Source organism: Nicotiana tabacum, chromosome 3, assembly GCF_000715075.1.
Source record: "Nicotiana tabacum cultivar K326 chromosome 3, ASM71507v2, whole genome shotgun sequence".
Taxonomy (NCBI): domain Eukaryota; kingdom Viridiplantae; phylum Streptophyta; class Magnoliopsida; order Solanales; family Solanaceae; genus Nicotiana; species Nicotiana tabacum.
Window position 1 is genome coordinate 92,755,499 of NC_134082.1, and position 72,089 is coordinate 92,827,587.

At 39.4% G+C, this 72,089-nt stretch overlaps 1 pseudogene; it reads right to left on the bottom strand.

Annotated features, from left to right (window-relative positions):
- Positions 1 to 17,342: 17,342 nt before the first annotated feature.
- On the bottom strand, positions 17,343 to 46,518 carry LOC107777551 (carbonic anhydrase, chloroplastic-like; annotated as a pseudogene).
- Positions 46,519 to 72,089: the final 25,571 nt, after the last annotated feature.

The window sequence follows — 72,089 nt, forward strand, 5'->3', positions numbered from 1 at the left end:
CCAACAATGACACAAGGGTGAGGGAAACCTAGGGGTGATTTGGTGTTAATTTAGAACAAATCTGGGTAAGTTCTTGTTTGGTTCGAACCTTCAAAAGAAGATTCGAAGAGTTCTGAGGGGATTCGAACCTAACAAACAATAGATCCATACCTAGGGTGGTTAGGGGAAGTTATGGTGTCGATTTGGGGCTGTTTGGTTTAGATCTGAGTTTGGCTCGAATCTTCAAATGAAGATTCGAGAACCTTCAGGAATATTCGAGCCAAGAGGCTAACATATTAGGATAGAGGGTGTTCAGGGGGTTCTGGGGTGTTAAGGTGGTGACCGGCGGCGTTGATGCCGCCGGGTTTCAGGCAGTGGGGAATAAGGGCGGCTAGGGTTAGGGGATTGGTTTGGGAAGACGATGAACAGGAGAGGAGGGGGGTGTTTAGTTAGGGGGCCGGGGTAGGGGTTTGGCCTTATATAGGGACGGGGTGGGTTGATTCTGACCGTTAGATCTAGCAGAATGAAAGGCCAGGATTTATTCACTTAACCAAACGATGTCGTTTGGCTTAAGTTTGGGGGGACGGGTTAAACCGGGTATTGGATCGGGTAAGGATTATGGGTTAGGGTGATGAGATCTCATCCGTTGGTTGGATTTGATCCAACGGTCCATGATAAACTACGACCAAACGCTGTCGTTTTGACTCTTTTGGACTGGACCGGACCTGGGCTGTTTGGATTGGGCTGTGGGGGGGGGGGGGGGTAACTTGATTTGGGCCTGGATTTTAATCCAGGTCCGAGTTTCCTTTTACAACTTATATATATTTTCTAATTTTATTTTTAATTATAAAAAATCCTAATAAAAATTATAAAACAATTTTTAACCTTACACAAAATATTAATTACTTTATAACAATTATTTAACACATAGACCAAACATTAATCACACAGTGAAATATTAAAACTAGAACAGACACATATTTTTGTGATTTTATTTTTTGAATAAATTATTAAATGCATAATTAAATCCTAGATATGCATGCAACATATATTTTTATTTTTATTTTCATTTTGTTATGACAAAGTAAACATTTACGGATATAAGACAAATATTTAACAAACACCATGCAAATTCAAAAATTGCACAGTAAAAGAAATTTATTTTATTTTTGATTTATTTTGGAATAGTTTTCGTAAGGCAAAAATCACGTGCTCACAAAAGCTACCCAAGACTGGTGTCACAATTCCATAGACTGTTTAGGAATACTACAAATAAAAGTCTGAAAGATTTATTACAACATTGTCTGTGAAATATGTAAAAGAAACAGACTAAAAGGATAGGAGAAGACGCCTGCAGGACTACCTCGGAATCTCCGACTGGACTGAAGGCAGCCACCCAAAGCTACGGTATGTATGCTACTGCTCCGGGATCTGCACACAGTGCAAAGTGTAGTATCATCACAACCGACCCTATGTGTTGGTAAGTACCTAGCCTAACCTCGGCGAAGTAGTGACGAGGCTAGGACCAGACTACCAAATAAACTTATGCAGTTAAATCATATACAACCAAAAATAGAAGCAGGAACGTACAGTTAAGGATGCGAGGGGGGAAACATTCTGCGGGGAAACATCAATTTAGAAATCAAACAAGTGCACGACATCACCCTTCGTCCTTTTACTCTCGTCCTCACCATAAGAATCAATATAAAAAGCACGATATCACCCTTCGTGCTTTTACTCTCATCCTCACCATAAAGTCAATATAATCGACACAGAATTGTACATCGTGCGACACGATATCACCCTTCGTGCTTTACAATCTTCCTCACAAAATCATACACGGCATCACCCTTCGTGCTTTAACACTCTTCCTCACCCAAAAAACAAGCACAAACAATTAAGGGAAGGAAATAAGTAAAATTACAATAAAATCCTGACAATGGAACAATAATTCAACAACCAAATCCCGGCAAGGGAACAATATCAAAGACATAAACATCCCGGCAAGGGAGACAATATAAAAATCCTCTTCTCTTTTTTACATTTACTTCACAACTTGAGCGAATACTCGATAAGGTCCAATTGCCAATTTTACTTCCATAATTCGTTTTACAACTTGAGCCAACACTCCTCAATATTCAATTACCAACACTACTTCCACAAGCTTTGCTCAACATAGAAATCATCACTAAAGGCATGAACAATACAAACGAAGTCATAATAATCATAATATAAAACTCACGGGCATGCTTGACACCAACGTATAGATACTCGTCACCATGCCTATATGTCGAACTCAACAAATAACACATAGCAAAGAGGACATAACTCCTAATCCCTCAAGCTAAGGTTGGACCAAACACTTACCTCGATGCCACGAACACAATTCAAGTCTCAACTATCGCTTTACCTCTCGATTCCAACACTAATTCGCTCGCATCTAGCCACAAGTTACTTAACTATATTAATAAATGCTAAATGAATCAATTCCAATGCATGAAAATAGGTTTTCTAAAGTTTTTCTTAAAAAGTCAAAAATTGCCCCGGATCCACATGGTCAAAACGTGAGGTTCGAACCAAAACCCGATTGCCCATTCCCCTACGAACCCAAATATATAATTTGTTTTGAAATTGGACCTCAAATCGAGGTCCAAATCCCCAAAAATTAACAAACCTAGGTTCTACCCAAAACACCCAATTTCCCCCATAAAAACCTTTGATTTTGAGTTGTAATCATGAGAAAAGATGTTAAAAATTGATGAAACCAAGTTAGAAATGACTTACAATTGATTTGTAAGAGTACTTATCTTTGAAAAATCGCCCAAGAGTGTTTTGGTTTTGATAGGGTTTTAAAAATGAATAATTTTCGGCTAAGTTATGAATTTGCTGGTCGCAAATGTCGCAATTGCGACCAGGGTTCGCAATTGCGAACCTCGCATTTGCGACAAAAGTATACATTTGTGAACTCGCAATTGCGATGAGGGAGTCGCATTTGCGACAAAAGGAATTGCTGAGCCACTTCGCATTTGCGAAGGAAGGATTGCATTTGCGATCAGCCCTGCCCAGACCTTCTCTTGCATTTGCGATGGGTTGGTCGCATTTGCGAGCTCGCATTTTCTAGCCATGCTTTGCAAATGCGTAGCCTGCAACATCCTAAGTTAAATTCCACCCCGTGGCCTATCCAAAACTGACCCGAGCCCTCGGGGCTCCAAACCAAACATGCATATCAACCTAAAAACATCATACGTACGTGTTCGTGCAAACAAATCATGAAAATAACATGTAAAACGATGGATTAAACCTCAAACCTTATCATTTTTATCAAGAACACCTAAAGTTCATAACTCTTCAACTGGAAGTCCAAAGCACGTCAAATAGACTTCATTTTTCACCAAATTTCACAGTTATCCTTTAAATACTATAAAACGTTGTACGGGGCTCCAGAACTAAAATACGGGTCCGATACCAATGGTTTCAATCATTAATTCTTTTCTTTATTTCATAGATAATTCAGTAAAATAATTTCTTTCAAAAATTGATTTCTAAGGCTTGGGACCTCGTAATTCATTTCCTGGCATACGCCCAAGTCCCATATTTTACTATAGACTTCCCGGGATCGCCGAAACATGGATCCGGGTCCGTTTGCTCAAAATGTTGACCAAAGTCAACAATAATCAAATTTTTAACTCTAGAAATTTCTATTTCTTATATTTTCACATAAAGGGCTTTCCAGATATAGGTCCAGACAATGCACGCAAATCGAGGTGAGGCAAAAGGAAGTTTTAAGGCCTCAGAACATAGGATTTGTTTCTAAAACGAGTGATGACCTGAAAGGTCATCACATCCTCCACCTCTAAAACAACTGTTCATCGTCGAACAGACATAAGAAGGTTGTACCTGAGTTAAGTAAAAGATGGGGATAACGGCTCCGCATATCGAACTTGGACTTCCAGGTCGATGCCTCTGCAGGCTGACCTCTCCACTGAATACGAACAGAAGGAAAACTCCTCGATTTCAACTGACGAACCTGCTAGTCTAGAATAACTACCAGCACCTCCTAATAGGTCAAGCCCTTGTCCAACTAGACAATGCTAAAATCCAACATGTGGAATGGATCATCGTGATACTTCCAAAGCATGGACACATAAAACATTGGATGCACGACTGATAAGCTCGACGGCAATGCAAGTCTATAAGCCACCTCTCCCACTCGATCAAGAATTTCAAACGGGCCAATGAACCTAGGGCTAAGCTTGCCCTTCTTCCTAAATTTTATCACGCCCTTCATAGGCGACACTCGAAGCAATACCCGTTCACCGACCATGAAAGCCAAATCACGAACCTTACGATCGACATAACTCTTTTGCCTGGACTGAGCTGTACGAAGCCTATCCTGAATAATCCTGACCTTATCCAAGGCATCCTGCACTATATCTATACCCAACAACCAAGCCTCTCCCGGCTCGAACTATCCAACTAGCGATCGACACCGCCTACCATATAAAGCCTAATAAGGAGCCATATGAATACTCGACTAGTAGTTTTTGTTGTAGGCAAACTCTTCTAGAGGCAAAAACTGATCCCACGAGCCTCCAAAGTCAATGACAAAAGCTCAGAGCATATCCTCCAAAATCTGAATAGTCCGCTCAGACTACCCGTCTGTCTGAGGATGAAACACTATGCTCAACTCAACCCGTGTGCCCAACTCTCGCTGATTTGCTCTCTAGAAATGTGAGGTAAATTGCATACCTCAGTCCGAAAGGATAGACACAGGAAAACTATGAAGACAAACAATCTCCCGGATATAGATCTCAGTTAACCTCTCGGAAAAATAGGAGACTGCCATAGGAATGAAATGTGCTGACTTGGTCAGCCTATTAACAATAACCCACACTACATCGAACTTCTTTTGAGCCCATGAGAGTCCAATAACGAAGTCCATAGTGATACGCTCCCACTTCCACTCAGGTATCTCAATCTTCTGGAACAAACCACCAGGTCTCTAATGCTTGTACTTAACCTGCTGACAATTCAAACACCGAGCCACATATGCAACAATGTCCTTCTTCATTCTCCTCCACCAATAATGCTATCGCAAATCATGATACATCTTAGAGGTGCCCGGATGAATACAGTACCGGGAACTATGGGCCTCCTCTAAAATCAACTCCCGGATCCCATACACAATAGGCACACAAACTCGACCCTGTAGCCTTAAAACTCCATCATCTCCTAATATAACCTGCTTGGCACCTCTATGTTGCACCGTGTCTCTAAGGACACACAAATGGGGATCATCATACTGCCGATCTCGGATACGCTCCAATAATGAAGAACGAGTGACTGTGCTAGCTAATACACGGTCGGGCTCAGAAACATCCAACCTCACAAACTGGTTGGCCAAAGCCTGAACATCCAAAGCAAACGGTCTCTCACCTACCGGAATATAAACAAGACTGCCCATGCTGGCTGACTTCCTACTCAAAGCATCGACTACCACATTGGCCTTTCCCAGATGATAAATGATGGTGATATCATTGTCTTTCAACAATTCATACTACCTTGTCTGCCTCAAATTTAGCTCCTTTTGCTTGAACAAATACTGCAGGCTCTTATGATCTGTGAATACCTCACATGACACGCTGTATAGATAATGCCTCCAAATCTTCAACGCGTGGACAATGGTTGCTAACTCCAAATCATGAACAAGATAGTTATTCTCATAAATCTTCAACTGCCGTGAATCATAGGCAATGACCTTTCCATTCTGCATCAACACCGCACCAAGTCCAATACGAGATGCATCACAATAAACTGTATAAGTCCCTGAACCTGTGGGCAAAACCAACACCAGTGCCATAGTCAAAGTTGTCTTGAGCTTCTGAAAGCTTGCCTCACACTCGTCCGACCACCTGAACTGGGCACCCTTCTAGGTCAACCTGATCATCGGGGCTGCAATAGATAAAAACCCCTCCACAAAGCGACGATAATAGCTTGCCAAGCCCAATATACTCCGGATATCTGTAGCTAATGCTGGTCTAGGCCAGTTCTTGACTACCTCTATTTTCTTCAGATCTACCTAAATACCCTCTACTGATACAACATGACCCAAGAATGCAACTGAACTCAACCAGAACTCACACTTCGAAAACTTAGCATACAACTAACTATCTCTCAAAGTCTAGAGGACCACTCACAGATGTTGCTCATGCTCCTCCGGCTACAGGAATAGATCAAAATATCCTCAATGAAGACTATCATGAACCAATCCAAGTAAGGCTTAAACACTCGGTTCATCAAATCCATGAAAGCTGCTGGGGCATTTGTCAACCCAAATGACATAACCAAGAACTCATAATGCCCGTACCGAGTGCAAAAAGCTATCTTAGGGACATCAGATGCCCTAATCCTCAACTGATGGTAGCCAGATCTCAAGTCAATCTTCGAAAATCCCTTGGCACCCTGAAGCTGATCAAACAAATCATCAATCCTCGGCAATGGATACTTATTGTTGATTGTAACCTTGTTTAATTACCAGTAATCAATACACATTCTTATTGATCCGTCCTTCTTCTTAACAAACAACACCGGCGCACCCCAAGGTGAAACACTAGGTCTAATGAATCCCTCAGGAAACTCACGAATAGCAGGCACAGAATCAATAGAAGGAACCTTGACATAAGAATCACGAACATATGCCAAATAAGCCAAACACCTGTTCTCGACCATACGTCGTGCCTTCATTATGCGATAACACTACGGGTAGAATGACTAGGAGTTCCTCTCCACTCTAAACGAGGTACACTAGACAAGGTTAAAGTCACAGTCTTGGCATGACAGTCCAAGATAGAGTGGTAAGGTGATAACTAGTCCATCCCCAATATGAAATCGAAATCAACCATGCCCAGAAGTAACAAATCTACACGAGTCTCAAGACCCACAATCACAACTATACATGAACGATGGACATGATCTAGCATAATAGAATCACCCACCGGTATAGACACATATACAGGAGCACTCAAAGAATCACTAGGCATGACCAGATACAGTTCAAAATAAGATGAAACATAGGAGTATGTAGACCTTGGATCAAATAGAATTGAAGCATCTCTACTACAAACCAGAACAGTACATGTGATAACTGCATCAGAAGCCTCATCCTCAGGCCTGGCTGGAAGGGCATAACATCGTGGCTGGGCCCCCACCACCCTAGACTACATCTCACGGATGGCCTACTACTGGCTGGCCTCCACCTCTAGCGGCCTGACCTCCACCTCTAATACCTCTATATCCACCTCTAGCACCTCTACCTTCACCTCTAGCTGGCTGAGCGGGCTATGGAACACTCGGTGTCTGAATCATGACACGAGAACCCTGATGCTGAGAGCTGCTCGATGCTTGAGGGCAAAATCTAGCTATGTGACCCATATCACCACAAGTATAACAAGCCCTCGGCTGCTGAACCTGCTGACCCTGATGACCTAAATGACCATCCCGAAAACTCTGGAACGGCGGTGCACTAATAGGAGCTTGTTGTGCACTGCAGGACTGCTATCAGAATACTGCATATGAGAAACATGGTAACTTGAAGCGCTATGAGAAACCTAAAGTGCTGATTGAAAAGTCGTAGGAGGATGGCCTCTAACACACTAATCCCTACCTCCAGACGAGGTACCACTGAATCTGCCTGAACGACGAGGCCTCTTGTTAGATCCCTGACCACTTCCCTGTGATAGAACCATCTCAACTATCCTAGCCACATTGGCCGCCTCCTGAAAAGAAATCTCACTCCCCTTCTCCTTGGCCATCTGAAGTCGAATAGGCTGGATTAGTCCCTCAATTAACCTCCTCACCCTCTCTCTCTCGGTGGGAAATATGATAAGAGCATGACGGGCCAAGTTGATTAATCTGGACTTATACTGAGTAACAAACATAGAACCCTGTAGGAGACGCTCAAACTTCCTCCGATAGATCTCTTTCTGAGTGATAGGGAGAATCTTCTCAAGAAATAGCTGAGTAAACTACTTCCAAGTCAAAGACGGTGATCCAGCTGGTCTAGCCAAACAATAATCTCTCCACCAAGTCTTGGCGTATCCAGACAAGCAAAAAGTAGCAAAGTCGACCCCAGTGGTCTCCATTATCCCCATGTTCCTAAGAACCTCATTACAGCTGTCTAAATAATCCTTGGGATTCTTAGAAGATGCACCGCTGAAAGTAGTAGTGAAGAGCATGGTGAACCTATCCAATCTCCATAAGGCATCGACAGACATAGTTGCTCCATCATCGGTCTGAGCTACAACACCCGGCTGAACAACTCCAACTGGTTGAGCTGCTGGAGTCTGAAACTAGGGAGCCATCTGCTTCGGAGTGCGAGTAGCAGGAGTCTGGGCTCCTCCTTTAACTTGAGAGATGGTTGGTGCTATAGAAAGCAAACCTGCCCGGGCGACACTCTCTATAAGTCCCATTAGGCAGACCAAAGCATCCTGGAGTACTAGGGTAGCAATGAACCCCTCTAGGACCTAAGTTGGGCCCACCGGAACTGCTTGGGTCGGAACCTCATCATCAAACTCAACCTGATGCTCCGCCGCTAGTGCTTCTTCTCTGGGCTGAGCTTTGCCCCTACCTCGGCCCCTAGTATGGCCTCATCCTCGCCCTTTACCCCTCGTCAGACTGATCTTGTCTGTGAATTGTGAGACCTATGTAACCTAGAGCTCTGATACCAACTTGTCACGACCCGGATTTTCCACCCTCGGGAGTCATGATGACACCTACTAGTGAAAGCTAGGCAAGCCAACCATTTCAATTATTTACCTTTTTTCCATTTTAGTCCTTTTACAATTAATAACCAACAATTGATAAACAACGCAAATCTAATAAGCGGAAGACTGAAATGTAATAATTTAAGAAAGATGCCAATACCAATCCATACAAAAACTACCCAAGACTGGTGTCATAATTCCACATACTGTCTAAGAATACTACAAATAAAATTCTGAAAGATTTATTACAACACTATCTCTGAAATATGTAAAAGAAATAGACTAAAAGGATGGGAGAAGACGCCAAGGCCTGCGGACGCCTACAGGACTAACTTGGAATCTCCGACTAGATTGAAGGCAGCCACCCAAAGCTATGGTTCGTATGTTGCTGCTCCTGGATCTGCACAGAGTGTAGAGTGTAGTATCAGCACAACTGACCCCATGTGCTGGTAAGTGCCTAGCCTAACCTCGGTGAAGTAGTGACGAGGCTAGGACCAGACTACCAAATAAACCTGTGCAGTTAAATCATATGCAGTGAAAAATAGAAGCAGGAATGTCAGTTAAGGATGGGAGGGGGAAACATGCTACAGGGAAACATCAATTAAGAATATAAAGACATCAAGTAAATACGAGGAACACCATATCTCAATTATCAACAAGAAAAAAAAATCAAACAAGTGCACGGTATCACCCTTCGTGTTTTACTCTCGTCCTCACCATAAGAATCAAACTGCACGGCATTACCCTTCGTGCTTTTACTCTCATCTTCACCATAAAGACAATATAATCTGCACGGAATTGTACACCGTGAAGCACATCATCATTCTTCGTGCTTTACACTCTTGCTCACAAAATTATACATGGCATCACCCTTCGTGCTTTAACACTCTCTCACCAAAACAATGCACGACATCACCCTTCATGCTTTAACACTCTTCCTCACCCAAACAACAAGCACAAACAATAAGGGCAAGGAAATAAGTAAAATTACAATAAAATCCCGGTAAGGGAACAATAGTTCAACAACCAAATCCTAGCAAGGGAACAATATCAAAGACATAAGCATTCCGGCAAGGAAGGAAACATAATAATCCTCTTCTCTTTTTCACATTTACTTCACAACTTGAGCCAATGCTCGATAAGGTTAATTTGCCAATTTTACTTCCACAATTCGTTTTACAACTTGAGCCAACGCTCCTCAATATTCAATTACCAACACTATTTCCACAAGCTTTTCTCAACAATATAAATCATCACTAAAGGCATGAACAATAAAAACGAAGTCATAATAATCATAATATAACACTCACGGGCATGCTTGACACCAACATATAGATACTCGTCACCATGCCTATACGTCGTACTCAACAAATAACATATAGCAAATAGGACACAACTCCTAATCCCTCAAGCTAAGGTTAGACCAAACACTTACTTCGATGCCACGAACACAATTGAAGTCTCAACTATCGCTTTACCTCTTAATTCCACCCCCAATTCGCTCGTATCTAGCCACAAGTTACTTAACTATATCAATAAATGCTAAATGAATCAATTCTAATGCATGAAAATAGGTTTTCTAAAGTTTTTCCCAAAAAGTCAAAAATTGCCCCCAGGCCCACATGGTCAAAACCTGAGGTTCGAACCAAAACCCGATTACCCATTCCCCCACGAACCCAAAGATATAATTTTTTTTAAATCGGACCTCAAATCGAGGTCTAAATCCCCAAATTTGAAAAACCTAGGTTCTACCCAAAATACCCAATTTCCCCCATGAAAACCTTTAATTTTGAGTTGAAATCATGGAAAAAGATGTTAAAGATTGATGAAACCAAGTTATAAATGACTTACAATCGATTTGGAAGAGTACTTGTCTTTGAAAAATCGCCCAAGAGTGTTTTGGTTTTGAAAGGGTTTGAAAAATGAAAGCTTTTCGGCTAAGTTATGAATTTGCAGATCGCAGATGTCACATTTGCGACCAGGGTTCGCAATTGCGAACCCTTTAGAAGTCTGCTATTCCCGCATTTGCAATAAAGGTTCCCATTTGCGAACTCGCAATTGCGATGAGGGAGTCACATTTGCGATAAAGGGAATTACTGGACCACTTCGCATTTGCGAAGGAAGGATCACATTTGGGATGAGCCCTGCCCAGGCCTTCTCTCGCTTTTGTGATGGGTTGGTCGCATTGGGGAAGCCTGCAGGCCTGCAACATACCAGTTAAAAATCTGCAATATCCTAAGTTAAATTCCACCTCGTGGCCTATCCAAGACTCATCCGAGCCCTCGGGACTCCAAACCAAACATGCACACCAACCTAAAAACATCATACGGACTTGCTCGTCCAATCAAATCATGAAAATAACATGTAAAACTATGAATTAAACCTCAAAACTCATCATTTTTATCAAGAACACTTAAAGTTCATAACTCTTCAACCGGAAGTCCAAATCACGTCAAATAGACTCCATTTTCACCAAATTCATAGTTATCCTTTAAATACTATAACAAGTTTGTACCAGGACCTGGAACCAAAATACGGGCCCGATACCAATGGTTTCAATCATTAATTCTTTTCCTTATTTCATAGATTATTCAGCAAAACAATTTCTTTCAAAAATTGATTTCTAAGGCTTGGGACATCAAAATTAATTTCCGGACATATGACCAAGTTCCATATTTTACATCGGACCTACTCGGATCGTCGGAATACGGATCCGGGTCCGTTTGCCCAAAATGTTTACCAAAGTCAACCATAATCAAATTTTTAACTCTAGAAATTTCTATTTCTCATATTTTCACATAAAAGACATTCCGGATATAGGTCCGGACCATGCACACAAATTTAGGTGAGGTAAAAAGGAGATTTTAAGGCCTCGGAACACAGGATTTGCGTGATGACCTTTTGGGTCATCACAGCCTGCAACAAGAAAGAAATGAAAGTGAATACCATGTTTGTTTTCCTTTTTCTTGTTGTAAATTAAATTTTGGTTTCTTTACATTCCTCTTTGGTATTTTGTTGTTATCCGATACTCCCAGTAGCATGCCTTCCCCTTCCCATCTTTAACTGTAAATATATGCTTTTATTTTTTGTTGTATATGATTTAACTGCACAAATTTCTTTGGTAGTCTAGTCCTAGCCTCATCACTACTTCGCCGAGGTTAGGCTAGGCACTTACCAGCACATGGCGTCGATTGTGCTGATACTACACTTTGCACTGTGTGCAGATCCCAGTACTAGAGCATACAGATCTTAGCTTTGGGTTGTTGGCTTCAGTCCATTCGGAGATCCGAGGTAGTCCTGCAGGCGTCCGCAGGCCCTGGTATCTCCTTCCATCCTTTCATCCTGTTTTATTTATGTATTTCTGAGACATCATTGTATCTATTTTTCAGACCCTTATTTGTAGTATTCCTAGACCGTCTGTGAAATTGTGACACCAGTTCTAGGTATTCTATGTTTAAGGAATTGTATTGGTAATATTTAAATAGTTATATTTATTCTTCCGCTTATTAAATTCTGCTATTTATATAGGGTTGGTTAATAATTTTTAAAGGATTAAAATGGGAAAAGGTAAACAATTCAAATGGTTGGCTTGCCTAGCTTTCACTAGTAGGCACCATCACGACTCCCGAGGATGCAAAATCCGGGTTGTGACACTAAGATTGCATTGTCTGCTTGATGTGTGTGCACTGCTAAAGAAAATTATTGTTACACTTATGATGAATTTTCATTACAATGGCTACTATTTATGTAAAGAACTATAATTACATGATGTTTATTCACTAGATACTACGAATAAGCAAAAATAAAAATCAAACTACTCAATCATCTTTAACCACAGATCCATCACCAAGTAAGTGGTCTATTTTCCCATCAGAGTGCTCAAAGAAGTGTCACGACCCCAAACACCCCAGTCGTGATGGCGCTTATCGCAGTACTAGGCCAGCTGAAACAACAAGAACAATATAAAGGTCTTTTGTAAATTCATTATTCTAATCAGATATAATCTCAAATCTTTCATTTTAATCTATGTCAAATATGTGAAAAAAGGCAAATACGTAAGTACATCAACCCAGCCCGATCCTGGTGTCAGTAGTCATGAGCCACTAAATATAACTCAACACTGTCTGCTTAATACAAGATAAGTCTGAAATATAAAATACTATGGATAGGAAGGAAAAAGGCAGGGCTGCGAATGTCGTGCAACTACCTTTCAATCTTCGGATAGTACTCTGAAGGCAATGAATAGCTCTCACTCAGAGGCTCTGGCACCTAGATTTGCACAAAAGGTGCAGGGAGTAACGTGAGTACGCCAACTCAGTAAGTAACCAAAGTAGATAAAGGCTGAGTGCAGTGACGAGCATTTAAAATCGTATACATACTTTATCAAAAATTTCAACAGAAATATCAAAGTCAAAATCTGTAGTGTAGTAACCAAATGTCTGGTAAAAATTCCAGTTTCAATGAAAATCCTTTAAAGCATTTGTTCAACATTTTTCAATAGATGCTCAGTTTAGAAGAAAAGTGAACACAGAAATCTCATAAACAAGCCCCTCGAGCAAAGTATCACTCATAATTATAGCCCCTCGGGAAAGCCTCTCAATCACTCATGACTCAGCTTTCGTCAATCAGTACTCACACTCAACTCTCCCGCTCAATAGATATCTCATAATTATAATTGTTGTGGCGTACAACCCGATCTGTAACTATATATAGTCGACTAGCTCACTGGGGGTGAACAGACTCTGGAGGGGCTCTTACAACCCAAGCATTATAGCACTGTGGCGCGTAGCCCGATCCAACATATCGATGCGACGTGCAGCCCGATCCATATATATAAATATCGCTACGGCGTGCAGCCCGTTCTATAAATATATATAATCCTTGCCATCAGGTCCTCAACCTCTCTCCCAGTCATTGACCTCACAACCACTCGGGAATTTCAGTAAAAATAAGGGAACACAACCCAAACAGTTTTCATATATTTGAAAGTAGAGTAATGAAATTGAATCAAACAATAAACAGGTAAAAATCATGACTGAAGATATGCTTTCAAATCAAGACAGTTTGAGGAAAGTAGTAAAATACCCCTAAGGTTCCAAACAATTCGGCACAAGGCCCCAAACATGGCATTCAACCTAAGTTAATAGATTTATTTCTAAAACACATGGATATCATATAAAGTTTATCAAAACATGCAACTCTGCAATCACCACGAGACGGACCAAGTCACAATCCCTACGGGTGCATGCCCACATGCCCGTCACCTAGCATGTGTGTCACCTTACTTATCAAAACATTACAAAATTCTGGGGTTTCATACCCTCAGGTCTAGATTTACGATTGTTACTTACCTCAAATCGGACGAAAATCTACTTTGCGATGCTCTTGCCTCTCGACTAGGCCTCAAATCGTCTTGATCTATCTAAAATTAGAATCATAACATCAATACAAGCCAAAGTTACAAAGCCCACGCAAATATTATCACACTAAACTCAAGATCTCGGAATTGGTCAAACCAGACCCCCGGGCCCAGGTCTCGGATTCCGATAAAAATCACAACACTAGAATCCTTATCCTCTCACGAGTTTATATATAACACAAACATTAAAATCAGACCTTAAATGGCCCTTCAAATCCCCAATTTAACTCTAGAATTTCAAGCCATAATTTCCTAAATTTTCACACTTAGTCTCTTAAATTTCCATGTCTAATCAACTGAAATTCACCATATATACAAGTATTAAGTTCAGAAATCTTACCTCAAGAAGAATCCCCTGGATTTCCTTTTCAAACCCCTCCAAAAGCTCTAATACCGTCTCAAAAATGGTGGAAATGGACAAAAATTCGCGAAGGAATGCTTATATAGTTTCTGCCCAGGCATTTCCGCACCTGCGACCCCAAACTCGCACCTGCGCGACCGCACCTACTGTCCAACAGGTCGCACCTGCAGAAATCACTTATCCGCCCAAAGCCGCTTCTACAGTTCCTGCCCTTCTCAACCTTGGATGCATCTGCGGCCCTTTATTCACTTCTGAGGGCCCGCACCTGCGGTCCCCAATCCGCAAGTGCGGTTATGACAGGAACAACAACTGAAGCTGCTCAATCTCAATTCTAATCTTTCCGACAACCTTCCGAAATCATCCCGAGGCCCCCGGGACATGAAAAAAAATACGAACAAGTCACATATCATCAATCAAACTTGGAATACTCAAAACAACATCGAAACACCAAATCACCCTCGGATTCATGCCTAAGGAGTTCCAAACTTTCGAATTTTGCAATCGATCCAAACACCTATCAAACCTCATCCGAATGACTTGAAATTTTGCACACACGTCACAAACGACACAACAGACCTACTCAAATTTTCAAAATTCCATTCAGACCCTGATATCAAGATTTTCACCGCCGACCAGAAAATGGCAAATTCCAATTTCGCCAATTCAAGCCTAAACCTACCACGGACCTCCAAATTACATTCAAAACATGCTCTTAAGTCCCAAATCGCCTAACGAAGCTATCTGAGCCATAAAAACTAAATTCCAAGATCATTTACTCACAAGTCAACTTCAGATTGACTTTTCCAACTAAAGCTTCCAAATAACAGACTAAGTGTCTCATTTCACTCCAAGACCACCCCGAACATAGAATGCAACACAAAAATATGAAAATAGTTGAACAACATATAAGGAAGTAGAAATGGGGAGAATGGGACTGTGACTCATGAAACGACCGGCCGGGTCGTTACAAGAATTCTGCCACATCAAGGTGGGCGATGTCAAATTCATTTTCATAGACAAGATTAGCTTCAGGGCCTTTATTCTTTAGAGATGCTTCATAAAGCTCAAACAAATTTCTTGGTGCATGACAAATATTTTTCCAATACCCTTTTCCACCGCAACGATAATATTAAGTTTCTAAACCATTAGTCTATGGCTTCTCATCTTTCCCTTTCCACTTTTGGTGGTTATTTTTCTTTGGGGGTGATTAACGCCAGGAAAATTTCTTCCTCGTCTACGGCCATGTCCACGACCATAACCACGACCACAAATAGGGCTACGACCTTTTCCACGCTTAGCATAATGAGATTACACCTCATCCACTTCAGGCAATAGTGTAGACCAAGTGGGTTGATTTTCACGATTTTTCATAAGCAAGTAGTTATTTTGTTCAGCCACAAGGAGAAGAGAAATCAACTCAGAGTACTTCTTGAAATCTTGCTCTCTGTACTGCTGTTGCAGGGCCATATTGGAGGCATGAAACGTTGTAAATATTTTTTCAAGCATATCATAGTCAGTGATAGTATCTCCACCGAGTTTCAATTTAGAAGCAATTTTGAACATCGTAGAATTATATTCTGAAACAGACTTAAAGTCTTGGAGCCTCAGATGAGCCCAATCATATCATGCTTGTGGAAGAGTGACCAACTTTAAGTTATCATATCTTTCCTTTAAGTCATTTCACAAATAAGTGGATCTTTGACTGTGAGATATTCTATTTTCAACCCTTCATCAAGGTGATGGCTCAAGAAAATCAAGGTCTTAGCATAGACCTGGGTGGATGCTTTATTTTTGTCTTTAATGGTGTCTCCAAGACCCATTGCATCTAAATGTATTTCAGCATCCAACACCCATGTCATATAGTTCATGCTTGAAATTTCAAGGGCAACAAACTTTCTTTTCATAATATCGGTCATAATTAAAAGAGAAGAAAAGTTTTACCTTAGTCTTGTCAAAGAGCTTCTTGAGACGGTAGAGACTCGTGCTGATAACGTGAAATAAAACAATAAAGAAGAATATTGCCAAGAAAGAGAGAAAGAATTCTTATTGTTTTGAGATGAATTACAATGGAATAGAGCCCTCTATTTATAGGAAGAGGGTGACTCAACCACCAAGTAATAAACCCTTAGATCTCTCTAAAATATAGATATTTACCATAAATAAATTTTTATTTATAACAACAGTCACATTTTGAATAGTTGAGGATTAATTTTTGGCCATTTTCCCTTCTATTAAACTACACAAATAACGTAAAAATTAATTTACATGATTAGTGTATATTAAAATATTTTGTCAATAAAAGCATGTTTATGATTTGTGAGCCTTTCGTTGCTTGGTGAGTACAAGAAAATTGCGAGCAAGTGCACAGATAGCCCTTCTCAGGGATGTTATTTAGAGATAACTTATACTTATTTTGTCCTGAAGTTTTAAACTAAAAATTTTAACTTCAGAATAATTTAGAATATTTTTGTCCTGAATATTTGAACTGAAAAACTAAAATCCAGGACACATTGACTAATTTTTAAATACAGTCCTGTAAAGTGGCTACCTGGTGTCATTTCTACGAAAATTGCCATATCCCAAGACAAAACAGAAATTATTGTGACCGCACTTTCTGAACTAGTAGAGCAAAGTTATCATCATACATTATTTTTCTCTGCAGAGCAGAGTTATTATCACAAACAAAAATCACAACTATTCTCTTTAACCATAAGATGGGAGAATCCTTGTCCACCCTCTCTTTTTATTTATTCAGAAATTCAAACTACCACTCATAGCTGACGAATAGAACAGGAGAAAAGCAAGAACAAAAGGTATCTTCTCCCGCCCGAATATGGTTTATTGAGTTCATATATAACAAGGATCAGAAAGACAGAAGTTGAGTCCCCAGAGCTCAAATCTTCCTTTCATGAGATCATAGTAACCTCCCTTCAATGCCAAAGTCTTATTCACCAAAGCATCGCTCACAAATGGGTACATAAGCAAATTGGCTAGTGATACATTCACAGCTTCCTACGTTTATCCATTCTCATTATTATTTATAAACTATTAGTTGATATTTATAAACAAAAGTAAAAAAGATAATTAGTGTGAGAACACTATTTTACATTCTCACAGTATTTGACTTGCTCTTCAAAAGTTTTATCCCCATATTCAACTAGCACTTTTGCTTTGGCAGGCAATCCAGTTTTCACCCAATCCTCTATAAAGTCACTGCATCATCACATATAAACATATCTTCAAATTAGTAATATAACACAATTAATTAGTAAGTTAAACATTTTTTTCTTATTCATTATACTGTTAATATGTATAACTTAAATGGTTTACTTAACAATACATACATTGATTTAGAACTATCTTCTGGGAATTCCATGAGAGCCTTAATATCTCCACATGCACTATGGCCAATGACTAAAATGTTTTCTACCTTAAGATGGACAATTGCGTATTCGATTACAGCTCCTACTCCCGAGTATTTAGTCTGTTGCAATCCAAATCCAACTGTCACACCTCCTTTTTTTAAACATTTAGAGTCGCCACTTGGGAGATTTATGGTGTCCCAAGTCACCGGTTTTAAATCCCGAATCGAGGAAAAGATTAACTCTGTATTACAGTCCGCGAACCAGAAATCCGAGTAAGGAATTCTGTTATCCTGGGAGAAGGTGTTAGGCATTCCCGAGTTACGTGGTTCTAGCACGATCGCTCAACCGTTATTTTGAGCTCAATTATTTGATTTTAAAAACATTTTTAGACCTAGGTTCATTTTAGCTTTCAAACTGCTTTTACTTAATTTTTAAAGAAGATTAAACGTCGTTTAAAATACGTCTTTGGATCGCGCCACATGAAATGCACCCGCAATCCTAAATATATTTTATTCAACATTTAAGATTTGATTTGGGTCACATGAAATGCACACCCGAGTTTAGGAAGGTAATATTATTGAAATAACGCGCTTAAAGTAACTACACATTTCAACTTTGCGAGGGCCATGGAAATTCAACTAAATGGCACGCCTCGATTTCTAACGACTAAATTTAATTAAATGAGGGCCATGCATTTTGAAATTTTATTTGGCATGGCATGCCCCAAATTATTCTATTAAAGGTATTTCTAAACTTAGTTTTGAGGGCCATAACTATTGGCATCATTTAATATGACACACCTCAACTAATTAACGCGATCTAATTAATTAAAACATTAAAGGAACTTGAATCCTACTTTTAATACTAATGCTCAAACGAATTAGAAGGAAATCTGTCCGGAAGAGAACATGGTCGAATATTCGAAAGAAAATGGCTTGGGCCATCAATAGCACTGAGATGGGAAAGTAAAAGGCAGGCCCAAACAACAACGGGCCCAATATCACAAATAAAACAGAGGTCATGAACGCAATTGGTAGTGCATCCAAAGACACTGGACCAACGCTAAAGGCCCAGCTGCAGATTTCAATGCCAAATCAGGCATAAAAACTCAGAATTGTACACATTTTATTGAATGCCAATCATAAAACTATGTTAAGAACATGACCAAACTAACATCTTTGCTTCTTTGATTATTTAAACATAAAGCAACTAAAATTATAATTCTGATCTTGTCTGCACCTCGGACCCACGCTTGCCTTGGACTCACAAGACCACATCACAAGGTAAATGAACTTTGGGCCCAAACGAGCCCAAGCCAGATTTCAAGGCCCACTGCTGGAGGCTTTAAGACTCGATATCGAGTCTCCTCAGAAGCAGAAAACATATGTATAACCTTCCTTCCTAACAATAAACAGTCCTCAACCTGCAAGGCTTGAAATGTATAACTAAACTAGGGAAACTGAGCAGCATGCTCTCCATTCAACAACACTGGCCTCAACAGGCCAAAACAGACCTGACGCATACTTGACATTACTAAAATTTTTTTGCAGTAGTTCTCTACACACTCATACATAGGATCAGGGACCTTCAAACATTTAAGCTAAGCAAGTGAAAGGGAAACACTTATACAACACCATAAAAGAATCTACAAAGATAATGACAAGAAACTAAATAGCTTATGTGAGCCTATGAGGACCTTGAAGACAAAATATAATAGATTTCGAAGCTGGTAATGTAACAGAGAAGGGCAGCAATCAGTTACTTCGACTCGAATTACATGATTCCAACACAAATAGCCATAACAAGCTTCATTTCCATTCAAGGTTTGAAAGAAATACCTAGAAATAAGATAGAAACCACAAGAGTGAAGAATCAGTATCTAGCAGCGAGCAGCACATCACAGATTTGAGTAACAATCAGTAAAAACCCAGGGTTAACACAGGTTGACACACATCAAACCCCAAAACCTAAATCAATTCACACTTAACCTCAGATGAACCAAAATGCTGCAAAACATTGAAAACTTTGCAGAAATCCAAACAAAAGACCAATGGAACAGTGAAAACTTCAAACAAAACTAAAACCCAAAGCTTTTCCAGCACAAGATCAAGCCATTTACACTTAAAGGTTTCAGAAATTGTTTTGTAATCTAGGAACAACTTAAGATTTTGGGCAGAATTCCAATGGAATAGTGTTTTTTTTTTCAAAATTTCAATCGTCCGGTGTATTTCTGATTTTTTAGCTCTCCAAAATCTGACTTGAGCTCTAAGTAACAATGCATTTATAGGCAAGCTAATAGGGCAGCCTCAAAGAGTTCAAAATTGCACTTAAAACCTTCTGAAATTTTCATTTTAGCTTAGAAATCCCTAGTGTAAACCTCAGAATTTCAGAATAGCCCCCACCCCAGCTTCTAGGAAGCTTCCTAGTTCAGTTATATACGATTCCCAAGCCTAGACTACCCAAATTACCCCTTAATGACCCTGTTATTACCCGAAGGAACCGGACAGAGCTTGGGTCGATTCGACCCAATTGAATTTATTCAGATCCGGCCCAAACTAGTAAATCAAAGATCAGAGGCATAAACCCAAACCCAACCCAAGTCGATTTGATTGAAACAAAATGTTCATAATAGAGAAGAGTCTGAACAACAGAAATCAAGTACTGGACTAAGATTAAAGAGATTACCAGATAAAACTAACCTAACTAATCAAGCTAAGTGACCTAACATTTTTTAAAATAACATGCATAATAGACACTCATAAACGAACACAAAAGACCTAACGGGACAACAAATAATAGAAGAAACGAAGAAGTAGAGGAGGAAAAGAACTGAATAGAAGAAAAGACACATACCCAAGAGGACCCAGACAAAAGGGCCTAAGTGACAGCCTTCAACTCATCGATTCCTGCCCTATATGAAGTTAATCCTATGTTCTTAATATCAAGAACACACGAGTAACATCGATTTAGGCCTAAATCTTCTAAACCTCGCTGATTCTGACCTTTGGACTTTTAGGGTTGTTCATTCAAATCTGGATTCGAGGAGCTTCACCAATATTCGTGGAAAATCGAACCGGGATTTGGGAAGAGGGGGTCAGGGTGGTTCTGTGGTGTAATTTTGGGGTCGATTGGACAAGTTAGGGTTTTGGTCATCCTCTTCGATTCAAGATTCGAAGAGTTATGATAAGATTCGAAGAAGGGGTTTTGGAGATTTGGGAAGAGGAGAAGGAGGGGAGTTTATGGCGTTAATTTGGGGTCGATTGGAGTACCATCGCCGGCGGAGATGATTTTCGGCAGGCGGTTCCGGCGGAGGTGATGAGGTTTTGGTGAAGGAGATGAGAGGGGGTAGGGGGACTGTTTGGACAATTATATATCAAGATGAGGTTAGTTCTGGACCGTCAGATCAACTAACCTCGACGGTCGAAATTAAAGGATATCAAAACGACGTCGTTTCGGATGAAGGGGTGACCGGACCGGGTTGAGACGCGGGTTTGGGCAGAGTTTCGGTGCATAACAACTGGGCCTGCATTTGGATTTTAGCCCAACAGATTTTTAAGAGCAAATTCCTTTTCTCTTTTTCTTTTTCTATTATTCCTCTTTTTCTTTTTTTTTCTATAATTAATTGAAATCCCAAATTAACCCCTAAATTGATCTAATCTTTAAAATTAGGCTAATTATCTACTATGATATTTACAGAAATTAATTACTCCTAAATTAAAAGAGGAAATTACTAATTTAAAACTAAAAGGCTAAAAATGCAAAAGTACGCCAATTTTTGTAATTTTTCCATTTTTATAAAACAACTAATTTGCTAATTAATCCTAGAATATAGAGTTAAATCCTACATGCAAATGCCACGTATTTTTGTGTTTTCCATTAGTTAAAATAAAATAAACATACACAGTCGAATGCAAACAATTAACAGAAAATGTCACAAAAATCCACAAAATTGCCAACACTGAAGAAATTATTTTGTTTTGAATTTATGGGAGTAATTCATATAGGGCAAAAATCACGTGCTCACAGCTTCCCCTCTTTGTACGGAAACACGAAGAGTTTTCGTGCAAAGATAAGTGAGCGGATACGAGCGATTTTTGCCCGTTTGAATACTCCGTATGAAGAATTTTTGAAAGATTTGACCGCACCCTGCTTCTGAGGTTGCCTACATATCCTTGGATAAAAAGGAATCAGGTTAGTGTAGTTCGGGAAGTTTTGGTAGCTGGGACTACCATGAAGCTGTGATTTCACTGTTGATGTTGCTGCTGCTGCTACTGCTTACTGCATCCCCTTATTACACCATGATAAAATGAAAAGGAGCTAGACTATACTATGGTATATGGATTATAAAATCCTATTTATAACTTCAGCCTTGCTCTAGTGGTTCTTGTTGCCTTGTTGACTTGTATTCTCCCGATGGAATCCCCTTGTTGCCGCTTTGAATTGTATTCTGAGATGTTTTCCGTTTCTCCAGATGGATGCCTGACTGCCAACTACACTTTGATGATGTTTTTCCTTTCTCCGATTGGATGCTTGATTACTGAACTCGAATGTATTCCTTGCTCTCCAAGCGGGCTCCTGACTTCAAACTTGAAATGTATTCCCTGCTTTCCAGGCGGGCTCCTGACTTCTAACTTGAAGTGCATTCCCTACTCTCTAGGTGGGCTCCTGACTTCAAAAATAGACAAAGCAAAGAATTTGAAAGCTAAAACTTGAATTGTACTCCCTTGTTCTCCAGGAGGGCTCCTGACTTCAACTTGAAATGTATCCCTCGCTTTCCAAGCGGGCTCCTGACTTCAATTTGAAATGTATTCTCTTCTCTCCAGGCGGGCTCCAGACTTCAACTTGAAACGTATTCCCTGCTCTCCAGGCGGGCTCATGACTTCAACTTGAAACGTATTCCCTGCTCTCCAAGCGGGCTCCTGATTGCTAAACTTGAATGTATTCCCTGCTCTCCAGGCGGGCTCCTGACTTCTCACTTGAAGTGCATTCCCTGCTCTCCAGGCGGGCTCATGACTTCAAAAATAGACCAAGCAAAGAATTTGAAAGTTAAAACTTGAATTATACTCCCTTGTTATCCAGGCGGGCTTCTGACTTCAACTTGAAAGTATTCTCTGCTCTCCAGGCGGACTCCTAATTTCAAAATAGACAAAACAAATAAAACAAAGAAAATTTTCTGCCCCAGTTTGGTAGCTGGGCACATGGGTGAGTATTAAACTGAATCATTTTACCAATTATTACTAAGAATTTGAAAGTTAAGTCCTATTATCCAAGGAGGTCCTGCCAACTGACAATTATAGATCTAAGCTATATCTTCTAAAGGCATTGCTTCCGCTAAGTCCTGTTATCTAAGAGGGTTTTAAACTACATCCTATTATCCAGGAAGGCCCTAAAAATCAAAATCAAGTCTTGTCCTAAAATGACACTTTTATGACTGAATTATACTACCTTATGACAGGATTTTATGCTACATCTTGTGATCCAATGGAAATCATTAAAACTAAGTCCCACTATTCAGGAGGGTCCTGAAAACTCCTAATTGAATCCTATTTTAAACATGCAGACCAACTTATATTCCTCTGGGGATACATTTGTGCTAAATTATGTGGCTCATGATTGTTTTGAACTTTAAACTAGGTCCCATTATTCAGGAGGGTCCTGAAGCTTACTGTCAAACCTGTTTGATGCTTGCCTTTCCTTACGGAGAGTTCCTCTGAACCAAACGAACTTTTCTGCCCCTGTTTCAATCAAAGAACATTTTGTCAGTTTAAAATGGTGGTTACTTTCTTGCATTCGTGTTGAAGATCCTTCCACTGCATTGTTTTGTTTTGACTGTCTTCCCCGCATTGGCCCTGAACCGCCTGACTTTCTGACTGACTTTCAAACCCCTGACCTTTGATGGCCCAAGTGTTATATACTCATGCTGTTATTTTACACCTCTGACCCCTTTATCTGAACCTTTGCATTTCCATGACAATACCAAATCATTCCACCAATGAAAGTTCTAGTGATTCCTTGTACCCCTCTTTACATCATGTTATCCTTAGTATGCTTTGACCACGCTCTGCTTTGCAATTTTGGAAGTTGGTAGTGAACTTTGAAATTACTTCTTATTTGCTTAAATATAACTGACATTGAGGAACGTCTTAAAGAAATAAACCCAAGAGAAATGAAATGCAATGACTTTCAGAGTTAAAGATAAAGAAATCCAAAAGTGGAAGACTATGAAGAGAAAGAAAAGAGACTTATCTGAGTGGAACAGCTGGTACCAATGATCTTGACATGCATTTTGTATTAATCAGCCTAATCTGTCCAAACAATCAACATCGATTTGCCACACTTTTGTTGACCCGGAATTGCCGTAACTTGATTTCTTCACCCAAATCCCGACTTTGTTCATCCTGCGGTGCCTTGAAAGGTTTTTACCAGCAGACCTCTCTCATTCATTCATCTATCAACTCACTTTTACCTTAAGATGCCCGTGAGGGTTTTCACCAATAAGACTCTCTCATTTTCATTTTTCTCTTCTCCCGTCGTCTTACGGTGCCTGCGAGGGTTTTCACCAATAAGACTCTCTTATTTTTTATTTCTTTTCCCTGTTTAGACCAGAGTGTTGCCCCTGACATGAATCACCTCTACCTGCTTGGCTTGGCATTTCCCGAAGACTGATCGGAATGTCTTTCTTTGGACCGTAATATGGCTTTTGGATGGGTTTAGAAAGGAAGGGCATAAAAAGCTCAAAACAATTTGATTGGGTTCCAACTTACAACCTTCGGAATCAGATTTCTGATAACCACCACAACTTCTGCCACAGTTTCTTATTTGGGGACTTTTGGATTTTTGCTTTGATGGGAACGAACCGTGAGGCTGCCTACATATTCTTAAAAGGAATTAGGTCAAACGTAGTCATGACATAGGAATTACTTTGTTTGTTGTGATTTTCCTTCTCTTTTTCTTTCTTTTTTTTTCCTTCTTTTTTTCTCTCTTTTTCTTTTCTTTTCTTTTCTTTTTCTTTTCTTTCTCTTTTCATTCATTCTTTCTCTTTTATTTTTCCTTTCTACTTCTCTCTCCTTTCTTTACTTATCTTTACGCTTGTATTTCGATATTTTCTATTGATTTCGAAAGAGTGGTATAAAATAAAATAAATGAGGCTCAGAGGGGCAGCGTGGGATAAAGTGTTTAGATAGCAGAACAAAATGCATTCGTCATTTCAATATTCGAGACATGCCAAATACAAATAAGTACAATCAAAGAAAGAAATCATAAATAGTATCTCTTCGCAAGAATTGATAGCCATTTCTACACATTTGTCATCTACATCTGTCAAATACAATGCACCATTGGACAACACTCTAGTCACAACAAACGGCCCTTGCCAATTTGGGGCGAATTTTCCTTTTGCTTCAACCTGATGAGGAAGAATGCGTTTCAATACTAACTGCCCCACTTCAAACTTCCGTGGACGCACCTTCTTGTTGTATGCTCTTTCTATTCTGTGTTGATACAACTGGCCATGACACACTGCTGCCAGTCTCTTATCATCGATCAAACTCAATTGTTCCAAGCGGGTTTTGACCCACTCCTCATCATCGATCGCAGCCTCCGCGGCAATTCAAAGGGATAGAATTTCCACTTCTGCGGGTATCACTGCTTCAGTGCCATATACCAACAAATAAGGAGTCGCCCATACTGAAGTACGGACAGAAGTGTGGTAACCCAGCAATGCAAGCGGCGGCTTTTCATGCCACTTCCTAGAACCTTCCACTATTTTTCGAAGTATTTTCTTTATGTTCTTGTTGGTCACCTCAACTGCTCCGTTTGCCTTAGGGCGGTATGGGGTAGAATTGCGATGTGTAATCTTGAACTGCTGACATACCTCTTTCATCAGATGACTATTGAGATTATCCCCATTGTCTGTAATGATCACCTTCGGTATCCCGAACCGGCAAATGATATTTGAATGCACAAAATCAACCACTACCTTCTTGGTTACATACTTGAATGTTTTAGCCTCTACCCACTTGGTGAAATAATCAATGGCCACCAGAATAAACCTGTGCCTGTTGGACGGTGCTGGCTCGATTGGTCCAATGACATTCATTCCCTAAGCAACAAAAGTCCATGGTGCAGACATTGTATGTAATTCAGATGGTGGAGAATGAATCAAATCTCCATGCACTTGGCGCTGATGACATTTACGCACGCAACGGATACAATCTCGCTCCATAGTGAGCCAATAATAACCTACCCGGAGAATCTTCTTTGCCAGCACATGCCCACTCATGTGGAGTCCACAGACTCCAGAATGTACTTCGGTCATGATAGTCGCGGCATGTCTGGTATCTACACATCTTAATAACCCAAGATTTGGAGTTCTTTTGTACAAAACTCCTCCACTGAAGAAAAATCCACCTGCCAAGCGATGAATTGTTCTATTTTGATCACCTATGGCTTGTACTGGATATACTCCCCTTTGGATGTATTCCTTGATGTCATAAAACCAAGGCTCCCCATCGAGCTCTTCCTCCACCATGTTACAATAAGCATGCTGATCATAGACCTGAATATGCAACGGGTCAACATAAGCCTTATCCGGATGATGTAACATCGATGCCAGGGTAGACAAAGTATCGGCAACCTCATTGTGGATCATCGGAATATCCCTGAACTCTATTGATTGATACCATTGACAAAGATCATGCAAACATTGCCGGTACGGTATGGGTTTTAAATCCCGTGTTTCCCATTCTCCCTGAATCTGGTGTAGCAAAAGGTCCGAGTCACCCAAGACCAAGACTTCCTGGACACCCATATCCACAACCATCCTCAAACCCAAAATGCATGCCTCGTATTCCGCCATGTTGTTAGTACAGTAGAATCGAAGCTGTGTTGTAATAGGGTAATGATGACCTGTTTCAGAAACAAGTACCGCACTTATTCCAACGCCTTTCATGTTAGCAGCACCATCAAAGAAAAGCTTCCATCCTGGCCTTTCAATCTGTTCCAACTCATCAATGTGCATTACCTCTTCATCAGGGAAGTAGGTCTTCAAAGGTTTGTATTCTTCATCCACAGGATTCTCAGCCAAATGGTCGGCCAATGCTTGTGCTTTCATTGCGGTCCTAGTCACATAGATAATGTCAAATTTTGTGAGCAAGATCTGCCACTTTGCAAGACTTCCCATGGGCATAGGCTTCTGGAAGATATACTTCAACGGATCCAAGTGAGAGATGAGGTAAGTAGTATAAGATAACAAATAATGTTTCAGCTTCTGGGCTACCCAAGTTAGGGCGCAACACGTCCTCTTAAGCTGAGTGTACTTAACCTCATAAGATATGAACTTCTTGTTGAGATAATATATGACCTGATTCTTCCTTCCAGTTATGTCATGCTATCCCAACACGCATCCAAATGTGTCCAAGACTGTCAAATACAGAATCAATAGTCTCCCTGGTTCCGGCGGGACCAACACAGGTGGGTTTGAAAAGTACCACTTTATCTTATCAAATTCTTCCTGACATTCATCTGTCCACTTGACTGCAACATCTTTCTTTAACAATTTGAATATAGGCTCACAAGTTGTCGTGAGCTGAGCAATAAATTGGCTGATGTAATTCAATCTTCCCAACAGACTCTTCACCTCAGTCTTGTTCTTTGGAGGTGGTAATTCCATACTGACTATGAATCCCAACAACTTTCTATACGGAAAACCGAACGCGCATTTTGCAGGATTAAGCTTGAGATTGTACCTGCGAAGCCTTTGGAAGAACATTCTCAGGTCTCTGACATGGTCAGGCTGCTTTCTAGACTTTACAATCACATCATCCACATAAATCTCGATCTCCCTGTGTATCATATCGTGGAATATAGTCGTCATTGCCCTCGTGTAGGTTGCCCCAGCATTTTTCGAACCAAATGGCATGACCCGATAACAGTACGTTCCCCAGGGCATGATGAATGTTGTCTTTTCTGCGTCTTCTTCATCTATTAAGATCTGGTGGTAGCCCGCATAACAATCCACAAAAGAACCAATCTCATGTTTGGCACAATTATCGATCAATATATGAATGTTCGGCAATGTGAAGTTATCCTTGGGACTCGCCTTGTTGAGGTCTCGATAATCAACACACACCCTGGTCTTGCCATCCTTCTTCGGCACAGGAACTACATTGGCTAACCATGTGGGATACCGAGTGACCCGAATGACCATGGCCTCAAACTTTTTGGTGACCTCTTTCTTAATTTTCACACTCATATCAGTTTTAAATTTCCTCAACTTTTTCTTGACAGGGAGGAATGCCGGATCAATGGGCAATTTGTGAACCACCAAGCAGTGCTTAGACCTAGCATGTCATCATAGGACCACGCAAAAACATCTTTATACTCAAACAGTGTTTTAATTATCTCATCTCTGAGCTGTGGTTCAAGATGGACACTTATTTTAATTTCCCGGACATTATCTTGGTCCCCTAAATTGATTACTTCTGTATCACTCAGGTTAGGCTTGGGCTTTTCTTCAAAATGGCTTAATTCTTTACTAATCTCTTCAAAGGCTTCATCTTCATCATATTCCGATTCAACATCACACTCTATTTCTTGAATTACTATTTCAGAATTAGATTGGCTTTTAAGACTGGGCCGAAGATTCCGCATACATATCATATCATTGAAGCCAACATAAAAAGAACTATACAAGGAAGAAAGGAAAACAAAAATAAAACTATTAGGAAGAGAGGAAAAGAGAAATTGCATTTCATTGAAATTAAAGATAACGGGGTTTATACATCCAAACGGACGGAACATAGCATCTGAATTACAACCCTGGAATAATCCATATAAATTGAAAGAAAATCAAATAAAACTACCAAAACTCCCTCCTGGTGGGGAGAGGAGTAGCTTCCCAATTGTTAATCTTTGCACTGGGCCCAACAAATTGCACATCCGCCTTGCTAGAACCCTTTCCAGCTTCCGATACGTTCACATCGGCGAATATCCTCTCGAACCTTTCCATAAAATCTCCATCCACATCAACCACCAAACTGGTACCACCATCACTGGGCACTTTTTGGTACAAGGCCTGACAAACGATCAGGAAAGATGCGGGACTGGCTTTGGAAGGGCCCATGCTCTCTATTTCATTTTTCTAGCTCTTCTCACGTCTGCGACTGTGGGCTTGAACCCCAGACCGAATGTATCCAAGTTTTTAGGAAGAGAAACCGGATGTACGATACCTTGCAGAGATGAACCCAAGCCCTTCCCCGGCACAAAACCATTTTTCAACATTTCAACGGCTACCATGACTGATGCAGCAACTACCCTTGGAGTCGGCACGCACTTCCCTTCAGGAATTTTCTCTAACGATACCGTGTCAAAAACATGATAAACCCACAGCCCCTTGTCATCTTCAAACTCTATGAATGGAACAATGGCATCACTGGGAACACACAAATTGTCTTCGCTATGTATAACAATTTCCTGTCTATCCCATTCAAACTTAACCATTTGATGCAGAGTGGACGGGACCACTTTGGCAACATGAATCCAGGGTCTACCAAACAACATATTGTAAGAAACAGCCACATCGAGCACCTGGAATTCCATAGTAAATTCAACTGGCCCTATTGTAAGCTCGAGCACTATGTCCCCGACCGAATCTTTCCCTCCACTGTCGAATCCCCGAACATAGATATTGTTCTTGTGATTCTTTCATCATCCACTTTCAACTTGTTTAGTGGAAAGAGGGAAAACATTTGCACTGGAACCGTTGTCAACCAGTACCCGAGTAACCATGGAATCTTCACATTTCACCGTCAGATAGAGGGCTCTATTATGCTTGGTACCCTCCACGGGCAACTTATCATCAGAAAAAGTGTCTCTGTTTACCTCAATTATCTTGTTAGCTATCTTTTCCAAGTGGTTTATTGAGATTTGTCAGGAATGTGGGCTTCGTTCAAGATCTTCATCAAAGCCCAATGATGCTCGTCTGAATGGATCAATAATGACAAGAGCGAGATCTGAGCCGGTGTCTTCCTTAACTGCTCTACAATAGAATAGTCTTGTACTTTCATCTTTCTCAGAAATTCTTCTTCTTCTTCCTCGGTCACCGCTTTCTTCACGAACACTGGATTATCTTTTGAGGTCTTAGCTTTTCTCAACTCTTCGGGGGCAAAGCATCTCCCCGATCGAGTTAGACCATGGGTCTCACACACTTCTTCTTTAACCTCTTTCCCCTTGTAAGTCACTGTCACTCGTTCATAATTCCATGGGACTGCCTTGCTGTTGACTATCAGTAATTGAGTTACCGGTTTAATAATGACAGGATCTGTGCGGGCGCCCTTCACAATTACCACAGGCTTGTTCGTCACTCCTGGTACAACCACTTTTGCTCTTTCATATTTTCCTGCAACGTCACTTGAGGACCCCTTATTTACCTCCACAGATGGTTCATTATTTGCCCCGTTCAACTTGATCATAAACTTCTCACATGTTGACTTTTCAAACGGCTTTTCTTCACTAGCCCGAATCATCATGACGGTTTGCGAAGGCTTCTTATGCTCCCCTCCCTTATGCACTATCTCAATCATATTAGTCTTATGATGGGCCGACAACGGGTTCTGGTTGATGTTGGGTGCCTCCGGGGCTTGGACCTCAATCTGATTAGTATCAATGATCTCTTGAATATCTGTTTTCAATTTCCAACATTTCTCTGTGTCATGACCCGGGGTTCCTGAACAATACTCACAACTCACCGAGCGGTCAAGATTTCTGGGAGGGGGATTTGGCAGTTTAGCCTCGATCGGATTCAATATACCCAACTGTCTCAATCTGTGGAATAGACTAGCATATGATCTCCCAATGGAGTGAAAGTCTTCTGCTTCTGCAACCTCTCATTCTTAAAGGCTTGATTTGGCCAAAAACTTGTTCCAGGGGGATTTCTGTAGACTCTTGGGGGTGGATGGGCATTTTGTGGAGCTAGGTATGTACTTTGTGGAGCTGGTGAACGCCATTGTGCATGAGTAGAAGGTTGGGTATAGGTTTGTGCATGATGGACGGAAAAATGGGGATCTGGCGGTGGGTAGTAGTGTTGCGGTGGGCTATATGAAGTATGGGGGTAAGTTTGGTGGTAGGGTCGAGGTGGGTTGTAGTAACGTGGAAGGTTCCTGGAACTGACCCAAGCTCCCAACTCAATTGTCGCAACGTCCTCTTTCTTCTTTTTCCTGAATACACCTCCAGTACCATTTTGAATGGCCTGGGTGGTCGCTTTGATTGCTGAATAACTCATGATCTTGTTGGACTTGAGTCCCTCCTCAACCATGCCTCCCATTTTTACAACTTCATCAAAGGACTTGCCCACTGCTGACACCAAGTGACCAAAATAAGTGGGTTCCAAAGCCTGCAAGAAATAATCAACCATCTCACTTTCTTTCATCGAAGGGTCAACCCTCGCTGCTTGCTCTCTCCACCGGAATCCATATTCCCTGAAACTCTCACCGGGCTTCTTCTCAATCTTTGTTAATGATAGACGGTTTGGGATAATATCAGGGTTGTACTGAAAATGGCAGGCATAGGCTTGGGATGTGTACCACCTGCTGTGATCTTGTCTGGTATACCATTATAATGCCGATCCACTCAGACTTTGGCTGAAATATGCCATCAACAAATCATCTCTTCCACCTACTCCTCTCATCTTGCTACAAAATCCTCTTAAGTGTGCTACTGGGTCACCATGCCCGTCGTACAGATCAAACTTGGGCATTTTGAACCCTGCTAGTAACTGAACATCTGGGAACAGACATAAATCTTTATAGGCCACACTTACTTGACCTCCCAACCCCCTCATATATCTGAATAATTGTTCTAAGTTTTTGACCTTTCTGATCATCTCTTCATGCTCGAGATTTTTGGGTGGCTTCTCGGTCTCTGCCGAGAGATCAAGATGAGGGGTGTAAGAATATGGTTCTGGAACTTTAAAGGTGGGTTCAGGGGAAGTGGTGCCATAGCATTGTTGGTAGAGGGGAACGGCTGGAGATGAGTTCATAGTGGGAGGCTCCTGAGGTTGGTCCGATGGTGGGATATAAGCAGGGTTGGCGGGATAAACCGGTGGTGGATGCCCCTTTGCCCAGGCTTGGTACATCTCAGCCATCTGTTGCTTTAACTTATACATCTCTTCCTTCATTGCATTAACATCCAGTTCTTCCACCTCTTTTGACGGGTCGACAATACTTGTCTCCGGTTCTTGGTTGGCCATATTCAGCCTGTCTTTTGATCGGGTGTTGTATGAGTGAGTTGCTAGAATGCCAATCAGCTAACCACCTGCCTGGACTCAATACATCAACAACAACCTTGTTGGTGGTTAGGGCTTTAACAAATTAGTAACCGCACATTTGGGGAATGAATGCACCTAAGCAGTTAACCGTTTCTATTATGCATTTGATCGGCTGCTTGCGTCATCCCGACTTTTCCATTTGCAACTTCTTTCTTCTCTTTTTCCATTCTGGCCTTTTCTTTTGTTTTTATCCTCTCATTTCTCTCTTGTTTTGCCATTGCTTCTTCCTCTTATTTTCTCTCTTTTCTTTTCTTCTTCTGTTTTTTCTTCTTCCTTTTTTTTCCTGTTTTGCTCTCTTTTTTTCCTTCTTCTTTCTTTTTTCTCTTTTGGTTATGGTCGAATCCTATGGAGATTGCCTACGTATCATGACCCCGCATTAATCAGACCGAGCGTAGTTTTGGGAGATAAGTACGAAAGTAAATAAAATAATTTTAGGGATTTTCAATTTCTTAAAAAGCAAATTCTTTGATTACAGAGACTCAACACTAACAGACTCCAAGAGAAACTAACAAGCGCTGATGGAAAGATGAAATACAGACTCCAAAAATAAACTATCATACTCCGATGGAAGAAAATGCAGACTCGACAACGAATAACAGACTCCAGCAGAAAGAAAATACAGACTCAAATGAATTATTATGAATACATCAATGCTCCTGGTGCCCGCGGGACATCATTCGGTCTCGCCACAAGCCTATATGCAAGATCCCTTTGAAGTCGGTCCAAGTTACTTATTATCTGCTTAACAAATATCATCAGTACCGCGAAGAAGGTAGTGCGAGCCATATACTCACAGACTTGGCACTTCATAACGATATAATCGGCGATGTTTCTAATTCTCTCTCTTATGACACCTTTTTCTTGTAGCAACCGCCCGATTTCCTGGCCCCTGGCTTCCAAAGTTTGCTCAGCCACTTGATTTTGCTCCTGAAGTTGTTGCAAATCTATTTCTAATTGTGCCAATGCTGTATAACAATGTTCTCTTTCAAACTTGAAGTCTTTCCCCTGTTTGATCATTTTATTTTCCGTGGTGATGGCCCTTTTCTTTAATCCCGCGATCTCATCATCGTACTTTTCTTTCAACTACTTAACCAGGCGTGCTCGTTCATCTGCATTTTTAGCCAACTGTTTTCGAGCCTTGGCTAGTTCACTTTCTGCTTTGTTCAAATTAAAACTATAGTCGCTCACTTTCTGCCTCACGTTAGCTATGAGTTTCTCTTCTTTGGCACTTCGGGTTGGGTTTTCTGCCGCTATTTTCATTTTCTGAATCTGGGCTCGAAGGGCCTCATTTTCTATGGCTAGATTTTTCTTTTCTCCTTCGTCCGCCGCGGCTTGCAAGATATTTTCAAACTGAAGGTCCCTGACTTGTTTTTCCAATTTGCTTATGGTAGCCCTATACTCGTTTTCTTTGGCCAACCAGTCTCATTGCACTTGTGCTCCGTCAGTGAACTGTTGGACATGGGGTATCTTTGCGGGACTTTCGGGATCATGTTGCACGCAGGATATTTTACCATACCAAGAAATATAACTGGGCTCTACCTCGCCTCTGAATAGATCTCATACTTGAGTATTAGGCCCTAAGAATCTGCACTGATGCCAAATCCGACGCACTTTTTCTTCTAGAAAGGCAGCTTTTGGCTCTAACTCAATGACCTGCCGACTCAAATCTTCATCGTGTGGGATGTTCTGGTATCATCCTAATTGATGTAGGACTCTGTGCGGAGCATAAGCCTGGATACTTCGAAGACACATCAGCAGCAAAAAAACACCTCGACCGACATATAGATCACTTCATTGATCGAGAGCCACCCGATCGTCCATTCGATCTTGTTTGCAGTCAAAGATCTCAGATGAACATGCCATGATTCTGTACCACCCGGGAAATCATAACCCTCTACCCACTTTTCATGTTTTTGATGCATTCAAGGCCAGTCATACCACAATTCAAGTATCCGGGACGGTGGCAAAGGTGTTCCTCCATCCATAGTTGTAACAACATATTGCACCAAAGAACTTCCCTCCTTCTCGACAATGGGTCAATGATCGGTAAATTTCCACCAAGATCAACGGCACTATAGTCCCATTTGCCTTTTACATTATAAAGTTGGCTATCCCTACAAGTCCCAGCTCTATGTTTCCGTCTTTTCTAGGGCAAACAAAAATACCCAGGAACACCGCTATGAAAGCTAATCCTCTCCGAGCTTCCCACTTGTTTTGGTTTCCCGCGTGAGTAAGACCGGTATCTGGCGTTTCAAAGCCACGGGGATTCCCGTAACATCGATATAGAAAGTAAAAGATACAGAATCCTTTGGCCAAATTTCCGTCTCGGATGTCATGACTGATGCTTAACAAGTCCAAAAATTTATAAGGGGTTACTATTCTTGGTGCCACCGGGTATTGACTTCTAAGATTCCCTTCGAAACTGGCATAGCTTGCTATCGCTTCCAGTGTAGGAGTTAACTAGAAATCAGCGAAGTGAAATACATTATGCGCTGGGTCCCAGAATGGTATCAAGGCCTCAATCACGTCTTTTCTTGGCTTAACCTTCAAGAGCCCGATAAGACCACCCAATGCTTTTGTCACAGCCTTTCTTCTATCTTCCCCTAAATCATGCCACCACATATGTAGCTCTAAAGGGATCTCTTCACTGACTAAGAAAGGTTCATTTTGAATGGTGCTCATCCTGCACATTTATTAAGGTGATTTTAATTAAAAGGAAACTATGACTCGTTTTGACTCAAGAAAAATGACCATCCTTTTTTTCCAAATTTTTCACACAAATATCCGGCTTTGCCAATACGGCCTTTCAGCACTTCGAAAACAAAGATTCTAAGGCTGCGTCGGTTAGACAGCCAAAACCTTTAAAAGAGACTAAAAGTGGTTGTTCTTGAAAAACAGCCTTTCGGTGCCGATTTAGGGACATTTGGCTATTTCTGACAAGAATGGCATCACCCTAATTATTTTCAAATAAAAGTGAAATGTTCTTTTGTGTTATTTTTTGCAAAAAGGAAGTTGGACCCGATGGGGGTTGCCTACGTATCTCACACCCTCTGAGAATCAAACTGGCATAGTTCGGGAAAATTTTTTAAGAAAATAAACCCAACTTCTTTTTTCTTTTCCACAAAGATTTTTTTTTCCTATTTTTTTTAAAATTCACAAAATTCCCCTCTTTTTTTCAAAATTTCGGCAGAGTTTCAGTATACTTTTAGGGACATTGGTTTTCACCGCAGGTAATTACCTCACACTGCTATTTTCTTTTCCAAATCCTCTCCCTTTTATTCAAAAGCCAGTCAGCATGCAAATCCGAAGCAAATAAATGCACAAGTAGCAAGTAAGATGCATCAGGATGATCTTTTTATTTCGGGTACACCTGCCCTAGAAAGACCCAACCCCTGTGTTGAGTCTCCAAAGTCAAAATGCACATGATGCAAACAAATGTTCCTACTAGGGATCTGACATGAGGTATTGTTATACTAAGTTTTAAAAACCTGGGTTTATTTGTTCTAGACTTGGCTTACCCGAGTGGACAGCTCGAGCCGAGGGGGGCAGCGTACCGAGAATATAGAAGCTTCACTGGCTTTGCAACTTGTCTGAACCTCGTTCTAAATTTGGAATATGACTCTAACAGAAAAGAAGTCACACGAAGTGCACACTTCTTCATGATTTAGAAGACTTAGAGAGAAGAGGGATTTCGCAACAATTTATATACAGTTCACGGAATATCAAAGCGGTAAAAGGAATCAATTAGCACATTAGGCCCAAATTATGTAACAAAATCAAATAATGGATAAATCCAACTATAACAATTATTCTAAGCTCGAATTCTTGAATCCTGAACCAGAAATTCTGGGTTCGTTCCCCAGCAGAGTCGCCAGAGCTGTCACACCTCCTTTTTTACCTACACCCCGTGGAAGGGATGTATAAGGGAGTTTTTCCAATTAAAGGACAAACGAAACGGGATTATTTATTTAAAAATTTAGAGTCACCACTTGGGAGATTTATGGTGTCTCAAGTCATCGGTTTTAAATTCCGAATCGAGGAAAAGATTGACTCTGTATTACAGTCCGCGAACCAGAAATCCGAGTAAGAAATTCTGTAAACCTGGGAGAAGGTGTTAGGCATTCCCGAGTTCTGTGGTTCTAGCACGGTCGCTCAACTGTTATTTTGAGCTCAATTATTTGATTATAAAAACACCTTTATACCTAGGTGCATTTTAACTTTCAAACCGCTTTTATTTAATTTTTAAAGAAGATTAAACTTCGTTTAAAACACGTCTTTGGATCGCGCCATATGAAATGCACCCGCAATCCTAAACATATTTTATTCAACGTTTAAGATTTGATTTGGGTCACATGAAATGCACACCCGAGTTTAGGAAGGTAATATTATTGAAATAACGCGCTTAAAGCAACTACGCGTTTCAGCTTTGCGAGGGCCATGGAAATTCAACTAAATGGCACGCCTCGATTTCTAACGACTAAATTTAATTAAATGAGGGCCATGAATTTTGAAATTTTATTTGGCACGGCATCCCCCAAATTATTCTATTAAAGGTATTTCTAAACTTAGTTTTGAGGGCCATAACTATTGGCATCATTTAATATGACACACCTCAACTAATTAACGCGATCTAATTAATTAAAACATTAAAGGAACTTGAATCCTACTTTTAATACTAATGCTCAAACGAATTAGAAGGAAATCTGCCCGGAAGAGAACATGGTCAAATATTCGAAAGAAAATGACTTGGGCCATCAATAGCACTGAGATGGGAAAGTAAAAGGCAGGCCCAAACAACGACAGGCCCAATATCACAAATAAAACAGAGGTCTTGAACGCAATTGGTAGTGCATCCAAAGACACTAGGCCAACGCTAAAGGCCCAACTGCAGATTTCAACGCCAAATCAGGCATGAAAACTCAGAATTGTACACATTTTATTGAATGCCAATCATAAAACTATGTTAAGCACATGACCAAACTAACATCTTTGCTTCTTTGATTATTTAATCATAAAGCAACTAAAATTATAATTCTGATCTTGTCTGCACCTCGGACCCACGCTTGCCTTGGACTCACAAGACCACATCACAAGGTAAATGAACTTTGGGCCCAAACGAGCCCAAGCCAGATTTCAAGGCCCACTGCTGAAGGCTTTAAGACTCGATATCGAGTCTCCTCAGAAGCAGATAACATATGTATAACCTTCCTTCCTAACAATAAACAGGCCTCAACCTGCAAGGCTTGAAATGTATAGCTAAACTAGGGAAACTGAGCAGCATGCTCTCCATTCAACAACACTGGTCTCAACAGGCCAAAATAGACCTGAAACATACTTGACATTACTAAAATTTCTTTGCAGTAGTTCTTTACACACTCATACATAGGATCAGGGACCTTCAAACATTTAAGCTAAGGAAGTGAAAGGGAAATATTTATACAACACCATAAAAGAATCTACAAAGATAATGACAAGAAACTAAATAGCTTATGTGAGCCTAGGAGGACCATGAAGACAAAATATAATAGATTTCGAAGCTGGTAATGTAACAGAGAAGGGCAGCAATCAGTTTCTTCGACTCGAATTACATGATTCCAACACAAATAGCCATAACAAGCTTCATTTCTATTCAAAGTTTGAAGGAAATACCTGGAAATAAAATAGAAACCACAAGAGTGAAGAATCTGTAGCTAGCAGCGAGCAGCACAACACAGATTTGAGTAACAATCAGTAAAAACCTAAGTTCAACACAGGTTGACACACAGCAAGCCCCAAGACCCAAATCAATTCACACTTAACCTCAGATGAACCAAAATGCTGCAAACCTTTGAAAACTTTGCAGAAATCCAAACAAAAGACCAAAGGAACAGTGAAAACTTCAAACAAAACTAAACCCCAAAGCTTTTCCAGCAAAAGATCAAGCCATTTACACTTAAAGGCTTCAGAAATTATTTTGTAATCTAGGAACAGCTTAAGATTTTGGGCAGAATTCCAATGGAATAGTGTTTTTTTTTCTAAATTTCAATCGTCTAGTGTATTTCTGATTTTTTAGCTCTCCAAAATCTGACTTGAGCTCCAAGTAACAATGTCTTTATAGGCAAGCTACTAGGGCAGCCTCAAAGAGTTCAAAATTGCACTTAAAACCTTCTGAAAGTTACATTTTAGCTTAGAAATCCCTAGTGTAAACCTCAGAATTTCATAATAGCCCCCACCCCAGCTTATAGGAAGCTTCCTAGTTCGGTTATATACGATTCCCAAGCCTAGACTACCCAAATTACCCCTTAATGACCCTGTTATTACCCGAAGGAACCGGCCAAAACATGGGTCGATTCAACCCAATTGAATATTTACAGGTCTGGCCTAAACCAGTAAATCAAAGATCAGAGGCATAAACCCAAACCCAACCCAAGTCGATTTGATTGAAACAAAATGTTCATAACAGAGACGAGTATGAACAACAGAAATCAAGTACTGGACTAAGATTAAAGAGATTACCAGATAAAACTAACCTAACTAATCAAGCCATGTGACCTAACATTTTTTAAAATAACATGCATAATAGACACCCATAAACGAACACAAAAGACCTAACGGGACAACAAATAATAGAAGAAACGAAGAAGTAGAGGAGGAAAAGAACTGAGGAGAAGAAAAGAAACATACCCAAGAGGACCCGAACAAAAGGGCCTAAGTGACAGCCTTCAACTCATCGATTCCGGCCCAATCCGAAGTTAATCATATGTTCTTAATATCAAGAACACACGAGTAACATCAATTTAGGCCTAAATCTTCTAAACCTCGATGATTCTGACCTTTGGACTTGTAGGGTTATTCATTCAAATCTAGATTCGATGAGCTTCACCAATATTCGAGGGAAATCGACCCGGAATTTGGGAAGAGGGGGTCAGGGTGGTTCTGTGGTGTGATTTTGGGGCCGATTGGACGAGTTAGGGTTTTGGTCATCCTCTTCGATTCAAGATTCGAAGAGTTCTGATAAGATTCGATGAAGGGGTTTTGGAGATTTGGGAAGAGGGGAAGGAGGGGAGTCTATGGCGTTAATTTGGTGTCGATTGGAGTACCGCCGCCGGTGGAGACGATTTTCGGCAGGCGGTTCCGGCGGAGGTGATGAGGGTCTGGTAAAGGAGATGAGAGAGGGTAGGGGGGTTGTTTGGACAATTATATATCAAGATGAGGTTAGTTCTGGACCGTTAGATCAACTAACCTCGACGGTTGAGATTAAAGGATATCAAAACGACGTCGTTTCGGATGAAGGGGTGACCAGACTAGGTTGAGACCCGGGTTTGGGCCAGGTTTCAGTGCATAACAATTGGGCCGGTGGTTGGATTTTAGCCCAACAGATATTTAATAGCAAATTCCTTTTCTCTTTTTCTTTTTCTATTATTCCTCTTTTCTTTTTTCTATAATTAATTGAAATCCCAAATTAACCCCTAACTTGATCTAATCTTTAAAATTAGGCTAATTATCTACTATGATATTTACAGAAATTAATTACTCCTAAATAAAAAGTGAAAATTACTAATTTAAAGCTAAAAGGCTAAAAATGCAAAAGTAAGCCAATTTTTGTAATTTTTTCATTTTTTAAAACAACTAATTTGCTAATTAATCCTAGAATATAGAGTTAAATACTACATGCAAATGCCACATATTTTTGTGTTTTTCATTAGTTAAAATAAAATAAACATGCACAGCCGAATGCAAACAATTAACAGAAAATATCACAAAAATCCACAAAATTGCCAACACTGAAGAAATTATTTTGTTTTGAATTTATGGGAGTAATTCATATAGGGCAAAAATCACGTGCTCACACCAACAAAGAAGTAAAGTAAATTAACAATATAACTACAGAATAGAAAGAAGGAGCTAATGCATAGAAATTAAATTGATAAATGACCTTGTCATAAGAGGGACCATGTTGGCGATGTTTCGAAGCATAAAAGCTTCACCGAGCTAAAAATTCAGCACATGAGATGGGTTCACTCGTGAATCGGAGCAAGCAAACACCAGAAACTGTTACATGGTTGGATACATGATTTTTAACTATGGAAAATTAAATTATGAAGTATAAAAAAGAAAAGAAATCTTCCTACTGGTTGAGCTAATTCAGTGCCTGAGAAGTCACAACTCGTACATTGTGTGACTAGCTAGTTATATTTTACCAACCAATAAATTTTTTTGCTGTGATAACTAATGCAAAGATACTAAAAAGCATTCTGGTACACAAGGCATCCCTCATTTACGCAGGGTCCGTAGAAAGCCTGTACCCGAAGGGTGTGATATAGATAATCAGATATGTGTGAATAAAGTCTCACATTGAAAGTAGAAAAGGAAAAAGATTCTACTTATAAAGAGGTGGATACTCTTAATGGTATGAGGTATTTTGAGGAAAAACATGCGGACTTGGTCCAAAGCAGACAATATTACACTATGTTAAGAGTATCTTTGGTAAAGGCGGATCTAGGATTTAATGTTTATGGATTCCTGCAACGACTTCGAGTAAATTTCCAATAGTAACTGGGTTCAAATTTAAATATTTGTAGATATTTAATGAATTTTTAGAACACTTTTACACTGTTTGGACAAAAGCTACTGGGTTCACGGGAACCCATATATGACATGCTAGATCCGCCCCTGATCTTTGGGCTATTTTATTCCAATACCCCTAATCTATAGGTCACACAACGATAACTTTACGCTTACTCTAAGGCATAAAAAATAACAAAAGTAATAAGATCTTTTACCTTGGGTTCCTGTCCTTTCTTGAGTTTCTCAAATAATTCTGGATTTTTGCTGATACATGTAAGAAATTAGTTTAATTAGGTTGTGTCATTTCAAGGTTATTTTGTTTAATTATCATTGTGTGAATATTAATGACACACTTTTAACATGTTAGGGAAAAGAAAAAGAAGGGAACATAGGGGCTTTACTCATATATCCCTGTTTTGAAATAATAAAAGCCACTTTGGAAACATATCTTTGTTAAGATACACTCGGATCATAAGCCTATCCTTGTTAAGCTCAATAATATTACTCACCACTGTGAATAGAATTTTAGACTTGAAAATATTTGGTGTACTCATCCTAATTTGGGTAATATAGTTGCAAACCAATGGAAGAATAAAGATCTAATGGGGGCAACCAATTCCTTCACTACCTTTATTATGAAATGGGGAAATGACCACTTTGAAAACATATTTAGCGAAAAGAAATTGCTTCTAGCCAGAATAAATGGCATACAAAAATCCCCTTATGTTTCCTCTAGTTTTTTCCTTCAAAGTTTAGAAAAATATCTAATTAGAAATTATAATAACATTCTCAAATTAGAGGAAGACTATTGGAAGCTTAGATCTAGAATCACCTGGCTAAACGAAAGGGATGCAAATGCTAGATTTTTTCAAATAAGTGCATCTAACCGGAGAAGAAAAAACCATATTAGCTTTTTTAAGAATAGTGAAGGAGTATGGATTAACAATCACCTTGACATTATTAACCATACCCTTGATCACTTCTCTAAGTTATTTTTCACTAGTCACACCCTTACAGATATGACTCACTTACTTCATAGCACAACTAGTTTCCATACAATAGATCTATCTGTTTTGGACAGACCCTTAATAGATGAAGAAATTAATAGTGTTATATTTTCCTTCAAACCTTTTAAATCTCCCGGACCGGATGGTTTGCATCCTTTTTTTTACCAAAAATATTGGAAGATAATAGGAGATTCAATGAATGTTTTTTGTCACAACGTTTTTAAGGATAATGCTATTCCTCCAGAAATAAACTCTACTTACATTTGCCTTATCCCCATATTTCCTAATGCTAACTACCTCAATAATTTTCGTCCTATAAGCCTATGTAATACTATTTACAAGATAATCACCAAAATTATTGCAAATAGGCTAAAACCTTTTCTAAACAATCTCATCAGTCCTATTCAATCTAGCTTCATAAAACATAGGAGAGCTAGAGACAATGCTATAATAATCCAAGAGCTCATTCACTCTTTCAGAAAAGCAAAAGGAAACAATGGGACAATGTTAATAAAAATTGACCTTGAGAAGGCATTTGATAAACTTGAATGGTCCTTCATATACATGACTCTTTTTTTCTTCAAGTTTCCTCCTAATATTTCTAAACTTATTATGTCATGTGTAGTGACTTCATCCACTTCTATTTTAGTAAATGGAACAAAAACTATATTTTTTCAACCTAGTAGAGGGATTAGGCAAGGGGACCCTATGTCCCCCTATATTTTTATTCTATGCATGGAGCTGTTATCAAACTATATAAATCACCTAGTAGATATAAGAAGTTGGAACCCTATCTCCCTTAGTAAAGACTGCCCCCAACTATCTCATTTGTTTTTTGCAGATGATTTGGTTCTAATAGGCAAAGCAAATAATAATACAACCTCTTCTATAAAATATGTTCTTAGTCAATTTTGTGCCATCTCTGGGCAGACAATAAACGTTAAAAAATCTAGGATAATATTTTCAGAAAATTGTGATACGACAACTAGATCTAATATCTCTAAATCCCTTGGCATTAAGGAGTGCAATTCTTTTGAGAAATATCTATGTTTTCCCATCATTAGCAAAAACCCCAGTCACAAAGACTACCAATTTATCATTGATACCATAAGGAGTAAGCTCTCATGATGGAAATGTGACAAACTTAACCTAGCCGGTAGATGCACCCTAATTACATCTACTCTAGCAAGTCTACCTGCTTACTACATGCAATATACTATGCTTCCCCCCAAAACCCTTAAGACTATTGACCAAATTCAAAGAAATTTCCTTTGGGGCTCAACCGAAAATAGGAAAAAACTACATCTAGTTAATTAGGGTATTGTTACTTCACCTAAACAGGAAGGGGGGGCTGGGACTAAGGAAAGATCGGTCAAAAAACATAACCCTACTAGCAAGTCTAGCATGGAGATTAGCAAACAATACCACTAATCTTTGGGCTTCAACACTTCTTAAAAAATACTCTCATAAGCCAAAAGATAAGGGCTCCTTCATTTGGAAAAGTGTGATAAGGGGATGGGAACTATGCCAAAACGGTCTATCTTGGACTATTCATAATTCTTCAACCCTCAACTTATGGGATAATAATTGGATAACCAACTCCAAAGCCCTTAAAAGCTATGTCATTGTCCCTTTAACTAAAGAGGAATCCTCCCTTAGGGTATGTAATATTAGAACTAGGAATAATTGGGATTTGGGTAATATTTTCTTAGATATCCCTAAGGAAATTATATCTAAAATCCAATCTAACTTTAATCACAATGACACCAAATCTGATTTTTTATCCTGGGATAGTAACTCAAATGGTCTATTTACGACCAAGTCTTGTTACGAACTTTTGGAAGGGAAAGTTCACCCTGAAATCAAAAGTGACTGGATCTAGGAATTGCACTGTCCTAATAAAATTAAGCACTTTTTGTGGCTATGCAACCTCAATAGATTGCCACGTAGAAAATACCTTTCCCATATTGGCATAAACATAGATGAAATATGTACTATTTGTCGTAAAGAACCTGAATCTCTTAAGCATATTTTTCTCGTATACCCAAATGCTAAAACCTTTTAGGATAATCTGGGAACTGACACTTCCAATTCTCATCTTTCAAGCCAAACATGGCTTCATTCTCTACAATTAAAAAGTCCCATGATTCCCAATAAGTTAATCAATTGGAACACTTTGTTTCCCTTTATTATCTAGAATATTTGGATTACTAGGAATAGTAACAATATTAATAATACTACCATTCGCTCATACCTCAGTAAGATCATTGATCAATAAGTCGAATACGTGTTACTTACAAATAGGGAGTCTAATTGGGATAGGAAAGTCATTCTCACCATCAGTTGGACGAAACCTTGTAGGGGATGGTATAAACTAAACATAGATGGTGCCTATAATAAGGAAAAAGGTATATGAGGCATTGGAGGGGTCATAAGGAATGAGAAAGGGGACTGGCTAATTGGTTTTGCTTCAAAGATAAGTGTAAGAAATCCAGTTCTAGCGGAACTCATGGCTCTCTATGAAGGACTTTGTATTGCAAATAACAGGAAACTCTATCCGTTGGAAATAGAGATTGATGCTACATAGATAATCACTTTTATTCGTGATGGATGCAAAACTTATGATTTTATTATAAATTGTTGCAGGTTACTTCTGGCACAAATGGGCACTGTGGAAATGCATCACCTCTTCAAGCAGGGGAATGAGGTAGCTCACAAATTGGCAAAACATGGAATGACCAGCTTAGTCTCAAATAAATTAGCATTTTGGTTGTATCCACCACCTTTTGTCTTGGCCAGGATGCTAGCAGACAAGTGTGGTGAAGTTTGTGAAAAAATAAATTCCGTTAAGTGTTGTAGAACTCTAGCTGCTATGGATAATTCGCATGCCATGCATGGGTTACCATCTATCCTTGATCATCATGATCAAAGCTACTCTTATAATGCTTAGTACTTATGTTTAATAAATAAGTATCTTTATGTTCAAAAAAAGAAATAATAAAAGCCAGTCTTGATCCTTTGAACAGGGTCGAAGGAATTGCAGCTTGTCGTATGTAACTCAGATGTGATTTCATCAATTCTTTCTGCTACAACCGGTTTCAGTTCTTCCTTCTCACTTCAATTGCATGGTTTCAAAATCCAACACCCATAATTATTAATGCTATTGGTTTATTAAATTGCTACTTAAGCAAAAAATGTATATTCGTATGCAAGTGCTATTATGTACCACACTATTACTCCTTTAGTACTTATTACTTTATAATGAATATAGAATTTATATAAACATATATGTTACAATATAGTTCAACTACGTAAATATATTTATTATCATTTCTGGAATAATCATTCAAATATAAAATGAATTTTCAATAACTTTTATAAAAAACTGTTTTAGCAGCTAGATATTTGAAAATATTTTTGTTGAAGAAGTTTTAAAACACAACTTTGAACAAGTACTTAGGTTAAAAGGAACAACTTTGGTTCTTTCTCTAAATATTTAAAAATAAAAGTATCTTACGATTCCTTTTTAAAGCATATATGAGTTAATGTTGTACATACGATGGTCCAAACCTGAGGATGTTCTGGAGTGAAACAATGGCCTTCTCGTAACTTCCCTTTGCCATGTCTTCTCTCTCTGCAATTCCCCATTTTTAATCAGAATTTAGCAAACATACTTTTCTCTCTCTCTACATATGGTGAAATCAAAAGGTAGAGATATATATAGACATTAAAATAGTTGGTGAGTGGCGTATCTAAAATATGTGCAAAATAAAAATAAAAATTAGAGGTCAGTTTAGATTTCAGAAATGGCAAAAGAGGAACTATGATAATCCATAAGTTGTATATGTTTAGCACGAAGAAAGTTACAAGCCAAGAAAGATGTTATGAATAGAACAAAGTCCTACATAATACGAATTGTGTGGTAGCCATCACAGGTGCAGGATTGGCTAGTGTACGACGTTGTTTAATTTTATGTATTCACTAATTTTTCATACGATAACTCAAATAACCTATTCACATAACATAAAAAGGCTAAAAGATGGCCCTATTACTCGTTTGGCAAGAACTTTAATTTACTCCATTGACATGTCCATTTAATTTGGTTGATTTTGAAGTTTATTTAGAGCTACCACATGCACATGACGAAATTGAAGAGTACACTTAAGAAGAAAATCACTTCTTTTTCTCTCGTTTTTATTCTCTAGGTTCTTCGTGTGTATTCCAGACAACAACTATCTTAATTTCGGAGATTAATGATAACACGGTAAAAGGTGAATTAATGATAAGACAGTCACGTATGCTAGCAGTGTATTGTTAACAAGGTTTACTTGGCTAGATAAAAAGACATTAAAATCATCTAAATAGGTTACATGCACCAACAATATAATTATGTATGTATTTAAATTTTTGCATAGAACTGATTATACTCGAAAGAAATAGGTTGTAAAGTCTAATCGCCTCTAATTTCAATCAGATTATATTTTCTCAATGTAAATTTTTTTATACTATATCATGTCGACTAAAGAATATCTATAGGTAAGCTTAAAATGTGAAATTTGTAATCTTAAAAATAAAATAAGCTAGTATGCTATAACATGTAAAAATGACTTGATGATGTAAAAATTCAACAATATACACAATGTAAACTCTAATATAAGCTATATATACCGATCACGACAGAACGAAAGAAGGTGAATTAAGAAATGGTGAGAAGGTATATATATATATATATATACACACCAAAGTGGGGTGATGATGGGAGGAAGCTGAAGAGTTATTAAGTCTCGCAAAAACAGAAGGGAGTAGAAATGCGGGTGGGAAATTTGGGTTTCTTTAGCCTGCAATTTATACTTTCAATTAGCTAGTAACTAGTAAAACTAGTTGCCGTGTCTCTATCATCTTTCTTTGTGTTTGGTATATGATTTTTTTTTTTTTTGGTATATGATTGAATACTATATAGAACCATAACTTTCATAGCAAATTTAAAAATATTTATTGAAAACGATTTCTGGGCAAATAAGAATTTCAATCCATTCGATCTAGTCTTCTAGATGCCATAACTCGCCTTAGTCATTTTATTTGTGAAACATGCGCTGGGTCTGACCTTTTAGTGATCACCATATCTCAATTAGCTACTAATGTAAGTGTATTTAAGATTTATTTGAAGTGTAATATTTTTTAATATATTAGTGAATTTAAATATGTGTTAGTACGTTAGTTGCCAATTTACCGGATAACCAATGAATATAATTACTTAAGCACTGACCTCATTATACAAATAATTTTCATACCATTAGTGTATGAACTTTAAATTCATTGCAAGTTTTAAGCCTAGCCGATTAAGTCAAGTTACTTAATTTGGTCTGCGTGGAGAAACATGCACCCTCATCTTTTTTTCTTTTTTCTTTTTGGGTTTCTTTTTTCTTTAAGGCTCGGCCTAATATATATATATATATATATATATATATATATATATATATATATATATATAAACAACAGAATATAATTTTTCTACAAAGTATATTCCCAACAGGTGAGGTTTAGGATGGGTAATCTGTACGCAAACCGTACTTGTGTGTCGTTATATATATCTGTGTCGTTACAAAAGAATGGACATGTTCATTCTTCATCTCGGTTGGAAGATAAGGTCTTATGTAGTTATGTTACTCTCCTTATAATTCTCTTTTTGTGTTAACAAAATAATGTTCTACCTAGAAATTCAAATTTAAAACTAAATAAGTGGTTCTCAAGGAAATGTTGTGAGTATTAAGTAGTATTAGAAGTATAAAAGTCTCTAATATTAAAGTAGCATGAAAGAGATAATACAAATAAAAATTTTAACATATAACCTATGGCTTAGCTTTTCCTAACACCTAAAACATCTAGTTTGTAATTCTCTCTCTTTTTTCCTTTTTTCTTTTTAATAATCAAAGCCACCTTAATGGTGGAGGTAGGCCGACCCTACCATAATAAAAGTAATTAGTATATTTAATAGCAAAAATTTAGGAATGACAATAGGGCGGGTGGGGCGATTGCGGGGCAGAGTGGGTTTTGTTTTTTATGCGGGGCGGGGTGGGTTTACAGTTCTTATGCGGGTGCGGGCGGCGAGGGCGGGTTAAATCATATTTAAATATTTTTTCAGCTGGGTGGGTTGCGGGTTTAATGTGGGACAAGTTTGAATTTTAGTTTTTTTAAAACAAAGCAATTATTTCAACTACAATTTTACATTCTTTTAATTTGAATAAAAAAGCTGACTTGAATTGAATTTATCCATTTCATCATAAAATCAATCTTAATTCCTAACTTGGCATCTTAGAATAACTTGGTCTTTTATGAGCTGGACCTTTTTTTTTTGGCGCAATTAATTAAAAGAGAATATGAAAATGTGGATGGACCAAAATTAAGCCGAAGTGGGTCTACTGAAGAATTTAAGATACAGTTTGGAATTTCCAGATCATGATTAGATTTATTTTAGTACCCTGGATTAGAATTTAGAAATGATCCCGTTCTTACTTTATTTATTTTGCATTTTGTCTTAGTTTTATAAAAAAAAATTAGGAGTTTGCTTGAATCGTAGTTATCACTTTTTTACTGTATAGATTAACAGTTTACACTTAAATTTGTGTATGTTTTCTAATATGCATATCCATTTTTCTGCACAGCACTTTGAAAAAAATCTTTTACCATAATATTTCTCATATTCTTTTGCATTTATTCATTCCATCTTTTACTTATTTATTTGTAAGCTTTCTTCAAACTGGTATAAGCCTTTTAGCCATTAATTAATTGAAGAACATCGACATGACATTGACTGTGGTTAGCCTTTTAGCCTTGTGTCTTAATGTACTGTCATTTTGGCTAAAACAATTAAGGAAAAATTAAAAAAAAATTAAGTGGGGCAGGGCGAGGCGGGTCTAAGCGGGGCGGGGCGGGTTGAAAACTAAAAAAATAATGCAGGGCGGGGCGGGGCTGGTTGAAATTTTTGTGGGTTTTGCCAAACCCGCCCCGCCCCATTGTCATCCCTAAGCAAAAGACATGTACGAGAGGAATGTGTAACCTAGCCTTTTCAATCTCTACCGCTTCTGATCTTATGGACATCTGATATCCTCCTACGTACATCCTATGGACATCTAATATCCTCCTACGTACATCCTATGGACATCTACTGTGTATTTAATAAAAGCCAAACATCCGTTTTCCATAATCCTGGCTACCCAAACGTGTCAACAGCTGCTGAAATTGATCGACAACAAGATAGGAAAATCTGAAAACGAGAACAGATAAATGGAGAATGGCAGATGAGAGACAAGCTATTGCTACTATTAGTTTTGTGTCGGTAGAAGCAGTTGCGGAGTCAGAATTTTCGTTAAATGGTGTCAAAATATATAAAAGTAAATATACCAGAAAATTAAAGGGAGTCAATACATAGTATATATACATATAATTTATTTTTTTACCTACCTATACAGTGCCTTTTTTCCGCGAACCCCTTCCTATAAGGTGGCTCCGCCACTGAGTAGAAGGATCACATTCTGACGCGGTTCACATCTGGTTGAAATCTTCTTGAAATTTTCAGGAGTTATAGTATTATTTGTGATAATTGTTTAGTTGTTTACCATGTACTACTACAGAAGTAGATCTAGGATTTTAAACAGATGGGTGCACCACTAACAACGAGCTTGAGACAAGTCATGGAGGCCGGCAAGATGCTAAATATGTAATTCCATCAATTGCGAAGCTAAGATGAGATACGGAGTTAGACAAAAGATATTGAAGGATAATGATTTTTCACGATCCGGATTTTTCACCCTCGAGAGTCGTGATGACGCCTACTAGTGAAAGCTAGGCAAACCAATTAGTCCAATTATTTAACAATTTTCATTTTTAATCCATTAACAATTCCAAAACAACATAACAAAAGCAGCGGAAATAATAATAACAAAAACAGTGCGGAAGACGAAATTTGATAATTTAGATTAATACAAACTGCGGAAGTCTAAGTATAACTCTACCCAGAATTTGGTGTCACAATATTACGGACCATCTATGAATACTACAAATAAAGTCTGAATAGAAATACACGAATCTGTCTCTGCATAAGTAAAAACAAAAGGAAATGATAGGGTGTATTTGTTCGTGAACGAATTGGGACCACATCTGATAAATGAGTGCACGACAGCCTCCTTGGTGGAGGGCATGGATATTTCCCGCATTCAGGCTTATGCCCAGACCCTAGAGGATCGTAAGCGACAACAGAGGGAAGATAGGGAGCAGGATAGGGGCCAGCATAAGAGGGCGAGATTTGCAAGGTATTCTAATGACTTCAGAGGCAGCGTCAGGCCCCAGTCTTTGAGGAGTTCGGCGCCACCTGTAGCTAGTGCTCCCCCAGAGTTTCAGAGGCCTTAATATGATCGATTTACCCATTCTGGTCTAGGTCAGAGTTCGTAGGCATCAGGCTCGCAACATCACAGGGATACTAGTCAGACGAGACCCACAACACCACGTTGTGATCATTGCGGCAAGGCCTACTTTGGACTGTGCCGTCGAGGTTCTGATGCATGTTATTCTTGCGGATAGCCTGTCCATATGATGCGGGGTTGTCCTAACAGGGGAGGTGATGGTATGGCTCAGCCGACTGGATCTGTGTCTGCTTCTTGGCTTAGCCGACTGGATCTGTGTCTTCTTCTTCCTTATCAGTTCGACCCTTAGCAAGGGGTTTTCAGCAGTTGACAGGTCGTGGTAGAGGCAGAGGTGCAGTGTCGAGTTTGAGGGGTGGTCAAAATCGAACCTATGCTCTAGTAGGTCGACAGGATCTCGAGTCATCTCCAGATGTTGTTACAGGTATTTTATCTGTGTTTTCTTATGATGTATATGCGCTGATTGATCCGGGATCTACATTATCATATGTTACACCCTTTGTGGCTAATAAGTTTGGCATTGAACCTGAATTGATAAGTAAACCCCTTGCGGTATCTACTCCGATAGGAGATTCTGTGATTACTAGAAGGGTATATAGAGGTTGCACTGTGATGATTTGTAGTCGTCAAACCTCGGCAAATTTATTTGAGTTAGAAATGGTTGATTTTGATGTGACAATGGGAATGGACTGGTTGGCTTCATGCTATGCAAATGTTGACTGCCGTATGAAGATGGTTAGGTTTCAATTTCCTAGTGAACCCATCATTGAATGGAAAGGGAATATTGCTACACCAAAAGGTATGTTTATTTCCTATCTTAAGGCAAGGAAAATGATCTCAAAAGGTTATATTTATCATTTCGTTCGCGTTAGGGATGCGGAGGTGAAACTGCCTACTTTACAATCAATCCCCCTGGTCAACGAATTCCCAGATGTTTTCCCAGATGAACTCCCAGGCCTTCCTCCTGAAAGGGAGATTGAGTTTAGCATTGATGTGCTGCCCGACACTCAACCGATCTCTATCCCTCCATATAGAATGGCCCCAACAGAGTTGCGAGAGTTGAAGGTGCAGTTGAAGGACTTGCTGGATAAGGGCTTCATTAGGCCTAGCACTTCACCTTGGGGTGCACTAGTCCTATTCGTGCGGAAGAAAGACGGGTCGTTACGGATGTGTATTGACTATCGATAGTTGAATAAGTCTACTATAAAGAACAAGTATCCACTTCCAAGAATTGATGACCTGTTTGACCAACTCCAGGGTGCCAAGTATTTCTCCAAGATTGATTTACGTTCAGAGTATCATCAGGTGAGGGTTAAGGAGAAGGATATTCCAAAGACGGCCTTCCGGACAAGATACAAGCACTTTGAGTTCTTGGTGATGTCGTTCGGGCTAACAAATGCCCCAACAGCTTTTATGGATCTCATGAATACTATCTTGATGTGTTAGCGATTGTATTCATTGATGACATTCTAGTATATTCTCGTTCGGAGGCGGAACATGCGGGCCACTTGCGGATAGTATTACAGACGCTTCTGAATCGTAAGTTATATGCTAAGCTCTCCAAATGTAAATTTGGTTGAACTCAGTAGCGTTCCTTGGCCATGTGATATCTGACGAGGGTATTAGTGTCGACACTCAGAAGATCGATGCAGTAAAGAATTGGCCGAGACCTACAACACCATCAGAAGTCCGCAACTTCCTAGGGCTAGCAGGATATTATAGGCGGTTTGTGGAAGGGTTTTCCTCTATATCATCACCATTGACTAAGTTAACATAGAAAGCTACAAAGTTCCAATGGTCTGACACTTGTGAACGTAGTTTTCAGGAGCTGAAGAATCGATTGACATCCGCACCAGTGCTCACTCTTCCTGAAAGAACAGAAGGTTATGTGGTATATTGTGATGCCTCAGGTATAGGTTTGGGGGTGCGTATTGATGTAGCGTGGGAAGGTGATTGCTTATGCATCAAGACAATTGAAGAAGCATGAAAAGAATTATCCAACCCATGATTTGGAATTGGCTGCAGTAATATATGCTTTGAAGATATGGCGGCACTACTTATAAGGAGTCCATGTTGACATCTACACAGATCACAAGAGTTTACAATACATCTTCAAGAAAAAAGAGTTGAATTTGAGGCAGCGTAGGTGGCTTGAATTATTGAAAGACTACGACGTCGAGATATTGTATCATCCCGGTAAAGCCAATGTTGTGGAAGACGCTCTCAACCGTAAATCAATGGGAAGCTTAGTACATATTAAGGTAGGTAGATGGGGGTTGACTAAAGAGCTTCATCAGCTAGCCAATACGACAATCAGATTGTTAGACTCTAATGACGGAGGTGTTACTATACAGAATACATCAGAATCATCTTTGATAGCCGAGGTAAAAGCACGGCAATATGAAGATCCTATCTTAGTACGATTAAGAGAGAGCATTCAACAGTGTAAAAGTATGGCTTTTGAGATCGGAAGAGATGGGGCACTGAGATACCAAGGTCGATTATGTGTGCCTAATGTGGCAGGGTTGCGAGAGAAGATTATGAATGAGATTCATTAATCCCGATATTCTATCCATCCCGGCTCGACAAAGATGTATCATGATGTCAAGGAGCAGTATTGGTGGGATAACATAAAGAAGTATATTACAGAATTTATAGCCTAGCGTCCCAATTGTTAACAAGTAAAGACAGAACATTAGAAACCCGGTGGATTGCTTCAGAATATAGAGATTCCGACCTGGAAATGGGAGGTGATTAATATGGACTTCATTATTGGATTACCTCGCTCTTATCATAAGTTTGACTCCATCTGGGTGATAATTGATCGACTTAGTAAATGTGCCCATTTTCTGCCAGTTAAGACAACTTACACGGCTGAAGATTATGCGAAGTTGTATATTAAGGAGATTGTTAGGCTTCATGGTATGCCAGTATCTATTATATCAGACCGAGGAGCTCAATTTACAGCTAACTTTTGGAGGTATTTTTAGAAGGGTTTAGGCACAGAAGTGAATCTCAGCACTGCATTTCATCCGCAGACTAACGGACAGGCTGAACATACCATTCAGACATTGGAAGATATGCTACGAGCATGTGTTCTAGATTTTAAGGGAAATTGGGATGACCATCTTCCACTCATAGAATTCGCCTACAATAATAGCTATCATTCCAGTATTAAAATGGCCCCATACGAGGCACTATACGGGAGAAGATGTAGATCACCAGTTGGATGGTTCGAAGTCGGTGAAACAGAATTATATGGGCCAAATTTGATTCACCAATCTATTGAGAAGGTGAAAGTGATACAGCAGCGATTGAGGACGGCACAAAGCAGGCAAAAATCTTATTCCGATGTCTGACGTCGTGATCTGGAGTTTGAGGTTGGTGATTGGGTTTTCCTGAGGATCTCACCAATGAAGGGTATTATGCGTTTTGGGAAGAAAGGTAAGCTGAGTATAAGGTATATCGGGCCGTATAAAATTCTTCGACGGATTGGACAGGTTGCTTATGAGTTAGAATTGCCATCCGAATTGGAATTTGTCCACCCAGTATTCCATGTATCTATGTTGAGGAAATGTATTGGAGACCCTTCTCGAGTCGTCCCTCTAAAAGATGTACAGGTTACAGAGGACCTATCATATGAAGAAGTTCCAGTGGCTATATTAGATCGACAAGTCCACAAGCTGAGAACAAAAGATGTAGATTCCATCAAAGTATTGTGGAAGAACAAGAATATGGAAGAAATAACATGGGATGCAGAAGAGGAGATGAAGTCTAAATACCCGTACCTATTCCAGAATGAAGATAACAAAGATGCTGGTGGAACACATGATACATTGGAAGGTGAAATGGCTCTATGAGGTAAGCAATAACTTGAGAATACTCTTCCTTAATACAAAATGGCATTATGCAGATAATGTACATGTCCATAATGCTTTGCATACTCTTGTAAGGCCATACGTTGAGTTAACCGCTTTCAAGTTTGTCCTCTATTTATGGGAGAAACTTGACCGGAATCCACGATGATTTAAACTCATCATGAACCCTTACATTCGAGGACGAATGTTCCTAAGGGGGGAAGGGTGTTACAACCCATATCCACACGCGTTAGTTCATGCCATATATTATTTAACATAAATTCAAGAAGGAATTACCTTTGAGATGATAAGAAGTTAATCCTATTGGTCTTAAGTGATACAAGGGTGTATAAGGGTGATTAACAAGTATTAGAAGTTAAACGAATCAAGGATGTGGTAACTCGTATTTTCAGGTAAACCTAGAGGTTCTTAATACACTCAAGGTCATGTATTAAGGTGTTTGAATCATATAATATCCGTATCATAAGTCTTGAAGTCAAACGAGTTATGAAACAAAAGTCGAAAAACGTTGTCGCAACTTAGGTTCATAATTTTACTTAAACATTGGGTTAAATGTTTCTATGCTTTTCTCCTAATTTACAAGGCATTACGGGGTGATCTACCCACCAAATTAAATATCTATGAGTCTAGTTTCCAACACATTAAACCATTTGTCAATACAATCTTGGAGTATAGAGATATTCATATTTTTGCAAGCCTGCGCAGATTGGTAGATGACAAGTAGGTGCATCACCTACTTGCCAAAATGATAGGACAAAATTAAAAGACCTAAGTCGGCCAAGAGAGGAATTTTAAGGGGTTATGAACTCAGTTATTTCATCCATATTTCAGACCCTCAAAACCAAAGTTAACCCCTGCAACTCCTCCCCAAAAATCCCACACAAACCCTAATCGATTTTCCCTCTCTTTCAAGTTCTATTTGAAGGTAAAACCTAGAGTTTGAAGAACCAAGGGAAGGGATGAGTTATCCAACAAGTAAGGTAAGTTACTGCAATCTTTCATACATTTTTCTCTGCTGTGAATTCATGGTAATTCGTTCTATACATGTAAGGACTCACGGGACGGTGATCGGAAGCCGTGAGTTCGAGTTATTCACTTGTAGCGGACTGTTTTGTGGACTGTTTTGTGTTTCTATTGGGCTGCGTGTTTTACTACTATTTTGTGGAGTTTTGGAGGTGGAAGGGTGTGGAGGAACACCATATATATGTAAGGTTGTGGGCTGATAGTGATTCGTAACATTTCTGGGTCGTTTGACACGACTACGGTGGTCGTCGTATGTATGATGTAATTAGGTTGTGCGTGGACTATTTTGGGAGGCTCAATATGTTTATTATTGATGTTTTTTGGGCTGTTTGGTGATTATTTGGAATGGTGTGAAGTCATATATATAGGGGAGGTGCTGTCCGTTTCAACGTAAAATAGGTTGTGGTCGATACATAATAGTTATGACGCTTAAATGATAACGATAGTATCGTTTCTCTTATTGTAGACTAAGGAGTTGTGAAAATTGCATAGCTTGTGATTGGGGAAGTATATACAAGGTATGTGAGGCTATCCCTTTTCTTCTTTTGCACGACTCCGATTGTACATAATGTAATGAACGAGCTTCCAAAGATACTCTACTCTTAGAAGCTAGCAGTACTTACATTGCTTTCCCTCTTATGGAACGATTGATGTTAATGTTGTTTCTCTTATTCTTATGTTATCAATGTTGTTGGTACTTCCTGATTCTTATAAGGTTCGTAATGAAGAGTTGGTCCTAATAATGTGTACAGAGGATACCGACCTTACGTCACTCCGAAAGGTTTAGAATGTGATTCCATGAGTCGAGCATGCATTATATATATGTATCTATTTTACTCTACCGAGCCGCGCTATAGTTGGCCGGGTACGACACATATTGTGCAACCACCGATCAGTTGGGTTTTATCGAGCTCCACGTGGCCGGGTATGATTCTACCGAGCCTTATGATGGCCGGGTACGTTTTTACCAAGCCTATTATGGCTGGGTACGATATGATGATGATGATGCCCATAGAGGCGTATGTTTTAAAAGTTTATGTATACATACATATGTATCATGCATTTCATGAAAGTAGCCCTCAGAGGTACTCAGATGTTCCAGGTTGTATATTCTCTATCCCTGCTTACATTACTGTTCGTATTTATGGTTCCCTGCCTTACATACTCAATACTTTATTTGTACTGACGTCCTTTTGTTTGTGGACACTGCATGTCGTGCTGCAGGCCCTAATAGACAGACAGGTGCAGCTCCCCCACCACAGTAGGTTGTCCAGTTCAGCAGTGATTTGGCGAGATCCCTTCTCCGGACTTGTCGTGGTCTTGGTATGCATTACTGTTATAGACGTTATGGTTATGTCGGGGCCCTGTTCTGGCTATGTTGTAGCACTTATGTTCATTTAGAGGCTCATAGACAAGTGTCGACTCATGTATAGTTTGGTATGCCTTGTCGGCTGGTTTTTGTTGTATAGTCTTTCATGGTAGCGTGGTAGCTCATACCTTATATGTAGTTTCTTGATTGTCTGGTCATCCCCTACTATGTATGTTCATACCGTCATATTTTATTGCTGGTTGTCCATTATCCAGGTCTACCATTTATATTGATCTCGTCACCCCTAAAAGATAATAAAAAAAAGTTAGATAAAATGTACGTTGGTGCTCGACAAGTATGGTTGGGTGCTAGTCATGTTCCTCCAGTTTGGGTCGTGACATAATCTATACGAATCCTCATCGATCCATCCTTCTTCTTAAAAAACAACACCGGCGCACCCCAAGGCGAGACACTAGGTCTAATAAAGGCCTTATCAAGCAAGTCTTGCAACTGCTCCTTCAATTCTTTCAACTCAGGCAGGGCCATACGATACGGCGGAATAGAAATGGGCTGAGTGCCTGGTTCCAAATCAATGCAGAAGTTGATATCCCTGTCGGGTGGCATACCCGGCAGGTCTGAAGGGAACACCTTAGGAAACTCACGAACAACACGCACAAAATCCATATAAGGGACCTCGACAGTAAAATCACGAACATATGCCAAATAGGCTAAACATCCCTTCTCAACCATATGCCGAGCCTTCATATATGAGATAACACTATGGGTAGAATGGCCAGGAGTCCTTCTCCACTCAAAATGAGGAAACCCCGACAAGGCCAAGGTCACAGTCATGGCATGATAGTCTAAGATAGTGTGGTAAGGTGATAACTACTCCATCCCTAAATATGACATCAAAATCAACCATATCCAAAAGTAACAAATCTACTCGAGTCTCAAGACCTCCAATCACAACTATATATGAATGATGAACACGATCTACCATAATAGAATCACCCACAGGTGCAGACACATTTATAAGAGCACTCAAAGAATCACTAGGCATGATCAAATACGGTGCAAAATAAGATGGCACATAGGAGTATGTAGACCCTGGATCAAATAGTAATGAAGCATCCTTACTACAGACCAGAACGGTACCTATGATAACTGCATCAGAGTCCTCAGCCTCAGGCCTGACTGGAAGAGCATAACATCGGGCCTAGGACCCATCACTCTCAACTACATCTCTAGGATGGCTTCCTGTTGGCTGGCCTCCACCTCTAGTGGCCTGAGCTCCACCTCTAATACCTCTACCTCAACCTCTAGCACCTCTACCTCCATTTCTATCTGGCTGAGCAGGTTATGGAACACTCGGTTCCTGAACCATGGCACGGGAACCCTATGTTGAGAGCTGCTCAATGTTCGAGGGAAAAATCTAGCAATATGCCTCGTATCGCCACAAGTATAACAAGCCCTCGGCTGCTGAGACTGCTGACCCTGACGGCCTGAATAACCACTTTGAAAACTCTAGAGCAGAGGTGCACTGATAGGAGCTGGTGGTGCACTATAGAGCAACTGATCGAAATATTGCATATGAGAACCACGGCCACCTGGAGCTCCATGAGAAGCCTGAAGTGCTGAGTGAAACGGCCTGGGAGGATGGCCCTTACCAAAATAATCCCTGCCTCCAGACGAGGCACCACTGAACCTACCAGAATGACTAGGTCTCTTGTTAGTCCCCTGACCAGTGATATAACCATCTCAACCCTCCTGGCCACATTGGCCGCATCCTGAAAAGAAATCTCACTCCCCGTCTCCTTAGCCATCTGTAATCGACTAGGCTAAACGAGTCCCTCAATGAACCTCCTCACTCTCTCTCTCTCAGTGGGAAGTATAAGAAGAGCATGAAAGCCAAGTCAATAAATCTGGTCTCGTACTGAGTAATGATAACTAGGGATTTTGCTACATTTTATACTCCTTCTTGCTTAAGTTTTTATTAGAAATGTATACAAAATAGTCCCAAAGGCTCAGAAGTTGTTCTTGATTGCAGGTTTGATCAACAAGGTGACAAGATGTTAAAAATCAGCTCAAAAGGAGTGAAACTTGCACAAGTATCAAGACAAGACAAATCTCAGACAATAAATGGCCAGTGCGGCTGCACACCATTCTATACGGTCCGCACAAGTGAGGTTCAGAGAGTATGATATTCAGGCAAAAAGGGCAATGCGGTCGCACTAGGTCTTGTGCGGTCTGCACTGGGATCAATGCGGCCGCACTCGATTTAGTGCGGTCCGTAGTAAGAAGGATCAGAGAGTTGCCAGTTCCGAGTTTCAAGCCAATGCGGTCCGTGCTCCATTTCACGCAGACCGCACTAGAAGCCTTCGCGGTCGCACTCTATTCTGTGTGGTCCGCATTGCCTAAGTTCAGAGAGATGGATTTTTATGTCAAGATCCTTAGTGCGGCCACACGTGATTTAGTGCGGTCCGCACTATCCCCGCAGGGGTATTTTTGTCCAGATTTTTCAGCTTAGTATAAATAGCTCCTTTTTCCCATTTTTAGGTCATCAAATAGTTTTCTCTTGAGAGTTGCGCTTGTAACTTCATAGTTTTAGCTGTTTTGAGTAATTTTAGCTACATTTCTATATTGAATCTTCTTGTTTTATTTAGTAATTAATTAATATAAGTTTTTCTTCATCTATTTCTTGCTTTTCTTTTTTAATTATGAATAGCTAAACCCATAAGTTAGGGTTATGGCTCAACCCTAGTGTGGGTAATTGATGGGTCTTGTGTTTTAGGGCTAGATTGACTATGAGTGTTTGATATTTAGGCTAATTTCATGTTTAATTGCTGAATTAGTGGTTGTAAACACTAGTTTGTGTTTAGTTGACTTGAGCTCTTCTTGAGAAAGAGAGCTTGAGTCTCTGAAATTGGTCCAACAAGGAATTGGGGCGTACTCAAGAGATTGATAGACCCAATTAAAGGGTTAAATCTCGAGAGAGTAATACCCTACTTGAACCTTGATTGCTTCTGCAAATTTACATACCCAATTGGTCTTGAGACAGTTAATTCGGGCAAAATCACTTGAACCACCGAGAGGTGTAGAGTGGGTATAATCATGCAACGGTTATATCGTAATCCCCAAATATGTCAATCATGCCTTAGAATCAAGTATCTGTCAATTGACCACCTAGACGAAAGTCACTACCCTAGTGCCTTTTAAACTATTTGAACAACCTGCAACATTTTACTCTTAGCTTATTCCAGTTTAATTTACCATTGTAGTTTGATAAAAGTAGAAGTAAAACAAAAACCCAAAAATGTTTAGAAGTGTAATTTGGAACACATACCCAACTCTAAATTAGATAGATACCCGACTCCAACATCTAGCTCTCTGTGGAAATCGATCCCGACCCTAAATCGGGTAAAAGCTTCTTCGGCCCTCTCTTGCTACTCAATAGTAGTGCAGGGTAGGGTTCGATCACTTTTTGGCGCCGTTGCTGGGGAAATAGTGGTTTTGGCTATCTATTTAAATAATTTTGTGTATTGTTGTTCTTTCCTTCTTTGTTACCAATTTGTTTGTGTCACGACTCAGGTACCAAATGGCATCGAACAACGCAAAGAACCCTCTTGGAAATGTGATTGCGGGGGAGGAGGTAGATGATGTCGGAGATGATGAGGTGCCTCTTGTACCTCAAGGACAACGTAGAGGCCGCCAGGCTAATGCTAATGTTAATGACAATATTCCAGACCCTCCTCTGCCACCTCCAAGAGTGGCTCCTAGAGTGCTTCCGAACCAAGGCTATGCAAGTGCTATTGTCCCACCCTGAATCTGGGCGGGTAATTTTCAAATAACCAATGTGATGTTAACCTTACTAGAGCAACGAGGGTACTTCATGGGCACTGCAAATCAAAATGCTTACAAACATCTCAAGGGGTTCGTGGATACATGTTGGGGGAGCAAGAAAACTAATGTGTCTGAGGATGCTCTTAGGTTGAGACTCTTCCCATTCTCACTTAGAGGGAAGGCATTGGATTGGCTCGAGCGACTTCCCAACCATTCCATCACTACTTGGGATGAGTTGGTGGATAAGTTCATTGCAAAAGTTTTCTCACTGGGTATATGGCTGCATTGAATGATAAGATCTTGGCATTTAAGCAAGAGCCCACAGAACCTTTGTATGAGATTTGGGAGCGTTATGGAAAAATGGTGAAGGAATGCCCCAACAATGATATGACTGAGGCGTTGATCCAACAAACCTTCTACCGGGGCATTAATACAACAAACCAATGCATAGTGAACCAACTTGCTTGAGGCAATTTCATGAAGCTATCATGTGATGAGGCTTGTGACATTCTTGACGAGATGGCTGACACTTCTTCCGCTTGCCAAAGTAGAGCCAATGTACCCCAGGGTGACCCCACGATTATCCATTTGCACAAGGAATTACATGATCATGGGCAGGCTATAGCTCAGTTGACAACTACAATGAACCAACTATCAAAGGCATAGTTGCAACAAGTTTAAAATCCGCGCCAAGTGAATGCCATGGAGGGTGTTAACATGCTTGTCAACAAAAGAAGACAAAGAGGGCAGTAAAACCAAGGGAAGTCGGAGAAATTTGATAATGATTGTGGTGGATTTCAAAATGATGGTTATGATGAACAAAGTGAAGAGGTGCAATACGTGAATAATTATCAAGGCCAAAAAGGCAATTCTTCCAACCAACAACAATGGATATCCCAAGGCAATTGGGTCTATCAACAACAAGACAATGGTAATTGGGGGAACAACAACCAAAACAACAACTGGGGAATTAGAACAACAATCAAAGCAACCAAGGAAATTGGAATGGTAATAACAACAATTGGGGTGGTAATAACAATCAAGGTGGATGGAATAATGGAAACCAAGGAAACCGGGGGCAAGGCTTTCAAAGGCCCCCAATGTACCAACAACCGAACAATCCACCCCCATTTCCATCTCAAGGTCCCAATTCTTCTAGCAATGATATGGGTAGAATTGAAATGATGTTCGAACAGATAATGAAGAAAAATGCGGACTCGAATGCTCAGTTGGCTTCCCACAATACCTCTATCAGGAACTTGGAGGTGCAGTTAGGTCAAATCTCACAGTCTTTAAATACTCGCCCTAAGGGTGCGCTATCAAGTGATACGGTAGTGAACCTGAAGGATGAGAACAATCATGTTATGGCAGTAATAACAAGAAGTAGGAGAGGCGGTGATGTGCATGCCTCCAAACAAAAGCAAATTGTGGATGATGATGTTGAGTTGCAAGAAGATGAAGTTCCTTTGGTGGTTGAAAATATGATTGATGAAAATGTAAATGAAGAACTGAATATTGATATTAAAGATGTCGAGGTGGAAACTCAAAATGATATGAACCCGTCTAGGGAACACATAATAGACATGCCGGAGCCGGTTGTGCCTAAATCCAAGGCTCCTTTGCCAAGGCCACCTCCGCCTTATCCTCAAAGGCTCGCGAAGCAGAAAAATGAAAATCAGTTTAAAAATTTTATTGACATGATGAAGAGCTTATCCATCAATGTGCCTTTGGTGGAGGCTCTTGAACAAATGCCGGGTTGTGCTAATTTCATGAAGGACTTGGTAACAAAGAAGCGGTCTATGTATTATGAAACTATAAAGATGACTCACCAAGTTAGTGCAATAGTGCATTCAATGGCCCCGAAGCTTGAAGATCCTGGTGCTTTCACCATTCCTTGAACCATTGGGAGTGTGGATTTTTCTAAAGCTCTATGTGATTTGTGGGCTAGTATCAATTTGATACCCTATTCCGTTTTCAAGACTTTGGGTATTGGGCAGCCAAGGCCGACTTCCATGAATTGCAAATGGCAGATAGAACGATGAAGAGACCATTGGGTATTATTGATGATTTTCTTGTCCGGGTGGACAAATATATTTTGCTAGCTGACTTTGTGATCTTGGACTGCAAGGTGAACTATGAAGTTCCTATCATATTGGGAAGACTTTTCCTAGCTACGGGGAAGGCCTTAGTTGATGTGGAAGCAAGGGAACTCACCTTCCGGGTGGGTGATGAAAAGGTGGTATTTCATGTGTTCAAATTAATGAAGAAGCCCACCAATACCGAGGTGTGCTCTTTTGTGGACCTCATCACAGCAGTGATAATTGATGACACTAGTGCAATGATCAATGTGGAAGACCCATTGGAAGCCGTAATGTTGAATCTTGATGTCAATGAGGATGCAAGCCGAGTGTAGTGCGTGAATGCTTTACATGGAATGGTCTCTTACTCTTATAAGCCTAGGAAATTATCTTTGGATCTCGAGAATAGAGAGACTCCACCAACAAAACCTACAATTAAGGAGCCTCCGGTGTTGGAGTTGAAACTGCTGCCTCCATACCTCAGGTATGAGTTCTTAGGCTCAAATTCTACTTTGTTAGTTATCATTTCTTCTTTCCTTACTAACATGTAGGTTGATGCAATTGGATGGACTTTAGCTGATATTCGGGGAATAAGCCCTGCAATCTGTATGCACAAGACTATTCTGGAAGATAATGCAAAGCCCTCCTTGGAGCATCAAAGGAGGTTGAACGAGGCAGTGCAAAAAGTTGTGAAAAAGGAGGTGATCAAGCGGTTGGATGTCGGGGTTGTGTACCCCATCTCTGATAGCTCTTGGACTTCATCGGTGCAATGTGTACTGACGAAGGGTGGCATGACCGTGGTTATAAATTCACAAAATGAGTTGATTTCTACAAGAACTGTTACCGATTGGAGGGTATGTATGGACTACCGCAAGTTAAGTAAAGTAATCCGCAAGGATCACTTTCCTTTGCCTTTTCTTGATCAGATGTTGGATCGACTTGCTAGGCGTGCCTTCTACTGTTTCTTGGATGGGTATTCTGGGTACAACCAATTCTTGATTGCTCTGGAAGATCAAGATAAAACTACATTTGCTTGTCCATATGGCACTTTTGCCTTTTCTAGGATGCCTTTTGGGTTGTGTAATGCACCGTCTACATTTCAGCGGTGTATGATGACCATTTTCACCAATATGGTGGAAGACATTTTGGAGGTATTCGTGGACGACTTTAGTGTTGTGAGGGATTCATTTGATGAGTGCTTGAAGAATCATGATAGTGTTTTGGCTCGTTGTGAAAAAACCAATCTTGTCCTCAATTTGGAGAAATGCCACTTTATGGTGGAAGAAGGAATAGTTCTTGGGCATAAAATTTTGAAGCATGGTATTGAGGTAGATAAAGCAAAGATTGATGTAATTTCAAGGCTCCCTCCCCCTACATCCGCCAAGGGAGTTCGAAGTTTTCTCTGGCATGCGGGGTTCTACCGAAGATTTATCAAAGACTTTTCGAAGGTAGTGAATCCCTTGTGCAAGTTGTTGGAAAAAGATGCTAAATTCGTATTTGATGAAAAGTGTATGCAAGCCTTTTAACTTCTCAAGCATAAGTTGACCACTTCTACTATCATTACTGCGCCTAATTGGAGCTTACCCTTTGAGCTCATGTGTGATGCGAGCAATGCTGCGGTTAGGGCAGTTTTGGGTCAAAGAGTGAACAAAATGTTTCATCCGGTGTTCTATGCGAGAAAGACAATGAATGATGCTCAAGTGAACTACACGGTGATTAGAAAAAACTTTTGGCTATTGTATTCGCAATGGAAAAATTCCGGCCGTATCTTATGGGTGCTAAGGTTATTATTCATACCGACCATGCCACACTCTGGTACTTGATGACGAAGAAGGATTCCAAAGCTAGACTGATACGATGGGTCTTGTTACTTCAAGAGTTTGATTTGGAGATTGTGGACCGAAAGGGTAGTGAGAACCAAGTGGCGGACCACTTGACCCGCTTGGAGGAGGAGGGGAGGCCTCGTGATGGCCTAGAGATCAATGATTCATTTTCCTACGAACAAATCCTTTTGGTGTCGATGAATGATATGCCATGGTTTTCCGATGTTGCTAATTTCCTTATGACTGGTATAATCCCGTGTGAGTTCTCTTCTAACCAAATGAAGAAGCTCAAGCAGGATAGTTTGGATTTCTATTGGGATGCGTCATACTTGTTCAAGATCTGCACGGATGGTGTGATCCGAAGGTGTGTCCCGGAGGAAGAGCAATTGAGTATCTTGGAGGCTTGTCATTCCTCTCCCTAAGGTGGCCATCATGACGGGGTGAGGACGGTTTCTAAAGTTCTTAGCTGTGGGTTTTATTGGCCAACTTTGTTCAAAGATGTCGGTGATTTTGTGAAGAGATGCGATGAATGCCAAAGAGCCGGGGGAATTTTGAAGAAAGATGAGATGCCTCTCAATACCATCCTTGAAGTTGATATTTTTGATGTATGGGGCATTGATTTTATGGGCCCGTTTGTTAGCTTGTGTGGGAACACATACATTCTTATGGCGGTGGACTATGTTTCATAGCGGGTTGAAGCCATGGCGTTGCCCAACAATGAGGCCCGGAGTGTTGTTGCATTTCTCAAGAAGAGCATTTTTGCATGGTTTGGCACTCCTCGTGCAATCATAAGTGATGGGGGTCTCATTTTTGCAATAGAGCTTTTGACACTTTGCTTTCAAAGTATGGTGTCAATCACAAAGTTTCTACTCCCTATCATCCTCAAGAAAGTGGTCAAGTTGAAGTCTCTAACAGGGAAATCAAAAGCATACTGTCAAAGACGGTCAATGAAAATAGGACCGATTGGTCAAAGAAGTTGGATGACACTCTATGGGCTTATAGGACTGCTTACAAGACTCCGATTGGTATGTCTCCGTATCGGTTGGTGTTTAGAAAAGCTTTCCAACTACCGGTTGAGTTAGAGCACAAGGCCATGTGGGCTTTGAGGAAGCTAAATCTTGAATAGGATGTTGCAGCTAATCTTCGTGTGGAGTAGCTTAATGAACTTGATGAATTCCGATTCCATGCCTACTCCAGTTCGTCCTTGTACAAGGACAAGATAAAGTACCTTCATGATAAATTAGCAAGGAGTTCAAAGTGGGCGATTTGGTTCTCTTGTTCAACTCCCGGTTACGTCTGTATCCGGGAAAACTTAATTCAAAATGGAGTGGACCTTTTGAAGTGGTGTGTGTGACCCCGTCTGGTGCTCTTTATTTAAAGAACAAAAATGGTGAATTTTTTAGAGTGAATGGGCATAGGGTCAAGCACTACTTGGGAAAAATTGATGACAGCCTCGTTGTGGCACTTCTTCATCTCAAATGTTGTGATAGTAACCTGCGTCGTACCGCGATGTTAAATCAGACGCTTTTTGGGAGGCAACCCATGTGTTTTTCTTCTTGTTTTTATTTGATTTTCATTTTAGTATAGGATTGATTTTTGGATTAACTGGTTGTGAGATACTACAGGATTGTGTTGATGCAGTTGAGGACATAGTGGAAAAAATGTTTAGGTCTCTGAAGTTGTCAATGTGGATGCACTACATTCAGTGCAGACCGCACTGGTGGAGGGTGAAATGTCGACCTCTCTAAAGTATGCCACTGCATCCGCACTACATTTTGTGCGGTCCATGGTGGACCACTGCGGCCGCATGACATTTTGTGCGGACCGTGGTGGACCACTGCGGCCTCATGACATTTTGTGCGGACTGTAGTGAGTTGCCTTCTCAAACTTAAATCAAGCTGTGTGGTGCGGACCGCTCATTGGTTGGTAAGACTGGGCCCTAGGTCCTTTTCTATAAGTAGGGCTTGAGGTCCTCCGGCTACACTTTTCGAATTCTTGACTTTCAAAAATAGTAAATCACTGTTCATCTGCTCATTTACTCGAAATTAACTGCTTGGAATCATTAATCTTCATTTCATGTCACATCTGGTAACTTAACTTCTTTTTGATTGCTTTAATTTTGTTATTTTCCTTTACGTTTTGTTTTTCTTGTCTTTTATTTTGTTCCTCCCATAGTTTCTTCAATTGGTTAGGTTAGGGTAGTTAAATTCTTGATTAATGTTGACTTAGATAGTTAACAACACTGGGAAAATACGGAGGGACCTTACTTAGGTGAAAAATAGGACTTAAAATCAAAATTCATGTAACCCTAAGTTAGTGTTGCCTCTGGGCACTCAGTGCGGACCGCAGTCGATTCTGTGCGGTCTGTGGTGCTCTTGTGCGATCCGTGGTAACATTATGTGTGGACCACATTGCTGAAAGTAATGTTGTATTGTGGTTTGGACCCGGGCCAAACTTGCCTAAACGGGCCGGGACAAATGGGCCTGGGCTTGAGGCGGGCCGGGCTGAGGCGGTCCCGGGCCAAACGGTCCCAATGTGTGGAACCGGCCCACGACGGTCCTAAGCCCACATGGTCCCGGGCTAAATGGGTTGGGCCCGCGGGCCTAAACGGGCCTAACGAGCTTTTTCCTTTTCGGGATATTTTTTTAAATTTTTTTTTATAAGGCACATTCTTGTAAACTATATATGTATATACTAGTATAAATTGCTTATAGTGTATTATGTGTATATATAATTATATATTGCCTTATATATATGTATGTATATATATATAGTTTATATGTATTAGAGATATATATAGTGCCTTATATATATGTGTATGTATGTATATATATATATATATATATATATATATATATATATATACACACACACACACACATACACACACACATATATATTTACACCAGGATCAGGGTAGGCGGGCGGTAGTCCGCACGACCATCCAGATCTAGCTATTTCAGTACCTTTGAAGGTTGGCGGTAGTCCGCACGACCAGTAAAGATTCAAAATATACGGGAATTTTATTATAGTTTTAATGACTGTATGGAAGGATCTATCCTTTTACCCAAGCAAGGGGCCTGTCTAGGTACGATACATACTCTTATTGATACCATGTGTCTAGAAGTTCTAACTGTGAAAGGGATAGCCCTTTTGACAACTTTAGCGGGCTTTAATGTCACAGCTGGCTAGACGTAGCCACTAAGGCAAAGCCAATAAGAGTAGTACCAGAGTCGACTGTACCACAATCTTGGAACCAAGCCAAGAAACTATATTAAAATTCCTTTATATTTTGAAAGAGTCTGGATTCTTCATGGTTAATATGCAAGAGAAATTAGTTCTTCAACATAGATATGAATCCGCTTAGCCGGACATAGTCACGGCAGTGGAGAGAAACAAAATAAGTTAAATACTATACAATAAAATAAAATAAACAAATACCTTTAAGGACGGGACGCAAGGCCCTGAAGATGATGAACTGAACTTCGAAACTTTTATTTCCATCAACTGATTTACAAAATTAAGAAGCTAAGAAGCTTAAAAGACTTTACAAGAGAGAGAGAGAGAGGGGAATTTTCTGATGCCTCCCCGAATGAGAGAGGGCTCCTACTTATAGGAAGAGAAAAAAAACATAAGGAATCTATGTACAGTACAGTGGGTCCCATATGTGGGTCCCTTATACAGTGTATTTACTGTGTACACAGTGTATCTACTGTGTATACAGTGTTTCTACTGTTGTAGTGGGGTCCTGTTATGGAGTCCTTGGCGGCTTCACTATTTTTCACTATTTCTTTCTTCTACTTTGTCCATCATTTGTAGGAAATCTTCCACTTCTTTAATTATTTTTTCTGACAATATCCTTTCTGTCATCATAGGTTGAGAATCTTCCTCTACATCACTGTTGCTTGTTTCACTTTGCATCGATGTGTCTGATTTTTCACATTGGCTTAAAGTTTGAAGCAAATTTCTTTTCACTTCTTCCAGATATTGGTTTATTAAATCAGTTTTATCTCCATCTTGAATGGAGATTCTCCTAGCAATATGCTTGACTGAGCTATCATCAAATATTTTCTTCTGGTGAGTGGTCGCGTATAACTGGATCTGTACTTTAATGGAATCCAATAATTTTTGACCGTATAATAATTTCGTTTTGGGATCATTCTTCATTAACTTATCCCAAAAATTATTGTAAAAGACCCTATATAAGTAAAGGATCTGTTCTTCAGTAAACCCCAATTCGGGGGTCCATTTATGAATCCACGGAATAGAGAACTCAATGAAGAAGTATATCTGATCAATTTTTTTCTAAATGACAGATATGATCTGTATGATATAAATTAGTTAAAAACGGAGAAATTTTTGTCCATTTTTTGTATAACTTAAGAAATAGCTCAGACAAGATCTTTGTTGTGGGGCCGTGATATGACCACCAGTTCAGAAACCAATTAGGGATAGGTCCTGCAAATATCTTTGCACATATTTTAATAAACCAAGTGTGTTTATGTCTATCATTGTTATAATATAATACTCTATCGAATGCCTAGATATAATCCCAGTAAGTAAAATTCATGGGTGATTTATTAAGGCTTATCTGCCTCTCTTTCATTGTGGATATCCCCTATTCTTCAATAGATATAATCTGCTTGATAATAATTTTTGAGAAGTTATAAACGTTCTCACTGGTGTTATAACCGGAAAAGTGCTGGAATTTTGCACTACCTGTGCTGATGAGGATGGTCTCATAATAAGCGCGGGTTTTATATGATTCACCTGGGTAGTATAACCCATTAATCAGGTATCTCTGGAATATCTTCCATGGTTCATCCTTTCGCTGAATCTCAAAGTTTTCTAAAAGAAATATTATTTCTTTCTTTGGTAGTTTTTCGTAGGACTTGACATCATCGTTGTCCTCTTCTCTAGCGATTGAAGCAAATGTATTACTTTGCTTTTTGGCGGCCAAATATGCCTGTAGATGACCGTATAATAAATTATCTTCTGGAATATTATCCAGATGTATAGATGGACCTACTGATGAATCTCCTTTATGAAATATCTTAGAGTTTATTGAACTCTTTTTTTCCGCTTGTATCACCAGAGAACTTGATGAGGATCCGTATGACAATCCTTGAGAATATGATTTACTAGGGGAAGATTTTCCCCTACCTCTGCCTCTGGTGGCTCATGAAGGGTCCATTCTGCACAAATAACAAGTCAATTTATTCTGAGAAGTAATAATCCAATATATCATCCCTAACAGTTTCAGCATAATCATGAATAGAAAATTCATTATTAATCAGGTTATCAATGATTTCTTCAATTATCAATTTAATTATGAGATTTTGGAAGTCTCCATTTAATCTAACCACTTTAAGGATAGTAATTAATAATTCTTCATCGAGAAAAGTCGTATAGAAAATCATAATCAGTCTAAGTATTCCCGGGATAAAAAATCCGGAAGGGAATTATCAATTTCTTTTTTGTATTGAATTTCAAAATCAAAAGGCGCCAGTTGAACTTGCCATCTAGCAAATATTAATTTAGACGCATCATGTTTGAAATCTTTGTCAAACATATATTTAACAGATTGAGCATCAGTTTTTATTAAAAATTTTGATTATATAAATCGTCTTGAAATTTTAAAACACATTTAACAATAGTAAACATTTCATGAGCCACAGTAGCATATTTTTTCTGGGCTTCGGTCCATTTACCAGAGTGAAATCTTATAAGGTATTCACTCTTATTGTTGGGATTTACTTGCTTTAAAATCACACCGTAGCCAACGTTGGACGCATCTGTCTCAATAATGTTTTGCCATGTAGGATTAGCAAGAGTTAAGCAAGGTAGAGACCTAACACGTTGTTTAATACTTTTGACTAACGTAGTATGCTGGTCAGTCCAAGGCTGCCTATTATCCTTTTTTCAGCCTGTCATACAGAGGAGCTAGATCACGAGATAAACTTTTGTAGAAAGGAGATATATAATTCAAACTTCCCAAAAATCTTTGTAGTTGAGTCCTGTCAGTAATAACATCAGGAAATTTTGAAGCAAAATCAATCGCTCTTTGTATCGGGGTAATTTTTCCTTGGCAAATATTATGGCCTAAAAATCGAACATTGGTTTGGAATAGACTCATTTTTGGTTTAGAAGTAACTAGGCCGTTTTGTATTATAATTTTCTTAAAAATATCAAGATGCTTAATATGCATCTCTAATGTTTTAGAAAATACTAATATGTCATCAATATAAACGATGATAAAATCTAGATAAGGGTTAAAAATATCATTCATAATTTTCTAAAATTCAAAAGGGGCATTTTTTAAACCAAAAGGCATGACGTTCCATTCATATTGATCAAATGGAACATTAAAAGTAGTTCTATAAGTATGCTCTTTAAAAATTTGAACTTGCCAATATCTAGATTTTAAATCAAATTTTGAAAATATATTGGTGTCATATAACCTAAATAGCAGATCTCTTTTATTGGGGATAGGATATCTAATTCATTTCATATGCTTATTCAAAGGTTTATAATTTATAACTAATCTAGGAATACCACGTTCCTTTTCCGCAGCATTATTAACATAAAAGGTAGAACATGACCAAGGAGATTTTGAGGGTTTTATCAAACCCTTTTGTAACAAATTATCAATTTCATTTTTGCAGAATTCGACCAATTTAGCATTCATCTGGCAAGGTCGAGATTTAGTGGGGATATCATCCTCGAAGAAGTTTTCTTCGTAAGGAAGAGTTACAATATGCCTTTTTCAGTTCCAAAAGGCACTAGGGTGATCGGCGCAAACATCAACAGCCATCTGTTCAGCAATCAATTTAATCTTTTGCTGAACCTTAGCAGATTGTAAAGTATCGAATATATTCATGCTCAATATTTCTAATTGTAATGAATCAACATGCCCTTGTTTCATATTAATCAAGGCGGTAATATCTCTAGTTAAGGGATCTGTAACAAAAGAATAACTTATCTCTTTATCTTGATAAGTAGCAGAAAAACCCTGTGCATCTATGTTATTAAAAAGGGTAAATAGCATTAATAAAAGGGGTTCCAAGTATAATCGGAGGATCTAACTGGTTTTTTACCAAAAAGAAGAAATGAGGAATACAAACTCTATTTTGGAAAATACGAGTATTTGGTAATTTATACTCTATATCTAAAGCATGAGCAGAAGCAGATTTTACCAAATGAGTGGTATTTTGAAAATATTTAGTAGGAACAAGACCCTCTTGAATACAACTTACATCTGCTCCACTATCAATCATTGCTACATTAGTTAGAGAGAAAGTATTATCAATCAAGATAGTAGATTTAATGTACCACTTATGAGCCGTAACAACCTGCATCATTCCTAAAAACATATCAGAATTTTCATTAATCGAATCAATCTTATCAGAAATTGCTTTTCCCTTTTCATTTGAAAATTCGGAAATTCCTTTAGCCGAAAAATAAGTTGGAAAATCAGTTAGAGAATTATTTTTCTCAATTTGAGTAAACCGGTGATCACAAATCATTTGATTTTGTTTAAGAGACTTAATATCTCTTTTCAAATTCTCAATTTCGATTTTCGAATCCTCAAACGAAGTATCTCTGCTTGGCGTATTTGTCTTATGAAGACGTTTATTAACTTCAGACAAAGAATATGGTGCAAAATATTCAAATTCGTTTTTTGGTCATTCAAAAAGCTTTGAACCACTAGAACTAGAACTTTCAGTCAAATTTATAATTTCTTTACGAATTTTTTCATCAGTAATTTCCTTTAAAAGTTCTATTACATTGTCAGATGTAATAGTTTTTATATTCAAATCTTAAAATTGTGATTCAAATATATAAAACTCATCATCATCGCAAGTGCAAATATCACCTTTACAAGCGGCGCAAGTATTATCCAAATCTTTACTACTTTCAGATAAATCTATCAGATCAATCTCAGCTTCAGACTC